Here is a 72,089-nt window from a genome sequence, read left to right as displayed (position 1 = left end):
TAGTGATTTAATAATAATAACAATAATGATAATAATAATTTTAGATTGTTTTGCTTGCTGTTTTGTAAAGTGTTATCTAGTTACAGTAGGCCTACTGTGCTGTGTTGTAAAATCCTGTATATCCAAATATAGGCTGTAGTATTGCTGTAATATAAAGTGGTATATTAACCTTTTGAAGGAGCATGGTACTGTATTGCCCTGCTATTCATGCAGTAGCCAGTGCACTGTGGCATCTTGTAAAACTGAAGTTACTGTATGTGTAGGAGTACTGTACCATGATAGGAGTAGCCTGTGCACTGTGCATCTTGTAGCCTACCTTTTAGCCATATTATCATCCTACTGCTCAAATGTAGCATGCTCAATCAAGTTAGTAGTCAAGTGGAAATGAAATAAGACCTATTAGGGGACTGGAGAGGGCATGCAGTGTATGCTGTGACAGAAATCATCAGCACTAGCCTACTATCTAGCCAACTATCTAGCCTACTATTTTCCCTGTAGCGTACCAGATAGCTACAGACACTCAAAACTGACCAGCAGACTGGTAGCTTTGACCAGCAGCTTTGCTACCTTCTCATCCTGTTCCTTTCTCTCCTCTTTTCTTGCTGCTGCCTTTATGTTTGCAATACATGATGACTGTTCACTCTGCGTGCAGCTTGTTAGTCTCTTGATGCTCAGACGCTTTGCACCTAAACTACCTGTATACAGTAGCTAGGTATGGGCCCACTGTTCTGTGTATTAAAGTGCTGTATGACTACAGTATGCTTGCTGTAATGTAAATTGGTACATAACCTATTAGGAGCAGTACTATACTGTGATGTATTGTATTGCTCTGCTATTAATAGCAGTAGCCAGTTCACTGTGACATCTTGCAACACTGAAGCTATGTATAATCGTACTGTGCCATGCTAGGAGTAGCCAATGCACTGTGATATCTTATGATCACTGTACTACAGTGTATTGACTGCATGAATGTGACCCCGGTGTGACTGACTGGTTGTCCCTGTGCCCCCCTGACCCCCATAGCCTTTAGGAATGACAAAGCCCTGCGAGACTGTCTGGGTGGAGGAGCAGCTGCAGAACGTGGCCAGAGACATGGGCCGCCGGATGGCCAAGATGAAGAGGGAGTTGAGGGAGGAAGACGAGCGGAGGAGGAGGCAGGAGAAGGAGATGAGGAGGAGCGAGACAGCCAGGATGGTAGAGGAATACCTGAAGGACAGAGAGACGCAGAGCCAGGAGAGGGAGAGGGACCTCGTCGGCTCACAGATGCCCAGGTTGAGGAGGCAGGCGTGGGTGGAAGATGAGGGGAGGGGGAGGCAGGAGGAGGAGAAGAGGAGACCTGGGAAGTCGGAGGGGAGTCTGGAGCACATTCAGGTCCTCCTGACGAGATCGATGGACGACCGGATGACCGCGTTGAGGGTCGAGTTGAGGGAGGAAGATGAGGGGAGGAGGAGTAAGGAAGAGGAGAGGAGTAGGAACGAGATAGCCAAGATGGTTAATAAATGCCTGGAGGAGAGAGGGGAAAGGAGCCAGGAGAGAGAGGAGTACCTCCTGATCAGGGAGTTGGACCAGCGGATGTCCAGGTTGAATGTGGAGTTGAGGGAGGAAGAAAAGGGGAGGAGGATTGAGACGGCCAGGATGATGAAGGAGAGAGAGGTAAAGAGCCAGAAAATGGAGCAGATGCAACTGGAGAACATGATGGCCGTCATGATCAGGGAGTTGGACCAGAGGATGAAAAGGTTGAGGACGGAGTTGAGGGAGGAAGATGAGGGGTGGAGGGGGGAGACAGCCAAGATGTCTGAAATTGCTGTTCAGTGTCCCTCTAGGGAGCTGGCGACCAGTGACCAGCGGCCATCTCAGACATCTGGGGGCATCTTTGCTCGCCTGAAAAAGATGTGGAGTGAATTTAAGATGAGACAGCAGGAAAAGAAAGAGAAGAGGAAGGCCAGGCAAGAGGAGGAGAAACAGAAAAAGAAAGAGGAGAAAGATAGAAAGCAGAAAGAAAAGGAACTGAAAGAGATGAAGCCTCTAGAGAAGCACCGGAAGAAAAACAAGAACTTCCTGACCTTCATAAGGTACATGGAAATGGTGGACAGCAAAGAGAAAGAGGAGAAGGATAGAAGGGAAATAGAAAAGCAGAAAGAGAAGATGGCTGTAAAGTACCGGGAGGAAACCGAGGACATGAAAAAGTGGAAAGAAGAGGAGGAGATGAAGAAGGCCAGGGGAGAGGAGGAGAAAGAGAAACAGAAAGAGGAGAAAGAGAAAGATGACGAAAAGGGAGAAACAGGAAAAGAAGGGAGAAACAGTAAAATAAGACGCAGGATCTGCTGGTAGAGGAAAAAGAACAACCATTGCAAAGGTGAGAGTATAGCCACATAGTATACCTTTAGCATCACCTGTGTTTTCTTCACAGTATTTGAAAACACACAAGCAAAATCAGTGACTGACAATATACTGTGGATATGTGAATGTATTTGTAATGACAGTCACTGACCCAGACGTCTGTGTCTTTGTCCTCTTGCAGATTTTTAGATATTTTCAAAAATATCAGAGACCAACACCCTCAGACAGACAGACAGACAGACAGACATCACAACAATTGTGCAATGTTCTATAATACTTACCATAAGGTTTATTTTCAGATGTGGGGGTAAGTGAGAGTCAACCTCAAATTTTCAAACATGCTTAATTTTGGAACCATTGTAGAAAAACATTTAAGGTGTAATTTCCAACAAAATTGGAGATGCACACTCATTTAGTGATACTTTTAAGAATGCCAGAACCAAGGATCAAGGTCACGGTCAAATTACGTAGCATGTACTCTTTATGTTCTGCTTGAGTGCCACCTGGGTTGGAAGAATGTTCTCTAGTTCCAGACTTGTGCGGAGAGCTCTTTCCTGGCATCTTTTATGTCCTTGCTGCTCACTTGTTGGGGTGATATATCAGCACCACACATCTCTGCAGCAGTAACACTGATTCTTCACTGACCTCACTTGGCATAGCGGTTCATTGAAAGCATCATTGACCAATGGGGAGTCTTTCGTCGTTTCCCAGGCAGTCTTCTACTGTCCTCCACCAACCAATACTGAATGCGACAGTGTTGGGTTCATTGTGGCAAGAACCATTGGTATACAGTTAGGTCCATAAATATTTGGACATTGACACAATTTTCATCATATTGGCTCTGTACACTACCACAATGGATTTTAAATGAAACATTAAATATGTGCTTTAAATGCAGAATTTCAACTTTAATTCTGGTATTTACATCCAAATCAGGTGTAGGAATTACAACAAATTTTATATGTACCCAACCTCCCTTTTAAAGGACAAAAGTAGTTGGACAAACTAACAAAATTATGAATCAAATTGCCATGTTTAATATTTGGTTGCAAATCATTTACAGTCAAATCCAGCCTGAAGTCTGGAACCACAGACATCACCAGACGCAGGGTTTCATCCCTGGTGATGCTCTGCCAGGCCTCTACTGCAACTGTCTTCACTTCCTGCTTGTTCTTTGGGCCGTTTCCCTTCAGTTTTGTCCTCAGGAAGTGAAATGCATGCTCAGTTGGATTCAGGTCAGGTGTTTGACTTGGCCATTGCAGAACATTGCACTTCTTTGCCTTGAAAAACTCTTGTCTTGCTTTCGCAGTATGCTTTGGGTCATTGTCAGGGGCATAGATTCACTTTTATTCCCATGGGTTTTTTTCACCTCAAAGGGGCCCCTAGCCTGTCTGTCAATCAAAAATATGTTTCTAATAATATATTCATTAAAATAGCCTATTGAATTTATCTTAATTTGTACCAGCTGAAACATATAGCTGTGATATACTGGAGCTATATAAACTTATTTCTACATAAGAACGAGGACCGGGGATAACAAAAGACGTGTTCTTTATTATAAGAGACCAGACTAAACATGACACAGCACTTCCAGGCATCAACTGCAGTTATGTAGTCACCAGTAGGCCTAGTATGTGCTAGAACTCCACAACAAATAGTATAGCCATACTAATGTACTGTAAGACAAATCACTAGGCTCAATAGGCTATACGGTATTTTCACTCAATTCGCTCAGAGGCAACAGGTCATGGTAAAAGCCTAATAGTCCAATGAAGCCTACTCAAAAAATTTGTTTAACACATGAAAATGACAAAAAATATTTAAAAGTAGGCTATTCTTGGAATGTGTAGACTATCTGAACTGTGTTCTTCTTTTCTTCATCCTCGCAAATGTCTCAATTAGGCCTACATTGCTTAAGTCCACCCTCTGTCATTTCTCTCAATAAAACGCAGTGGATATACACCGAGACTGACTAATGCCCCACAATATATTAAAACATAGTAGTCCTAGTAGTTTTGTTACCAAAAAAAATCAAAACAGGATATTTCAATTCCCTACTAACTAATGACCCTGATAGCTCGCCTCAGACAGTGGACTGGACACGATGAATAGCAGCCGACTGGCGTTACCTCAGACAAGCAGCAGACACGTGCCAACAGTTTCGTTATATGTGTATGACTATGACCAAGAGACAGCTTAACTATCAAAAAAGTGAAAATATAGAGATGGAAGATAAAAGAAAATACTGCAGTGCCATTCCTTACACGCTGATGAGCTGGCAAGTTAGCCTACTAGCTAGCGTCCAGGTGAGGCTGAAGAGTGTCCCGTAACACAAGGTGCACAGTTTCATCTAGAGAGGAGAGAAAGAATTTGCTTAGTGACACCTTACAAGCTAAGGAGCTGCAGGTGTTGGCTCAACTTGGCCGATGTTAACTCAAGCAGTGGACATACGCCGAGTCTGACTCATGCCCCACAATATTAAAACAGTAGTCCTAGTTCTGTTACCAAAAAAATCAATCAATTCCCTACTAACTAATGAGCCTGATAACTCGCCTCAGACAGTGGACTGGACACGAGAAATAACAGCTGACTGGTGTTACCTCAGACAAACTCGTACTGCGACTGACTGAAGGTCAGAGAGAATCGTGTGAGGGATTTAGTGCGAAACTGTTCTCTGAAAAAGTCTGGAAAACCTAAACCCAAATTTACTAAAACACAAGCATGTCTGTGATTGGTTGTAAGCTGCGCAGCCTGCGCATGCGTGGTTTCATTTAGTGGAAGCTCCAGACAGAGCGCGTGCAGCAGCAGACTGCCTCGCTGGGGCGACTTTCAAAGTCAGACTGAGACTCGGCTCTCGCTGTACTCGGCTCTCGTGATCTCGCTTGTAAACAGAGGAACTGGTTATGTTAGATCTTTTGTGAACACAATCATCCCCCCCAAATGACCAGAAAAACTCACAAGATCGATTAATGGTCACCTTTATCTAATATAAGTCAACACGAGGCACACAGCAAGTCAGCGTCAACATGCTGTCATAACGTTCGCTCGTGCTACTGTAGCTACCACGTCACTGCAGCCAAGATTGTTTGCTGCAAGCATGGGCATCATAAATAAATGCTAATCAAAACATGGTTTACGACTGTTGTGCGCTAGCTCACTTGACATTGTATGCTGCTTTCATTCATTATTTTGCTCTCGTTCAGTTGTAGAAAAGCCATATATTTCTATTGCTAGCCAGCTAACCTATATAACGTCAGTGAGACAGCAGCCTCTCTGTCAGAACATACCGGTAGATGGGGTAACAGTTAGTCTAACGTTAGAGAATGCAATTTACGAAGATGTTTTCACTCATGAGATTAAGCAACGATGCCCTGTTTAGTTGTAGGCTAGCCAGCTATTTCTAGTTAACGTTACAGGCAGTCAGTGTTGATCCAAGACTGCAGCATCAGCCTCAGTTAAGACGAATAACTAGTCTAACAGCCTACGGCACACTTTCCAATCATATAGTATGGATAAATCAAATTAAACAGACGTATACTGAAATTAAAATGTATGTAGAAAATGTTGACTGTAGTGTCTCCCCTTAAAGCACATCTTGTTTAATTTCAAATCCATTGTGGTGGTATAAATGGTTGCCACAATGAACCCAACACAGTGTATTACTCTCCCATTCCTTCATGGTTTCAGGGCCGACTGCTGGCATAAACACTAGTTCATGTTGTAGCTGGTAACCTACAGATTATATATTGATGGACTCATCCCTATAGAGTGCCTAAGTGGAAACAGGAAGATTGGCCAGCCGGTGATTATCTAAAAAGAATGCAGCCACAACCAAACACCTAATTAGCAGGCATATCTCAGAATCAAAATATCCCACACAAGGTTTTGGTTAATGTCAGCTAGCTAATATTAGCTAACTTGCGAGTTAACAGAGATCAGTAAAATTTATGTTTTAGATTGACAAACACATGTTGTGGTCATGGCACAATTAAAACGGGATCAAAAAATTATTTGTCATCCACCGTTCACTACCATCCATATTTTTTCCAATTTAAAGGACAATGCTCGTTTTTGACAACCTGGACCTTATTTACGACATATTATAAGACGTTTGACTCACCGAGATCACTTTGGCGTAGTTCGGAGGCATGTAGAAGAAATTAAAAATCCAGCGCGAGCCAGTATATCCATGTAATGGCGGTGGTCGGGGCACTTAGAATGCAGTTTCTAAAAATCTATTTTCTGCCGCGAAACGGTTGTTTTCATCAATCTGTCTTGATGAATCGCTAGTTGTGCTTACATAGAGCATAGGCCTGTTGTGGTTTTCACATGCCATGATCTTTAGAAACGTCTTTCGAAACGAAATAGCTTCCTCACCAAGGCTCCGAACCGGTTAAAGGAACGGAAACGAAAACCGAAAACGAACGGTATTTTACGAGGAACAGAAACACGAACGAAAACGAAATGGTCTTTAATTGTTCCAGAACAGAAACGTTAATTTGAAATCTTTAAAACCGGTTAATAACGTTATTTTTTCGTTCTTTGTAGTAGGCCTATATAACTTAAAAAATATTTAAAAAAAGAAGAAAGCTGAGCCTTTTATGGCCGAATAGGCTAAATTAAATTTATTAAATTTGTAGCCTACATCTTGTCCCGTTTTTGTAATGTAGCCTAGGCCACTAAATCTGTTAGGCTATTTCACAGTCAGGATCTTAAATGCTTGCTTAGCGAAATGAGATTTAGATATTACAACAACACACCATAGCCTAGTTCAGACTAGGGATGTGCGCAGCGACTATTTTCACTGACGACTAGACGGTGGTTTTGTAACGATTACATGACTAGTCTAAATACAGGATTCCCAAGTTTCTACAACAAGTGCTATTTAGAAAAATTGAGGATGTTTCTCAAACTCTGCAAGCTAAGATGCATGGCTATTCTTGATGTTTCCCAACCACTCAGCGGCAGCCAATTTGCACGCGTTGCGCAGGGCTGTCACACACTCTCCTTTGTTTGCCAGTGCAAAACAGTAGTTCAGCCTGTCCTTACAGCTTATTACTTAGCAAAGATATCAATGTGATGTATTTGGTTTAATTGAAGAAGAGTAGGCTAGCCTGTAATGTTTCAGTAGGCTAAAACTAGATTTCACATAAAGACCGCGGATGTCAGAGTGGGCAATAACGTTCAAAGGCAAATTTATTCCAACATTGGTCCACAAAGAATGATGCAAATAATAAAGTGAAAGAAATAATAGCCTACTGTGCAAATATAATGTTTTATATGGACCTGCCTACTGTGCAAATATAATGTTTTATATGGACCTGCGTGTCTGCAATAAAGTTCCTCTATCTTTATAACCAACATTCAGCGGAAGCCAATTTTCACTCGTAGCGCATCTCGCTCCAAGTATGGTTTGGCTATTTAAAACACGGAGTACTTTGTGACAGTTGCTTGGATGTATACTAGTATCTATACTAGGATGCATAAACCAGGATGCATAAACCTATGTTTTGCAAATTTAATGGTCTACCTCCTTCAGAGTTCTACTCGGCAATTAGGCTGTGAAAGCGAGCGCGCCTCTTGGAATCTAGTCATAGCCTATTGTTGCACAGGTTTCCGTCACGTCTTGACTTTCACAAACCAAATGATTAGGCTACATTAATTAATATGAGCACACTTTAGTGACAATGTGCCGTGCAACCCTGATCATTGAATAGCATAAGTTAAATTATTTTAATATTAAAGACCGCGGATGCCAGACGATAGGCTACGTATTAGGTGTATAGGCGCCAAATCCGGAGCTCCCATACAAAAGGAACGTAGCATAAACAATAGGGATTGCGCAGATGAATGAATGAGGTGACTAATTATTTATAAATAACATAAAACATAAAACGAAATAATAAACAAACAATAGGCCTACAGGCGCAGAATAAAATAGCTTGCAGCAACAGTAGCCTACAAGAAAATATTTTTAAAAGGATGATGAGCTATGATGATGATTTAAGATAGACCTGTGCATAGTTTACGGTGTGGATTAAGGGCATACGGGAATAGGACTAATGTTGCGTATTTCTTGTAAAATAATCAACAAGGCTACACTACAGCACACATCACCAAGGCTAATATTGTTGGCAATAAGGCCACCACACACCACAACCCTAGACTTGTTGATTAGGTTATAGCCTACCTTACAAGAAATACTGTAGGCCTATAGAGTCTTAATAGGCTACCCCCGGAACGGTGAACGGAATGTTATTTTTCGTTCTTAACCGGTTCAGGAACGCTATGTTGGTGGCGGAACACGAGAACGGAAACGTTAAATATGCTGGTTCTGCTCGGAGCGAACCGATTGAAAAATAATTTCGTTTTTAAGCCCTGTTCCTCACTTGCTCCAGCACGAATTCGCACAGCGCGCAATCGTTGCTCCAGCACGCTGTGCGCATGCGTGCTGGAGCAAGTGAGGAAGCTATTTCGTGTCTAAAGACGTTTCTAAAGATCATATTACAGAGGCATGTGAAAAACAACACAACAGGACTATGCTCTATGTAAGCACAACTAGCGATTCATCAAGACAGATTGATAAAAACAACTGTTTCGCGGCAGAAAATCGATTTTTAGAAACTGCATTCTAAGTGCCCCGACCACCGCCATTACATGGATATACTGGCTCGCGCTGGATTTTAAATTTCTTCTACATGCCTCCGAACTACACCAAAGTGATCTCGGTGAGTCAAACGTCTTATAATATGTCGTAAATAAGGTCCAGGTTGTCAAAAACGAGCATTGTCCTTTAAGGTCCCATGGTGGTTTTCACTTCCTGCTTCCGCTTAGCACTCTATTGGTGGAGAGCACCCTCTACCTGCATGAAATGTTTGTTTTTTCTTTCAAAGCATATATAAAGTAAATGTTGGTTGCATTCCAAATCGCATATCTCTACCTTTTACTACCAGTACGTACTACAGCTGCCCATTGAAAGTACGTACTTTGCATGCAATACACATGCAATTGGGATATACTACCTTGTCATAACACTGCGTCTTGGAATTTCACCACATCCGTCGCTGTCCATGAAGTGACATTTGTCCACAGCTGGGATTCATCAAAACGCCTCCGGCATGACTCGCACATGTGACATAATTCCCGCTGAGCACAGGATGACAGTGCAGGTGATTGCACTGGACTGTTACTCTCTGCAGGTGCACTGTTGACTGAAGGACAGTTCTCCAGGTCTAGAGGGTGTGCTTGTAAAAAAGTAATTTATCTGGTCTTCAGCAGGTTTCACAGATTTCTCTTGGAGATGTTTCCGTCAGGTGTACTACAACAATCCCCCCGCCTAAGCACTTATTGTATTTTATTGTATTATATTATATTGCACTGTACTTTAGATTGCTATTCTTGCACTTTGCCTTCAGCACTAGATTATGCTCGTAGTCACTTGTTTTAGAGGGAAGATGCACTTGTGAGTTCTGGCAAGTAGTAGTACATTGGCTCTTCCTACGTTAAATGCAATTATTGTTAGTCGCTATGGATAAAAGCGTCTGCTTAAAGACTGTAATGTAGTGTAATGTAAATGTGTCTGCTGAAACTTGTCATATTTCTACTGGCCACCCTGTCTGGATCACTTCACATGGCCATCTGCACTTATCGGCTGTTGCGTGTTCAGCTTCTCTTTTGAGATTAGTAGATGAGCTGATAGTAGATGTACTAGTAAATCGGCTCGTCTAGGCTCGGCTCAGCATGTCTGTGGTGTACAGCCCTTTACCAGGCTTGTAACTGACATGCAGATTGTAGGACTGTAGTCTCATCATTGTCCTCTTGGAGGAGCTTTTTGGAGAGATTTCTTAAACAGTGTTTCAAGGGACTTGTGATCCGTCTTCACTTGTACTGTCTTACAGTAGATGTATTGCTGGAATTTATTACATCCATAAACAATCGCCAACAACTCTTGTTCTATATGAGCGTACCTTTTCTCACAGTGAGAGACCTCGAGCCGTACGCAACTGGCTGTTCATCTTGCAGTATCACTGCTCCCAGGCATTGCGTCCACTGCCAGTGTTACTTATTTGTTAACATCGCAGTACTTTAACACTGGGACACTTCTCACAAGAAGCTTCATAATTTCTAAGCTCTTCTGTTGCTCTGACTCCCAATGCGTTTCCTCTTTATGGCTTTGTTAAGACCTTGTGGATCGATGCAGATTCTGAGTTTCTTGGGCTTCACTTCTGTTACCATACTGTTAACCCGGTGCGCTCTGTTTCACAATGACTCCAAGATCCTCCATTCTTTTCAGTTCAGTTTTAATTGTCCTTCAGTGCTACATGTACTGTACTTTCCATGGTGCATGAATAACTGAAGCAATGAGCAAGAGCTGGATATGGTGCAGTCCTGGTACACATTCTCCTCCAATAGGGAACAAACGGTTACCGGTTAGTATTACCATCTCAAAATTAAATTAGCATTAAAACCGTGTTTGACTTATAAACCACGGTAAATACTGTCCACAGTCAACGTGGATTTGTTGTTGTGTTGTTGTGATTTGTTCACAAGTATGGGGGAAGGCAGAGCAGTGGAGATGTTTCAACCTAGACGGCTACGTCTGAAGTTAACTTGCATGTGGGGACTTTAGAAAGGATGGAAAATATCATGGTTTCTCTAACTTGCTAGTAGCTTATGTCAATAATGTAAACTGAAGCTTTCAGTGTAACCTATTTTTGTAAAACACTACACATTCTGCAGCTGTAGGCTAGTCGTGCACATTTAGTTTCACTTTCATTTTTGTATAAAGAAGATCAATGGAGAAAACGTGTATGTGTGTGTGTGTGCATGAGTGATTGAGTAAATGATTGAAAAAGAATAATAATGATAATGATGTCTGTGTATCAGTACCTTTCGAGCATTTTCTGCATATTTTAACAATACCGTGATAATACTGATAACCGTGGTAATTTTGGTCACTATAACCGTGATATGAAATGTTCATACCGTTACATCCCTACTAATAAACAAATCTTGGTATTGGCACAGTAGCTCTACTAATTCCCAGAGCCCTCATGAAGAATATTGGCCTCATAAAACTGAATGTTCTACTGCAGCTCAGTATGAACTTTTCTTTGAGCGCTTCCAGATGGTCCTCTTGTTGTCAAAGAGAAAAAAAAAATGCAGTTCACTATAGATCCAATGGAGGGCGACATTATAGTCAAGCTGAGCATGATACAATCAGACACTGTTGGACAAGCTCTCTGGCAAATAAACATTTATTATCAAATCGAAAACAGGCATATAGTACCATAAACATTGTAAAATAAATGAATCCAAAGGCCATTAATGTAGGTAGGCTACATCTGAATAACCTAAGAATGAAATGAGGATATTACAACCACCGACCAAATAAATAGCCTAATAATGAACATGGACACGGGTTGTCTTGTGAAATAAGCCTTACCTAGCCTATACTCTCTCAGGTTGTGTGCCAAGAGGACCAGTTTTTCCACTGTCAAGGAGAAGGGAATTCCTTGTCTGGTTATATCCAGCCTTGAATATGCGCTCCAATATTTCCACGGATTTCTTTGCAGTCGTCATCGTGCATCAACGCATGTTGCGTGTGCTTTTTTATTTTATCATATGCTGAGGTTATCTAGGCTTAATAGGCTAACCTATCCTAAAAGAATCCACGTAATTCTGAACTGAGAAACACATTCTGAAAATTGCGAATTTTGAATGTTCCGGGCCAGCCCTAGCTCTTAAAAAAAACCTGCTGGACTGGCGCTCATGGGAATAATGTTGCAGATGGATAAAATAACACAGGATGAAGGTATGTGATTGTTGAATCTGAAACTTTATTCATAAGAACATGCTTGTTTTTTTTTGCATTCTAGCTAACCTGAGTAGGATTGTAAGACGTTGCTTGTTAGCTAGCTAGTTACCAGTTTTCTTGCAACATTACAGATGTCTTTTGATTTTGTAAGCTAGCTAACAGTTTTCTTGCAACAATAAAGTTGTGCTATGATTGAATTAAACTGAACAGAGCCTGTAATTTTAATGTGACAAGCTGGCTAGAAAGTAATTAATGCATAATTAATTTTAGCTGAAACATTTTACATGCTAGCTAATATGAGTAGGACTGCATAATAGTATAACATTTTAGATGTCCAAATTGCCCTAATAGTTTCAGGCTAACAAACAATTTGCTCTCTAGCCATGTAAATTGTTGAATTGTATTTTTCGAGATGTGGACATACTGGACATATTTCGATAGCTGGATAATTTACATATTTCGATAACATTGTCTTTATGTATTTAATAAATAGGCCTGATGATACGTCTAAAGTATAACTATGTACTGTCTTTGTGAGCCTATATTTAATCATCCTAATCTAATGTCTCTTATCTTTTCACGATATCCCTACTAGGATCATCTACCTGGTCATGCTGATGGAACATCATCACACTCAATCTATTTAATAAACATTGTTCTCAAATTAACTAAGAGATTTGTTGCTCATTCATTTGTCCATCTCTAGTGTGTTTGTGTGTGTGTGTGTGTGGGGGGGGGGGGACATGGAAGTCTTTCTCAGAGGTGAATGATGCTTTCAATGAGCTATGCATACCAAGCGAGGTCCATGAACAATCAGTTACTGCTGGAGAGATTTGTGGTGCTGATGTACAAACCAACAAGTGAGTAGTACGGCATGAATGATGTCTTGAAACAGCTATCCACACAGAAGTCTGGAACTAGAGAACATTACTCCAGCCCAGGTAGTACTCGAGCAGAACATTAAAACACTTGCTACGTTAATTTGACCTTGACCTTGATCCTTGGGTTCTGGCAGGCTCAAAAGAATGTATACTGTACATCCCCAATTTTGTTGGATATGACACCTTATATGTTTTTCTACACTGGTTCCAAAATTGAGCGTGTTTGGAAATTAGACCCAAGGCACTAGCGGCCATCTTGGATTTTACCTCTCACGGTCCTCAGGGGTCAGGTGGCTTCCCTCCACATCTGATAAAATTATGGTATAGGCCATTCAAACTAGAAATGTCATGCAATTTCTTATAACATGCACAATTGTTTCACCGGTACCCAATTTCAAGTCAAAAAAATACATTTTTCAAAAACACTGCCTGCACAATGGTCTCAGCATCAGCAGAGATCCTGACCACAGCCTATTCTCCAACCTGCTGAACTATCCACACCAATCCAATACGACCTGTTCTCCAACCTGCTGAACTCTACACATCACCCCAACCACTGCCTGTTCTCCAACCTGCTGAAATCTCCACACCACCCCAACTACGGCCTGTTCTCCAACTTGCTGAGCTCTCCACACCACCCCAATGATGGCCTGTTCTCCAACCTGCTGAAATCTTCATATCACCCCAATAATTGCCTGTGCTCCAACCTGCTGAACTCTCCACACCACCCTAAACACAGCAAGTTCTCCAACCTGTTGAACTCTGCACACCATCGTGACCATGGCCTGTTCTCCAACCTGCTGAATTCACCACACCAACCTGACCACAGCCTGTCCTCCAACCTGATGAACTCTCCACAGCATCCCAACCACGGCAAGTTCTCCAACCTGCTGAACTCTCCACACCATCTTGACCACAGCCTGTTTTCCAACCTGCTGAATTCTCCACACCACCCCAATGACAGCCTGTTCTCCAACCTGCTGAACTCTCCACACCACCCTGAACACCGCAAGTTCTCCAAGCTGCTGAACTCTCCACACCACCCTGAACATAGCCTGTTCGCCAATCTGCTGAACTCTTCACACCACCCCAATGATGACCTGTTCTCCAACCTGCTGATCTCTCCAAATCATCCTGGCTACGGCCTGTTCTCCAACCTACTGAACTCTCCACAGCACCTCAACCATGGCCTGTTCTCAACCTGGGGAACTCTCCACACGACCCCGACCACAGCAAGTTCTTCATCCTGCTAAACTCTCCACACCACCCCAATGACAGTCTGTTCTCCAACCTGGTGAACTCTCCACACCACCCCAATGACAGCCTGTTCTCCAAGATGCTGAACTCTCTACAACACCCCAATGACGGCCAGCTCTTCAACCTGGTGATCTCTCCATGCCACCCCAACCATGGCCTGCTCTCCAGCCTACTGCTCTCTCCACACAGCCTGTTCTGTCACCAGCTGTTCTCTCCACACTGCCCCAATGACGGCCAGCTCTTCAACCTGCTGAACTCTCCACACCAACCCAATACGACCTGTTCTCAAACCTGCTGAACTCTCCACATCACCCCAACCACTGCCTGTTCTCCAACCTGTTGAACTCTCCACACCACCTCAACTACGGCCTGTGCTCCAACCTGCTGAACTCTCCACACCACCCTGAATAGGGCAAGTTCTCCAACCTGCTGAACTCTCCACACCACCCCAATGATGACCTTTTCTCCAACCTGCTGAACTCTACACACCACCCCAACCAAGGCCTGTTCTCCAACCTGCTGAACTCTCCACACTACCCAAACTACAGCCTGTTCTCCAACTTGCTGAGCTCCCCACACCATCCCAATGATGGCCTGTTCTCCAAACTGCTAAACAATCTACACCACCACGACCACGGCCTGTTCTCCAACCTCTCATCTCTCCACAATGCCGCAATGGCGGCCTGTTCTCCAACCAGCTGAACTCTCCACAGCATCCCAGCCATGGCCTGTTCTCCATCATGCTGAACTCTCCACACCTCCCCAATGACAGCCTGTTCTCCAACGAGCTGAACTCTCCACACCACCCTAAACACGGCAAGTTCTCCAACCGGCTGAACTCTCCACACCACTGTGACCATGGCCTGTTCTCCTACCTGCGGAACTCCACATCTGGTAAATGATGGTATAGGATATACTAACTAGAAATTTCATGCTTTACTTATAAAATACACATTTGTGGCACCGGTACCCAATTTGAAGCTAAAAAATAAATTTTTAATTCAGGTTGCAGAGATCTCACCCACCCTGACCACAGCCTGTTCTCCAACATGCTGAACTCTCTACACCAACCCAATGAGGGCCTGTTCTCCAACATGCTGAACTCTCCACACCACGTTGACCACGGCCTGTTCTCCAACCTGCTGAACTCCACATCTGGTAAGTGATGGTATAGGATATACTAACTAGAAATGTCATGCTTTTCCTATAAAATACACATTTCAAGCTAAAAAATAAATTTTTCATTCAGGTTGCAGAGATCTCACCCACCCCGACCACAGCCTGTTCTCCAACATGTTGAACTCTCCACGGCACCACAATGACGGCCTGTTCTTCAGCCTGCTGAACTCTCTACACCACCCTGACAACAGAAAATTCTCCAACCTGCTAAACTCTCCACACCACCGTGACCAGGGCCTGTACTCCAACCTGCTGATCTCTCCACAACGCCGCAATGATGGCCTGTTCTCCAACCTGCTGAACTCTCCACACCACTGTGACCACGGCCTGTTCTCCAACCTGCTGAACTCCACCAACACCATCCATTGTCATCCGCTTATCCGGGGTCAGGTCGCGGAGGCAGCACTTCCAGCAGGGGGCCCCAGACATCCCTTTCCCTAGCAGCATCAACCAGCTCTGTCTAGGGAATCCTGGGTCTACCCCGCGGCCTCACCCTAGCCAGACACGCCTGGAACACCTCCCTAGGGAGGCGCCCAGGAGGCATCCTCACTAGATGCCCGAACCACCTCAACTGGCTTCTTTCGATGCAAAGGAGCAGCGGCTCTACTCCGAGTCTCTCCCGGATGACTGAACTTCTCACCCGATCTCTCAGGGAGACCCCAGCCACCCTCTGGAGAAAACTCATTGGCAGGCCAATCACAACTCTAATGTGAGTCGGGTTTGATACAACAACTGTACCTACTTGATACAATGATATGACGACTAACCCACTTTTCGATGCTCGTGATTGTTTGTAGGTCTATCCAATTGCATCCAGAGGCATTTTGGTCTGCCACCATTGATAACGCCCCTTGAAATTCAAAAATAAACTTTTCACTTCGCCCCCCCACCAGTGTGCGGCCGGTTGCAATGCCTTCTCCCTGCTCTCCTCCCTGCAGCTGCACTGCCATCTCTAGACGATCTCCGTGACGACGATGATGAGGATGACGACGCCCCCCTTGCGAACTGTGCTGATCCGTGTCTCGGCAGCGTGGCGGCGATGGAAGCGGTGACCTCCGACCCCGAGGGCCCCCGCGACAAGTCGCCGATGCCGCCTGCGCCCCCTGCCGACGGACATTCAGCCAGAAGCAGGTGCTGCTCCGCCACCAGCAGTCCAGCTGCAGTGATCTGTAAAACCCTGACAATGACAATAGCCCTCTTGCTCTCGACTCGCCCACTCCCAGCTTTGAGGCCATGTGGTCCCCCGCCTCGGATGCCTCCAACAGCCCCGACAACACCACAGACGGCCCCGGCCCCCGCCTGCTGCACCGTACCCATGCTCGTACTACGGTAAGAACTTCCACTCTCCTGCGGGCCTCAACAGCCACCAGAGGACCTACCACGTCAAGGAGTGGCTCCTGGAAAAGAGGACTAGGCCCACTGAAGTCAGACAAGGAGGAGGAAGAGGAGCAGGAAGGCCGCCTCTGACGAACAATGGCAACGCCAAGCAGAAGGTCCTGGCGTGTGGCTCCTGCGACATGGACTTCCCGAGCACGGCCAAGCTCTACCTGCACCACAAGAAGAAGCACAGCCAGGAGAAGGACATCCGTCGGGGCGATGGCACCCGGCCGCTGATCAACAAGCGGCGAAAGGGCGAGACGTACCCCTGCCAGGTCAGGCACGCCAATCACAACTGTTTATCTAACATGGGTCGGGTTTGATACGACTGTACCTACTTGATACGACGACTAACCCACCTTTCGTTGCTCGTGATTGTTTGTAGGTTTCTCCAATTGCGTCCAGATGCATTTTGGTCTGCCACCAGGTCTGCGGCAAGGTCTTTCTGCACCACCTGTCCCTCCTGGCCCACACCAAGCTGCACAACGCCCAGAGTCAGTGCCAGGCGGCGGGGGTGGTGTCATCAGGGGTGGAGAAGGTCCCCAGAGGGCCCGCCAAGCTGGCAGAGAAGAAACCAAAAAAATCTTAAGCGAAACTGTTGTTGGATGGAGACGGGGGTGGCGGTGAGGCCAGGGGCCCGGGAGGCCCAGAAAGGAGACAGGAGGAGAAGGGTGAGTTCCTGTGCGCGGAGGTGTTCCCGCCATAGTGGTCTGCAGCGTCTGCAGCCCGGACATGGATGTTGTCTCCAAGGGGCCCGGGGGCCAAGCAGCAGAGGCTGCACCACTGTGGGCCCTGCCCCTTCCTGGACGCCTTCCTGCAGCACTGCAAGGTGCCCCTGCTCGCCAAGTCTGAGAGCTCATGACTAATGTCATTACTTTGATTGCCTTATTCCTTATTATTTTCTTTGCTTTAACATAACCAGACTTAGCTGCAAATTGATTGTGGTTCATTTTCATTGTATATGAGTTGCAAATAAAGATTGTTTTCAAGAAATATGTGGCCCAACATGCATCAAATCCCATAAATGGGATTCAGAAGGTGGGATACCTCATGAGCTCACAACAACTATCAGCAGCTTACATAACATTAATGGTAGCGGTCAGTGGCTAAAGCAGTTACACTGATGATTCCTGTAACGTTAGCTATTTTGCTGCAATAGGTTCAACTTCTGATTCTGGACAAAGGTAAGGGATAAACCCAGATAACACAAGGCTAGCGGACCTACAGCGGGTCCCCGATGGATGCTCCACCACCATTCCACCGGTAGTTTATTGTCTATATCCTAGGCCCATTGGCCCAAGGCTTATGGATTTCTATTGCTAAATTAACTGACTGAACATTTTTTTGGTAACCCTTCCTTTCATAGTCCACAATTACTAAACATTTACCTGGTAAATACATGCAAGTATAGCCTAATATATAATGGGTAATTACTGAGACACCTATACTGTAGGTATAATTTAAAAACAGGAGTATTTCAGATGTTCAATTACTGCACATAAATTCAATAACTGACATAGCACCACCAGGTGACCACATTTTTACGTAGCTTATAACATCCAGTGACAGTCTATCTATGCAGTCTATCTGCCTCTTGTGGTAGCAACATAGAACTGCAGGTTCTGGGACCACTGCCTCTTGTGGTGGCAACATAGAACTGCAGGTCAACAACACAATGGAGGAAGCCAGGGAGGAAGCTAGAGAGGGAGGGAGTGACAACTGGACATTTGCTATCATTGGTGCGCTGGCTTACAGCCACGCACAAAAACAAGGCTTTCAGTTGTCTTTCACAACGGCTGCACACGAATGAGAACAGTCCACAAGACAAACAACACATACGACCCCTACTGGTGGCCACAGGTATTAATGTTATTATTTACTAATAAAAGAAGAAAATAAACAGAAAATGTGACAATACATTGAGTGCATAACATGTAACAAAAAAAAAAAATCAAACAATTTTCACAATATACAGCACATCACATTTGTTTTTGTTACACTTTGTTACTTTGTTTACAAAGACAAAAATTCATCCATTATAAAGATAGACAAATGGACATTATGATCAATAAAAAAACAGCCTACAGTATGTCTATATATACAGACAAACCGTTTACCTTGGCCAGGCTGCAGTCGGCCACCTTGTTCTCCATCTGCTTCTCGAACATCTTCAGGTTGTATTCCAGCTCCATGGCCAGCAGCTCATCATGCAAAGAACTCCTTGACCTCATTTTAAAATCTCTAGGCCTACTTCACAAATGAAAAACGCCTAGCATCTATGGAAATGGGATGGTGAACTTGATAGTGAGAGACCATGGTGTGGATAGTGAACTTGATAGTGAGAGACCATGGTCTGGTGAATTTGATAGTGAGAGACCATGGTGTGGATAGTGAGCTTGATAGTGAGAGACCATGGTGTGGATAGTGAACTTGATAGTGAAATATCATAGTGTGTATAGTGAACTTGATAGTGAGAGACCATGGTGTGGATAGTGAACTTGATAGTGATAGACCATGGTGTGGATAGTGAACTCGATAGTGAGAGACCATGGTGTGGATAGTGAACTCGATAGTGAGAGACCATGGTGTGGATAGTGAACTTGATAGTGAGAGACCATGGTGTGGATAGTGAGCTTGATAGTGAGACCATGGTGTGGATATTGAACTTGATAGTGAGAGACCATGGTGTGGTTAGTGAACTTGATAGTGAGAGACCATGGTGTGGATAGTGAACTTGATAGTGAGAGACCATGGTGTAGAGGAAAACCCAGTCTAACACCTGGAGGTAGATCATGGGGCGGCTGTAGTTCACAAGGTAGAGCGGGTTGTCCAATGATCGTAGGGTCAGTGGTTCGAATCCCACCTCCTCCTGTCCACATGTCGAAGTGTCCTTGGGCAAGACACTGAACCCCAAATTGCTCCCAATGAGCAGACTAGCACCTTGCATGGCAGCTGCCGTGAATGGGTGTGTGCAGGGCTGAAAATTAACACCTGCCACCGGCCAAACGCAGGTAAAATTTCCAATTGGCGACTAGATTTCGGAAGCCTATCTGAAAAATATATACTTTGGCAGGTGACTCACAGTGAGCCAAAAAGTTAATTTTCACCCCTGGGTGTGTGAATGGGTGAATGAGAGGATAAAAGCGCAATATAAGTGCAGTCCATTCACCATCTACCATCATGAGGTCCTTCAGGACTGGCGAGCGCTTCTGTTCCAGCAGACTCTTCAGTGCGATGATGACGGAGATTATCATCAACACCTTCTGGACCTGAGGACAGATGGATGATTGAGGATGGTGCCCTCTAGTGGTGCTATAGCTTCATCTCATAATTTCATCAATATTTCTTGTGGAAAGTGTCTCAAGAAGTTGGACTACGTAGTAAATGTAATTTAAGCGTAGAGAATTTAATAAAACAAGAAATGGTGCTCAGAGAGCACAGACCTCCGCCCATGAATGCATTTTGTGGCTCTGTGTGTGTGCATGCGAGGAGGACATTTGGGTTCAAATAAACTTGCCTTGCCTTTGTGCCAGTCCAAACCCCATGTCTAAAAATTCATAAGAACGAAAGAAATTAAGTGTTTGATGCTCAACAACCCCCTTCTCCCTCTAATGTGTCCCTCCTGGGTGTTACCACGAAAAAAATGCATCTATGGGAAACACTGCCTTCATTATAAGGCTCAAATGTTTCACTGCTCCCATCAGAATTTGTAATATTTTTTTTGACCAAAAATGTTTCTTTTGATAGGTTGCTGATCTCTGGTATATATTCATGTTTTAATGAGAGAAGTGACAACTTATCCAGACACATCACAGTGTATCAGTCATGGCTAGACATGCATGTGTCATGTACAGGTGTAAAGTGGTGAGTGGAGCAGAATGGCGCATGTTTGATGGAGCCTCTCTGTGAGGGTTTGGTTAGGGACCCAGGCGCAACAGGAAAGGAGGAGGCAAGGGACGGTAAAGCCCGGAGGGGCGATTTAATGAGATAACAAAAAGGGGGACGTGGTAGTCGTACAGCCGATGGTCAGGCAGGAGCGTGGTAGTCGTACAGGCGATGGTCAGGCAGGAGCGGGGTTGTCGTACAGGCGATGGTCAGGCAGGAGCGTGGTTGTCGTACAGGCGTGGGTCAGGCAGGAGCAGGGTTGTCGTACAGGCGTGGGTCAGGCAGGAACTGGAGAGATGAGGAGGGGAGGCAGGGTGAGTGAGAGTAATCACAAACGGGGAATGGGAAAAAACACTACAAAACACAGGTAAGGAGATGTAGGCTAGGCTATACTTTACCACATGAGTTTATGGTAAGATCTTGCGATGAGTGGAGTGTAGACCAGGTTCTTATAGGGGTTGAAGGTGATTGCAGAACGAGGGACAGGTGTGGTGATGATGAATAGGAAACCGGTGAGTAGAGCCGCGCCCGCGTCATCGTCGGAGACGAGCGCGCCGTTCTTGTTGTTGCGCACGGGCCGATGTGCTGGGAATGTCGGGATCCGACTCTTCGCCACCTGAGTGGGAGGAGACTGCCGAGTCCGCGGAGCTGGCCGGAGACGGGGAACGCCCGGTAGTGGGGGGAAACTCCGGAGAGTCAGAGCGTTGCATGCCTGGGCCGATGCGACGTGCGGAAGAGCGCGTAGGACGCCCCGAGCGCGCAGCGGGCCCAGAGGGGAGAGAGGGAGGCGGTTGTGGAGGCGAGGGCATGCGAGCCGTAACAGGACCCCCCCCCCGAGGGGAGCCACCTGGCGACCGACCGGGGGCGTCAGGATGTGCCCGGTAGAAGTCCCGGAGGAGAGACGGGTCCATAATGAGCTGCCTGGAGATCCAGCTGCACTCCTCGGGGCCGTACCCCTCCCAATCCACCAGGTATTGGAACCCCCGACCCCGGCGGCGCACCTTCAGCAGCCGCCGAACCGTCCACTGGGGATGCCCGTCGACCATCTGGGGAGGCGGAGGAGCTGGGGCAGAAGGCATGAGAGGACTCGAGGAGACAGGTTTGATCTTGGACACATGGAATACAGGGTGTACCCGCATGGAAGCAGGGAGCTTAAGACGTACCGCAGCCGGGTTCAGGACACGGTCGATCTCGAAGGGCCCAACGAAGCGCGGAGCCAGCTTCCTGGAGGGGACCTGGAGCGGAAGATCAGCAGTGGAGAGGTAGACACGTTGACCGGGCCGATACGCCGGAGCAGGAGTGCGGCGGCGGTTGGCCCCGCGGCAGGAGCGCTCGTTGGAGCGGAGCAGGGCCCTGCGGACCTCCCTCCAGCTGAGGTGGGCCTGGACGGAGGGGACGGAGGCCTCCGACTCCTGGAGAGAGAACAGCGGGGGCTGGTACCCGAGGGATGACTCGAACGGAGACCTGCCAGTGGCAGCGCTGGTCAGGGCATTGAGGGAGTATTCGACCCAGGGCAGGTCCTTGCTCCAGGAGGTGGGGTGGAGAGCCGACACACAGCGGAGAGCGGACTCCAGGCTCTGGTTGGCCCGTTCGGCCTGGCTGTTGGTCTGCGGGTGGTAGCCAGAGGAGAGGCTGATGGTGGCGCCTATCTCCTTGCAGAAGGCCCTCCAGACCTGGGAGGTGAATTGAGGCCCACGGTCCGAGACAATGTCTCCGGGGAGACCGTGGAGCCGGTAGACATGCTGGACGAGGAGCTCAGCTGTCTCCGCAGAGGACGGGAGCTTGGGGAGCGCCACCAGATGGACCGCCTTGGAGAACCGGTCCACCACGGTGAGGATGACCGTGTTGCCCCTGGAGGGGGGAAGACCGGTGATGAAGTCCAGGGCGATGTGGGACCAGGGGCGGCTGGGGACCGGGAGAGGACGCAGGAGGCCAGCCGGGGGCTGGTGGGACGCCTTGCTGCGGGAGCAGACGGGACAGGCGACCACAAACTCCCGGACGTCGGACCTCATGGAGGGCCACCAGAACCGTCGGCTCAGGAAGGAGAGGGTGCGGTGAACCCCGGGATGGCACGCAAACCGGCTGGCATGGCCCCACTGGAGCACCCGGGACCGGACCGAGTCAGGCACGAAGAGCCGGCGAGGAGGAACGTTGGCCGGACTGGGTTGGTCGCGTTGGGCCTGCCTCACCACCGCCTCAATGTTCATGGTGACCACCCCTACGACACGCGAGGCCGGCAGGATGGTCTCAGGCTCCGCGGGGGGCGCCTCGGGCGCGTGGAGGCGGGACAGCGCGTCGGCCTTGGCGTTGCGGGAGCCGGGCCGGAAGGTGAGGGTAAAGTCGAACCTCCCTAGGAACTGTGACCACCGCGCCTGGCGGGAGTTGAGGCGCTTGGCCGCCCGGATGAAGGTCAGGTTCTTGTGGTCCGACCAGACGAGGGTGGTGTGTTCCGTGCCCTCAAGCCAGTGGCGCCACTCCTCCAAGGCCCCCACCACCGCCAACAACTCCCTGTTCCCGATGTCGTAATTCACCTCAGCTGGGGTGAACCGGCGGGAGAGGAAGGCACAGGGATGCAACTTCTGGTCCTCCACTGACCGCTGGGACAGAACAGCACCGATGCCTGTGTCCGATGCGTCCACCTCGACCACGAACTGCCTGGAGGGGTCAGGATGGAGAAGGACCGGAGCGGTGGTGAAGCGCTCCTTGAGCGCGGAGAAGGCGGCGCTGGCAGCCGGTGTCCAGATGAACGGACGCAGGGATGAGGTGAGGTGGGTGAGGGGAGCTGCTACCCGGCTGTAGTCCCGTATGAAACGGCGGTAAAAGTTAGCGAAGCCAAGGAAGCTCTGGAGTTGCCTCCGGGTAGTGGGTTGAGGCCATTCGACCACGGTCTTGATTTTGCGGGGGTCGGGTCGCGTCAGGCCTCCCTCCACAATGAGCCCCAGGAACTCCACTGACGAGGAGTGAAAGGTGCACTTCTCCGCTTTGATGTACAGGCGGTTCTCCCGGAGACGCTGGATGACCATGCGGACGTGTTGGACGTGCTCCTCAGCGCTCCTGGAGAACACAAGGATGTCGTCCAGGTAGAGAACCACAAATACGTCCAGCATGTCCCTGAGCACGTCGTTCATCAGGGCCTGGAAGACGGCGGGGGCGTTGGTGAGGCCGAAGGGCATGACGAGGTACTCGTAGTGGCCACGGGAGGTCTTGAAGGCGGTCTTCCATTCGTCCCCCTCACGGATACGCACCAGGTGATAAGCGTTTCTGAGGTCCAACTTGGTGAAGATGGTGGCACTGGTGAGGGGTTCAAAATTGGAGCTCATGAGGGGGAGTGGGTATTTATTCTTCACCGTGATGTTGTTGAGCAGCCTGTAGTCGATGCATGGCCTCAGGTCTCCTCCCTTCTTCTTTACAAAGAAGAACCCCGCTGCCACCTGGGAACGAGATGGTCGGATGAGGCCCTCGGCCAAGCACTCAGAGATGTAGGTGTCCATGGCAGCTTTCTCCGGGAGGGAGAGGTTGTAGAGACGACTGGCTGGGAGAGGGGCGCCAGGGTGGAGCTCGATGGCGCAGTCGTAGGGTCGATGAGGGGGGAGTGTGCGGGCGCGCTCCTTACTGAAGGCCTCCCCGAGGTCGTGGTACATCAAAGGGACCGTGGAGAGGTCAGGAGGAGCGGGACGGGGCCGGTCAACCCGAGTGGAGGTCTGAGCAGCTCGGAGGCAGCGGGCGTGGCAGGTGGTGCTCCAGCTGAGGATGCGCCCCGAGCTCCAGCAGACATGAGGGGTATGGAGTTCCAGCCAGGGCCTCCCTAAGATGAACGGAGCGTCGGGAGAGTGGATGACGAAGGGGCGGACGTTCTCCACGTGGTTACCCGAGACTGTGAGAGTGAGGGGCAGGGTCCGGTGCGTGATGGGGCCCATGGGATGGCCATCCAGGGCGAAAGCCGAGAGGGGCCTCTCCAGAGGGGAGAGAGGGAGCGCCGCTTTGTGGGCGAACTGGACGTCCACGAAGTTCTCGTCGGCACCGGAGTCGATGAGGACAGGGACGGAGAGCGTGTGCCCCTGCCAGGCGAGGGTGACAGTGAACCTGGCGGCACGGGTCCGGGCTAGGGGATGGATGAGCCGGCTTACTCGGTACCCCCTGGCGAGTGAACCTACTCCCCTTGCCGCCCTGGGAGGCGCAGAGGGACAGGAGTCGACGGCGTGCGCTGGGCTAGCGCAGTATATGCACAGTCCGTCCAGACTCCGGTGCTCACGCTCCGCCGGGGTCAGTCGGGTCCGGCCCAGGTGCATGGATCCCTCTCCAGCGGTGTTTGGGGGTGCGAGGGAGGCCGGGACAGGCCGAGAGAGGCCGGTAGAGGGAGGTGGAGACGGTCTGGGTGCGCTGTGGTGTTGGTGCGCCCGCTCGCGCCTGCGTTCCCGGTGGCGCTCGTCAATGGCTATGGAGAGGGAGACGAGTTGGTTCAGGGTCGCTGGTCTGTCTCTTCCAGCCAGGCTGTCCTTCATGGCCTCCCCTAGGCCCCGTCGGAAAGCGCTGTACAGGGCAGACTCGTTCCAGGGGCAACGGGCAGCGAGGATGCGGAACTCCGTGGCGTAGTCCGCTACGGAACTGGGACCCTGGGTGAGGGCGGAGAGAGCAGCGTCCGCGTCCTGTCCGTGGACGTCGTGGTCAAACACGGCCCTGAATTCAGCCACGAAGGCAGTGTAGTCCTGCATGTAGGCAGCTGCGCCCTCGCGACCCGCCATGACCCAACGGCGAGCCCGTCCCGTGGTTAGGTTGGCGATGTAGGCTACCCGAGCCGACGCAGTGGAGTACATACTTGGCTGGAGGTCAAACACGTACTCACACTGCATGAGGAACTCCCGGCAGAGGGTGAACGTCCCGTCGTAGGGGGCCGGGGAGGCGAGATGGGGCTCCCGGTTTGGTGGAGCGGTGGGGTTCAGGAACGGAGCCAGGCGGGCACTGAGCGCGGTGACCTGGTCGGACAGGGTGCAGACCAGAGTAGCGGGGCCCCTCAGTCGCTCGTCCTGGGCTTGCTGTTGGGCGGATACCTGCTGCAATTGCACAGCTTGGGTCTGTGGGAGGGCTTGGAGTAGTCCGGGAGGTGCAGGTCTCTCCTCCATGTTGGCTGGGTCCAAACTGGCCAGATCTTACTGTGAGGGTTTGGTTAGGGACCCAGGCGCAACAGGAAAGGAGGAGGCAAGGGACGGTAAAGCCCGGAGGGGCGATTTAATGAGATAACAAAAAGGGGGACGTGGTAGTCGTACAGCCGATGGTCAGGCAGGAGCGTGGTAGTCGTACAGGCGATGGTCAGGCAGGAGCGGGGTTGTCGTACAGGCGATGGTCAGGCAGGAGCGTGGTTGTCGTACAGGCGTGGGTCAGGCAGGAGCAGGGTTGTCGTACAGGCGTGGGTCAGGCAGGAACTGGAGAGATGAGGAGGGGAGGCAGGGTGAGTGAGAGTAATCACAAACGGGGAACGGGAAAAAACACTACAAAACACAGGTAAGGAGATGTAGGCTAGGCTATACTTTACCACATGAGTTTATGGTAAGATCTGGCGATGAGTGGAGTGTAGACCAGGTTCTTGTAGGGGTTGAAGGTGATTGCAGAACGAGGGACAGGTGTGGTGATGATGAATAGGAAACCGGTGAGTAGAGCCGCGCCCGCGTCATCGTCGGAGACGAGCGCGCCGTTCTTGTTGTTGCGCACGGGCCGATGTGCTGGGCATGTCGGGATCCGACTCTTCGTCACCGGAGAGGGAGGAGACTGCCGAGTCCGCGGAGCTGGCCGGAGACGGGGAACGCCCGGCAGTGGGGGGAAACTCCGGAGAGTCAGAGCGTTGCATGCCTGGGCCGATGCGACGTGCGGAAGAGCGCGTAGGACGCCCCGAGCGCGCAGCGGGCCCAGAGGGGAGAGAGGGAGGCGGTTGTGGAGGCGAGGGCATGCGAGCCGTAACACTCTCCTGCCCTCTACTGGTCAAATAGGCTCTTTGCACAAGCTCCACTACTTCCTGAAATTCTACAGGCATCCTTATTTCCTGTCCTATACTATTGGATGGAAGTGATTAATCAGGTGTGCGGCACACCTGATCACACCTGATTAATCACTTCCATCCAATGGTATAGGACAGGAAATAAATAATATTTATTTATTATGCCTGTATTATGCCTGTAGAATTTCAGGAAGTGGTGGAGCTTGTGCAAAGAGCCTATTCTTTACTGACATCTTGTGAGGATCAAGCCAAGTTGATAGGATTTTATAAGTTGTAATTGTTTTTTCTGTGTAAATTGTAAGAATTTCTTCATATACCAATATTGTTAACCAGGTGAAAATCTGCAGGCTTGGTGAAGTGAGTACGTATCACAGTATTGTTGGCCTTTGAGATCTTTTCTTCTGTTGCTCTGCGTTGTGTAATTTTTTTTTAGAAGCCTTGATAAGAGTTGCAGCACCATCTAATTATGAACCACGATGTTAATTGCCTTTCTTGTTGTGATAGTCAATGATGAAATCACCCAACACTGGATTGGAAGCGGCGACAGATGATAGATTTATTGTACAAAGATACAATCACATGGAACACTGGGATGTTTCCCTAGTCTCTCTCTCTCCCTGCTTCTCTGCTAGTCAAGGCCTTAGACTTCCCTCCCCGCATGGTGTTATCAGCGTGTCTGCCTGCTGGGAGCAGCGAATCTGTCCGGCTGAGTTGCGTACCGTTTCCAAATCGAAGTCTCAAGGTTTGGTTGAGACGTTAAATAGTGCTCTCTCGGCCCACCCCCCACACCTAGGCCTGCCCGTTTAGGGCCTAGTGAAGCTAGATTGGTGGAGGAGTGACCATACAGATGTGTCGCCTATCACCCTAACATGATGTCTTAATCACCATTGGTTGTCAGTCTGGGTTGTGTCTGTTTATAGTGTCCCATAGAGATGTGTCATTGATACCCCAGAGGAGAGGCCCCCCCCTGTGGCCTAAGTGTGACCTCTTGACACCCACTACCCCGAACGGCCACAGCAGCAGCAGCATCAGCTGTCTCCCTCACTCTATCGACTACACAGTGTCCACGTGAAAACAAACAAACACATTAAATCAAATACATAGCAGTAAGACTCTGTAGATGTTATAGACATTTCTTCCTAGATTCCTCAGTATGTCCTTGGCTCATGCTGTGGTAGGTGAATGCTGTGCATGGTCATTTTGATGCTGTAGAAAGAATACTAATAGGAACATACATTGAATGGTGGGATGAATAAACACATTTGCACAGCTGAGATAACAGTGATGGCATGTGTGTGTGACTGTGTGTCATATTAAACAAATAACACATACAGTGCTGCATATTGGCAGGGCTGGCTCTAGACTTTTGGACGTCCTGGGTAAAATTTTCTATAGAGGCCAAAGCAATAAAAACTGACGGGCATTCATCATCCCATCGTCATGTAACATTAGGATGTCCCGTTAAGCTATCATCAGCAGCAATGACACCCTTGAGTATCACTTTTGAGGCTCCTTGAAATCTGTAATTTTGATTGGCTGGAGGCCCAAGGTAATTGCCTATTCTGCCTATAGGAGGCGCCAGCCCTGCATATTGGTTCACATGTTTGACAGGGGAGAATGAGTGGAGCTAGAGTCATCGTTTGTGACTTGTTTTCCAGCTTCTTTGGCCGACAGATATTTTCCATGTACATTACTGGAAAAGCCCGTTAGTAAAAACAAGTGAGGTTCGAAAATATTAGAGTTGTGCAGGATGAAAATTCACTGTACAAACGTGGACGAATGAATCAAAATAGATTATTTATAGGTGCTTTCTTTTAATAGGAGAAACAGGATTAAAAACAATTTCCAAGTACAGAAACACAAAATACAACTATCAAAGAAACAAGAGAGCAAAGTTACAGAGTACATTTGCATCTTGTTTTAGCACTAAGCCTTAGCTTGCTGTTCAATCTCAGGAGTATTAATTTTCCCTTTCACAAATGGGCTAGTACCATATATCTTGCTTTTAAAGATAAATTACATTTCCTTTATGTCAAAATATACCTTTATTTAAAATTCATGGTAATTTAATACTCATATTGGATTTATACACAATTTATTTTGATTACTTTCAGTTAAGCTTCATCACAACAATACATTAGTCTTTAATGCCATAAAATAATCTTTATTCCATACAATGATAGAGTAAGGGAACTGAGCCTATTTGCCAAGCAAAGTATAAAATATAAAAATGTTAATCTTTCAAAGTATACACAGTGATTAAGTTGACCATATACTAACAAGCCTTTCACATACAAAAAAGCCAAGTTATGGAGGTTTGGGCAAATACAGATTCAATGTGTTACTTTTTGGGTTAACAGAAGTCTGGATGAGTAACTTATGACAACAAGGAATCTAATCTACTTCACAGGTGAGGCTAAAAAAAAGTAGTAGTCACGGTTACAAGTTAATTTGCCCACGTACACAAATTTAGGTGGAGTCTATCCTGTTATATTAGCCATTAAATTATTCCATTTGATTTATTAGGTGCCCTGAACATTTGACAGACATTTCTTAAATTTAATTTAAAGAACATACATATACCACTCTAACAGTCCTGAAAGAACTGAATTTCATACATGACTTTTGTTTACCATCTACGCAGCCCCAAAATGCACACAGACCAGAGCAATCATCTTGGAGCTTCCATGCCATGGGTATGGTTACTGCCCCTTTTTTGAATCTGAATGGCGTCAAGTTCTCGTCTCGTTTTCACCCAAAAAGGGGGGTGTCTGCATGTGTCCATTTACTACAATTTGATGTCACAGTGCTCTGGTCTATCCCTGCTGCTGGAAGCCTCCCTCCAGAGACCAGCTGGGCGAAGGGGAAGCGCCTGAACTGAGTCCTCACCAGGGTGGGCCGTCCCAGGGAACCACCGAGCAGGCGGGGCTACCGACCTGGTTGAATTGAATTGAAACCTTTATTGCCCCAGAGGGGAATTTGTTTAGCACACATCAAGCATACAGAAAACATTAAAATGTACGCCCATCACCATCACCACAATGTCACCAACCACCATCATCGTCATCACCATCCTCACCAACATCATCGCATCAACATCATCATCACTGCAACAGGCATCAACAGCTGTTCAACAATGTAATGCTTCTTGGCAATCCTGTATATCCAAATATAGGCTGTAGTATTGCTGTAATATAAAGTGGTATATTAACCTATTGAAGGAGCATGGTACTGTATTGCCCTGCTATTCATGCAGTAGCCAGTGCACTGTGGCATCTTGTAAAACTGAAGTTACTGTATGTGTAGGAGTACTGTACCATGATAGGAGTAGCCTGTGCACTGTGCATCTTGTAGCCTACCTTTTAGCCATATTATCATCCTACTGCTCAAATGTAGCATGCTCAATCAAGTTAGTAGTCAAGTGGAAATGAAATAAGACCTATTAGGGGACTGGAGAGGGCATACAGTGTATGCTGTGACAGAAATCATCAGCACTAGCCTACTATCAAGCCAACTATCTAGCCTACTATTTTCCCTGTAGCGTACCAGATAGCTACAGACACTCAAAACTGACCAGCAGACTGGTAGCTTTGACCAGCAGCTTTGCTACCTTCTCATCCTGTTCCTTTCTCTCCTATTTTCTTGCTGCTGCCTTTATGTTTACAATACATGATGACTGTTCACTCTGCGTGCAGCTTGTTAGTCTCTTGATGCTCAGACGCTTTGCACCTAAACTACCTGTATACAGTAGCTAGGTATGGGCCCACTGTTCTGTGTTGTAAAGTGCTGTATAACTACAGTATGCTTGCTGTAATGTAAATTGGTACATAACCTATTAGGAGCAGTACTGTACTGTGATGTATTGTATTGCTCTGCTATTAATAGCAGTAGCCAGTTCACTGTGACATCTTGCCATAGGCGTAGTTTTAGGTATGGACGCTATGGACATGTCCATACCAAAGCCACGGAAACACGAATTGTCCCTACCAAAAATAATACAGAGTGAAAACTGTAGTTTTTAATTACCATTCACAACTTGCGAAAGCAAAACGGTTGGGAATTAAGACCAGGTTGCTGCGTTCAGCAAGCTATCCAATCAACAATATACAGTAGCCTACTTTCCCGCCATCGCCTCTGTGACCCAGCGAGGGCCTCGCGAGCTCAGCAGCTCACAGCACATCGAGCATCGACTGTCGGCAACAGCGGGAATTTTGATTAAGCAGAAGTAAGATTGAAGTTATTGAACAATAGGGAATACAATATGTTGACCGACAATTATTTTTCTGTACAGAGTTGTATCAATGATAATAGTTTAGTTTGCGTCCTACTAAATGCCTATGTAAACTGTAATGTTAGTGCTAGCTGGTGGTGCAGCTAGTCAGAGCTGTACGTATTACCTATAACGTTAGGTCTCGTAAACGTTTGCTGAGGCAGAGATAAGGTGCTGTAATGTTGTCATAACAGTTGTCTTTAGCTAGTAATAAATCAGTTTTGGTATAACCGTTGCAAATTCCTAGGTTTGAGCAATGACTAGCTAGGTTCACTCGCCCACTGAATTGCATAACAGGCTTAAACAAACGAGACTAGACGTCTGGTTTGTTTATGCAATTCAGTCCAAGTCCAGCGTAATTATGTTCATATTTCATATGCTACACAGAATAGGCTGTAGGCTACACGGAAAAGAGTGTTTCATGTCTGCAAGTAGTTTGATATTGTCAATCATTTCTCTTTTATGACCAGACAAAAATGGACATTGGAATTTTTTTGGTCAAAGCAGCAGAAAGGCAGGACCTGGAGAGGCAGGCAGGAGATGCATCAGGGTTACAGGTGAGATTATAGTCTGACTCAACAGATGTAGGTTTTGTGGATAAACCTTGTCATTCGTTGTCACATTGCCCAATCACTGGCGACGGAAATTAATCTGATTCGGCCACCACCCAGATTCAATCCAGACTACGTGAAACAACAACAACCTATTGTGTCCCTACCAAAGCTCAAATCAAACCTACGCCCCTGCATCCAGCTCAGGTTTAACATGATGACAGGCTGTGAATATGTTACAGTATATTAATTTTGTTCATAAACTCATAAAGACCATGAGGTTAAGGCTTGGATCATTTCTATCTCATATTTGTGTAGGGTTAGCTAGTTATGGATAATTCTACACTGTGGAAGTGAATGGAAATTAATATTTGAATTTATATGAATTGCAATGTTTCAAGCCATCGAATTAAACTACTTTATTTTAAATTTTACTTTTGGCCTCTTCCTTAAGCATGTATTCAAAATAATACTATTATCTGAATGAAAAGTACTGAAACAGATGTATAATGTGACAAAAAATGTATTATTTTATTATTTTGGCCAGTAAAAAATATACTTGGCCGGTGGATTTTTTCATCTACCAGTCCCCTTGGCAGGTGAGCCTAAAAGTTAATTTTCAGCCCTGCCTATAGAACATTGCACAATTGTTGTGATGTCTGTCTGTCTGTCTGAGGGTGTTGGTCTCTGATATTTTTGAAAATATTGAAAAATCTGCAAGAGAACAAAGACACAGACGTCTGGGTCAGTGACTGTCATTACAAATACATTCACATATCCACAGTATATTGTCAGTCACTGATTTTGCTTGTGTGTTTTCAAGTACTGTGAAGGAAACACAGGTGATGCTAAAGGTATACTATGTGGCTATACTCTCACCTTTGCAATGGTTGTTCTTTTTCCTCTACCAGCAGATCCTGCGTCTTCTTTTCCTGTTTCTCCCTTCTTTTACTGTTTCTCCCTTTTCGTCATCTTTCTCTTTCTCCTCTTTCTGTTTCTCTTTCTCCTCCTCTCCCCTGGCCTTCTTCCTCTCCTCCTCTTCTTTCCACTTTTTAATGTCCTCAGTTTTCTCCCAGCACTTCTCTACAGCCATCTTCTCTTTCTGCTTTTCAATTTACTTTTCTTTCTGCCTTCTATCCTTCTCCTCTTTCTCTTTCTTCTCCTCTTTCTTTTTCTGCTTCCGCTCCTCCATTTCTTTGCACTTCATGAAGTCCAGGAAGTTCTCAGTTTTCTTCCGGTGCTTCTCTAGAGCCTTCATCTTTTTCTGGTGTTCCTTTTCTTTCTGCTTTCTATCTTTCTCCTCTTTCTTTTTCTGTTTCTCCTCCTCTTGCCTGGCCTTCCTCTTCTCTTTCTTTTCCTGCTGTCTCATCTTAAATTCACTCCTCATCTTTTTCAGGCGAGCAAAGATGCCCCCAGATGTCTGAGATGGCCGCTGGTCACTGGTCGCCAGCTCCCTAGAGGGACACTGAACAGCAATATCAGACATCTTGGCTGTCTCCCCCCTCCACCCCTCATCTTCCTCCCTCAACTCCGTCCTCAACCTTTTCATCCTCTGGTCCAACTCCCTGATCATGACGGCCATCATGTTCTCCAGTTGCATCTGCTCCATTTTCTGGCTCTTTACCTCTCTCTGTCAGGGGCCGGAACGCGGACCCTGGACCCGTGTAGTGAGACCCCCGGACAGAACAGGCAGACAGAGGGGAGTGGTTGGCACTTGGCCGTTTAATAATAAATAATAAAATGGGGAGAACTGGTGCCACAACAAAATGGGGGAGGTGCAAACCAATGGGGGGTATGTATGGATGCGTGTGTGTGGTATGTACATGAGATGGGGAAACAAAGAGGGGTGCGTGGGTGCGGTGTGTGCGGTATGGGTATCAGCCGGAATGTGTTTGTGAATGTGCTGCGAGGCCCTACGAGAGGTGGAGGGAAGGGTCCGGGAACTCTGGCGGTCTTTGGTGGTGAGAGGAGGCGGAGCGGCGGCAGTCCCGCGGAGCGAGGGAGGTCCAGGAGGCGTGCGGGGAGCGGAGTCCGGGAGGGGAGAGTCGAGGGCAGGAAGCGAATGGGAAACGCGGCGCGGAGGCCGGGAGGACGCGGGGGCCGGAGAGGCGCGAGGACGCTGGACCTTCCGGGGGGAACAAAAGAGGGAACACAACACAGGGAAAACAAATCGTTAGTCGAAATAAGCAAACTTCAAAATGGATCAGGGGCGATAGCCAGCTCGTCTGATTACCCTATGAGGGCTAGAAACGTCTGAGCCCCGAGCGGTGGTTCCAGCGTCCTCTTGTAGAGGCTCCGCTAACAGGCAACAGCTGCAACGAGTTGGCAGGTGATTGCTGCTGCTGCCGGGCGGAGCCGGCCTCTCCGGCAAGGGGTGGAGTCCGCGTCCTCGAAGCGTGTGCCTCACTGCCCCTACGACTCGACTCCCGGACTGGACCCAAAGACCGAGCTGGGCCCACAACACTCTCTCCTTCATCGTCCTGGCCGTCTCAATCCTCCTCCCCTCTTCTTCCTCCCTCAACTCCACATTCAACCTGGACATCCGCTGGTCCAACTCCCTGATCAGGAGGTACTTCTCTCTCTCCTGGCTCCTTTCCCCTCTCTCCTCCAGGCATTTATTAACCATCTTGGTTATCTCGTTCCTCCTCCTCTCCCCTTCCTTACTCCTCCTCCCCTCATCTTCCTCCCTCAACTCGACCCTCAACGCGGTCACCCGGTCGTTCATCGATCTCGTCAGGAGGACCTGCATGCGCTCCAGACGCCCCTCCGACTTCCCGGGTCTCCTCTTCTCCTCTTCTCCTCCTGCCTCCCCCTCCCCTCATCTTCCACCCACGCCTCCCTCCTCAACCTGGGCATCTGTGAGCCGACGAGGTCCCTCTCCCTCTCCTGGCTCTGCGTCTCTCTGTCCTTCAGGTATTCCTCTACCATCCTGGCTGTCTCGCTCCTCCTCATCTCCTTCTCCTGCCTCCTCCTCCGCTCGTCTTCCTCCCTCAACTCCCTCTTCATCATGGCCATCCGGCGGCCCATGTCTCTGGCCACGTTCTGCAGCTGCTCCTCCACCCAGACAGTCTCGCAGGGCTTCGTCATTCCTAAAGGCTATGGGGGTCAGGGGGGCACAGGGACAACCAGTCGGTCACACCGGGGTCACATTCATGCAGTCAATACACTGTAGTACAGTGATCATAAGATATCACAGTGCATTGGCTACTCCTAGCATGGCACAGTACGATTATACATAGTTTAAGTGTTGCAAGATGCAGGGGCGTAGGTTTGATTTGAGCTTTGGTAGGGACACAATAGGTTGTTGTTGTTTCACGTAGTCTGGATTGAATCTGGGTGGTGGCCGAATCAGATTAATTTCTGTCGCCACTGATTGGGCAATGTGACAACGAATGACAAGGTTTATCCACAAAACCTACATCTGTTGAGTCAGACTATAATCTCACCTGTAACCCTGATGCATCTACCGCCTGCCTCTCCAGGTCCTGCCTTTCTGCTGCTTTGACCAAAAAAATTCCAATGTCCATTTTTGTCTGGTCATAAAAGGGAAATGATTGACAATATCAAACTACTTGCAGACATGAAACACTCTTTTCCGTGTAGCCTACAGCCTATTCTGTGTAGCATATGAAATATGAACATAATTACGCTGGACTTGGACTGAATTGCATAAACAAACCAGACGTCTAGTCTCGTTTGTTTAGCCTGTTATGCAATTCAGTGGGCGAGTGAACCTAGCTAGTCATTGCTCAAACCTAGGAATTTGCAACGGTTATACCAAAACTGATTTATTACTAGCTAAAGACAACTGTTATGACAACATTACAGCACCTTATCTCTGCCTCAGCAAACGTTTACGAGACCTAACGTTATAGGTAATACGTACAGCTCTGACTAGCTGCACCACCAGCTAGCACTAACATTACAGTTTACATAGGCATTTAGTAGGACGCAAACTAAACTATTATCATTGATACAACTCTGTACAGAAAAATAATTGTCGGTCAACATATTGTATTCCCTATTGTTCAATAACTTCAATCTTACTTCTGCTTAATCAAAATTCCCGCTGTTGCCGACAGTCGATGCTCGATGTGCTGTGAGCTGCTGAGCTCGCGAGGCCCTCGCTGGGTCACAGAGGGAGGGGGGAAAGTAGGCTACTGTATATTGTTGATTGGATAGCTTGCTGAACGCAGCTGTCAACCTGGTCTTAATTCCCAACCGTTTTGCTTTCGCAAGTTGTGAATGGTAATAAAAAACTACAGTTTTCACTCTGTATTATTTTTGGTAGGGACAATTCGTGTTTCCGTGGCTTTGGTATGGACATGTCCATAGCGTCCATACCTAAAACTACGCCTATGGCTGGATGACCAGTGAAGTCAGTCAAGGAGGAACCAGTACCGTCATCAGAGTTTATAAGCTACATGACAAGCGATCAAAGACATCCCTTCTGAGAAACAGTGGCTTGGTATGCTATGGAAGCCCAGAGACAGGATGGTACACATCTACTGTAGGTGTTGACTGTAGAAGCGCGCGTCCTCTGAGGTCAATGGGAACGATGTTCTGTGCGCGAGTAGCCTCGCGTCACCAGTCTCTCCTAGTGCGCGAGGCAACAGTCATGTGACTGAAAACTTGATTTGGTGCAGCGGGGGAGCAACGCACAACAAACAGAACGCCGGTCTATGGCATGGATGTGGCGACATCGCACGCATCATTTATTACATGACTCTATTGGTACAAACATTTACCCGCCAGCGTGGCGGATAGCCTCCGAAATTTAGTCGCCAAATCTAAATTTTACCCGCCATTGGCGGGTGTTAATTTTCAGCCCTGCTTACATGTAGGTACGGGGTACATACCGGGTACTTACATGTAGGTACGGGGTACTTACCGGGTACGTACATGGCGTGCACAGTAGCATAGGTACTTTTACTTACAGGTAGGTACGGGGTACTTACAGGTAAGTACGGGGTTCTTACAGGTAGGTTTGGAGTACTTGCATGAAAGTACCCGGTAAGTAGGCTACCCCTACTAACACAGTACGTAAAACTGACGGGACACATTGGTGTAATTGTGGTAACTTTGCGACGTCACCAGCAGCGGACCTAGCTGACACCTAGCTGACACTTGCCTTTTCAGTCGCAAAATAACCAAAATAGCCGTCCTCCAGTACACTGTAAGGGAACGTAGCCGCCACTGCTGCTTAAATCCGTAACTACGATGTAATTAAATAACGTGACAATGTGGTTAGATCACAGTCCCAATCTGACTTTATTGGAAATGTGTCACAGTGGGTCAGAACATTTGTAAATTACTTAGGTTTTAAAATAAATTTTGAAGTCATACAGTTACAGAATTGTAATAATGAGGAGAAATCCTGCATGTCTGTTTTGTGTGTAATTTCTCATTTACAGTTAATATTAACACTAAAGATTTGCAGTCTAGGCCTAATAAAAAGAATGATAAAAAATATGCCTATGAATAAAGTCCTAATTTTGCAACCTAAATGTGAGCAATGAACGCTGAGCAGTGAACGTAGAATGCAAGGCATTGGGCTACTTTCTTAGGTAAAACAATTCCAAGAACTAGACAAACAAGTTACACACTCTGTGCCAGTAGGTGGCGGTATGCACATTAAAGTTTGCGATCCGCCACTAAACCTAGCGAAGGAGAAGAAGAACGGTAAACTTCCGCCCCGTTTCAAACAGAAGTGATTGAGAAAGACCAACACGCTGTCTCCCCGCGACAACACAGATGTAAGTATCTAAATTTCAATGTATACATTAGTATGTATACATACATACTATGTATTTTGGTATCGTCCCAGATAAAACACCAACGTTATGTGCAAGCTACCCTTTTGTAATGATTATCTATATGCAGATGCTTTCCAATGTTGGCTAACTAGCTAGCCAGCTAACGTGATTAGCCTTTTTCGGGCATGGTGGAGTCTTGAGAAGAAGACTCGCGCGAGCTCCTGCACGTTCGTACTGTTTCATCGCTTGGAATAAAATGTGATAATTAGCTTACTCATTGATTTCGCATTAACCCACGACACCGTTAGTATGTGTTTGTTTTTAGGCATTCATTTTTCCGAAGTTAACGTTAACAATACTAGAAGCCCCAACAACGGAGCTAGGCTAGCTAGCAGGATTTGTTATAGCAGCCATCTTGGCTCATTTGGTTACAGCAGCCATCCTGGTGGATTTCATGTTACTCTTAACTGTTGAAATGGTTGCTCATTCTGTCAAACGGGTAAAGAATTGTGTACTACGTTTTCACTCACATACAAATCCAAATTTTGCATAATAGGTACTCATGATGTGGACTACTAATAGAGGCGCTAAGACGGCCCCAGGCGTGGCCAGGGGCAGTCCTGGGACAGCACCACAGGCTCTGTGAGTCTTGTTCAGTTGAATGCCCTCATGAGTATTAACAGAAGAGCACCATATACATATGCACACATACACTCTAACATGTCGCTCTCTCCTCAGCTCAGCCCAATGGTCTCTGATGGTTCTGTCTGGCCAGCCCTTAGGTGGAGAAACACCTGATCATCAATATAGGCAGGCACACGTAAGTACAAATGCACATACGTTTCCATAGACGGGATAAACAAAAGGGAATATTGATATTGAGTTAATGTTAGCGGTAGACACGTGAGATTCATAAGACGCATCACTGACGCCACAATATCAGGGAAATTGAGCAATTGCTTCCCTGTAGTGCAAACTTGCAAGATTCGCTCAGTTATTAACCCTTCTTGCCTTTTTTGTTGTTGGTTTTCTCTCTCCTCCTTCCTCTCTGTGCAGTTCTCCTGTGTGCTGAGCCGCTATCTCATGTATTGCCACTGCTGACAGGGTAGAGCTCAGCCCCATGCAGAAGTGAGTGATGAGGAGAGGGAAGATCATTTTCCCGTTTTTTTCCCCCTCCAGTTCTAGGAACCGTCTCAAGAATGTGTTCCCCACTTTTATGCCTTTAAATCAGGGTTGCAGTATTCCAGGTGTGTGGCCATGGCCATGAACACCAGTAGAGGAGGGAACCAAGTGTCTCATTCTCTCTCCACAGTTGTGTGGTTGTAACCCCCCACTAGCTACATATTCATTCAATCTTTATTTAACCTCGTGAATCAATTGAGAGTAAGCTCTCATTTACAATGACGTATAATCACTCTATATTTGAACTTGTACTACAGGTGAGATAATACTTTTTAATGGTCTCTCTCATTCGCTCTCCTAGCTGTGATGTTAGAGTTGTGCAAGACTTGGGTGTTCTCCTGCTCTGAGTGCCCATTCTCCTATACCTCCCAGATCTACCTCCACAAGCACATCAAGAGGAGCCATGACAACCTCTGTCTGCTGAGGAACACACAGAGCATTATGAAGTAGCCAGTGCCTTGGCGAAGGTGTTTGAGCAGCAGTCATCAATGGATTAACTCCCAAGACACAAGGAAGAGACAGCGCAACACACGCTATGACTCCAGTGACGAAGGTAATATAATAAAGTGCATTCAACAGTCCCAAAAGAGTACTACTTGAGTTGACTAATCTGAGCTAATTTACCTCTACTATATGTTCCAGTGCCCAGGCAGCCGGTCGGCAGAACTCAGACCAGACCAGCTATGCCAGTTGCCAGAGCCGGAAGGCCTGCTCTGCCAGTTATCAATGCAGGTATCCATGCATGTTTGTGTTGGTGAAATGTCTATGCATATTTGCACACTTAGTTAACTCAGGACTTTCGGAAGACTCATGTACTCAGTTCACTAATTCGCTCATCTCACTACTCGGCAGTAGATGTTCATCGCCCGGGTCCTTTGAGCCAAGGCGCTGTGAGCCCAGGCCCTTCAGCCCTTCAGACGTCCAGGCACGAGCAGCATGCATCAGCGATTAGCACCCCGGCCAGACCAGGTCAGGGTCTGACATGTCTCATGTCGAGTTGATTCTTCCCCTTATGCCAGAATCACTACGCCGCCAGCACCATAGTTTCCTGCTCATCCCTTTATCCTCTGGTTTTCAGGTTGTTCTCTGATGCCATCGCCTGTGAGACCAACAGCTCCAGCAGTGTTGCCATCAAGCTCTGCAGATGCTGGTATGCTGAATTTTGTGAACTACTTCATGCTGCATGTAGGGGTATACTTTGAGCTGAATATCCATTATGGGACCGTACAATTACTTATAGCCACATCTGTGTTTAATATCCAGACTTCCAGAGGATGATGTGTCAGCAGTTCTCCAGCGTCATGCAGAGTCTGAGGGAGATGGCACAGACAATGATGAGACTGGAGCAGAGGCTGGAGCAGAGACTGTCCGGCGAGTCTGCAGACAGCTATCGGGGAGCAGTACTGGATGACCTGCACCCTGCTAAAACGGAGGAGGAGCTGCTGGTCTTGGAGGAGCAGCTGAAGGACAAGGATCATCAAAGGAAGATGGTGAGTAACTTCAGGGCAGAACTTTGTTCCTTATTTTTGCAGGGAAGTGTTAAGGAAATGTAAAAGTAAATGATTGTCTTTATGTTTTGCAGACACGATATCTGAGCTTCATGCCATGTGCATTGAAACCATTCCCTTTTTGGTTAAAAGGTGCAGTTATGGCCTGTAAGCCAAGCACCACTGTGACGGAGGTGTCTGCCCAGCTGCAGGAGATGCTGAAACATGCCCCTGCTCGATTCAAAAAGGTATGTGATGTCAGGCAGTTAATTTTCTCGTATCCAGTGACATGGCACGCTTCCAATGAACGTATGCGACTTGCTTTTACAGCCATTTCATTATGTCCTTAGGCATCTGCTCCAGCCCAGCTGACCTCCCCAGCCCAGCCCCTGACCGCAGCTCCAGCCCTGACCACAGTGGAGTATTCAGATGAGGATGACCTCTTCTGCCCAGACCCTCGATTCAGATGTGGGACCCCCAGCCCGTCTCCCTAAACCTGCCTTTCCAGCCTGCAAGGATGGATGCCTTTTTTGTAAATAGTTTTTGTAAATTTTAACCTTTTTTTTGTGGGATACAAAGGTCTGTTCCCGGTCTGCCTGCCACAGAATGCGCACTGTTTCATTTTTGTTTTTAGAACTTTTGCAATTGTCAGATAATGGGTTGCTAGCCAGAGCTTGTACATGCTTTTTTTTGCTTTTCTGGCTATGCGTAATGTGACAGACCGTAAACCTCATCCTTGTAAATATGTATACTTTTAATTAGTAATGTACTTTGTGTAATAAAATGTTCTAAACTGTTAATGGTGTTCAGTCTTATATTGGTTTGTATAATGCTTGCTGCTATATCCCCATATAGCATTAATTCGTTTTTGTACTGGTAAATGCTAAATATAGCCAGTGGTACTGCAAATGCTAAATATAGCCAGTGGTCAGTAAGTGACCATATTTGCACCGTGCGAAAAAGACGTGCAGACCAAGTCATATAAATACCTGTAAATCTAGTGTCAGCCAGGTGAGTTTATGACGGAGGTTCCTGCCCACGTGATCACGTGCGTTCTTTGCACGCGGCCGCAACTTCGGAATGACGTGTCGTTCTTACGTAGCGTCTACTAAACGGCAGATCTCGCGTTTCCGTAAATGGCCGCGTAATTTCCGCACGCGGCGCACACGAATCGTCACCTATAGCGGCCGTATGTCGAACGTTCGCGCAACCTGCGTGTGTTAGTAGGGTACCCCATAACTACCTGTAAGTACCCGGTACCCCTAGACTACCGGTACCCCGCACTTACATGTAAGTACTCGGTATGGGTAAGAAACTGGTAAGAGAGTGTAAGACACTGGTATTACACTGTAAGACACAGGCTGTATTATAAAGCGTTACCGACAGAACGAGACAGATTAATCTATTGACATAGCGAGGAAGCACGGGGTGTGTGCATCATATGAACTGTAGTCAGTTTACACCCAGTGTTCCAAAACCTATTGTAAAGCCTTTTATTCTGTCTTTAAACTGCAACATATAATCAAAATCAATAAACAGTGACTCAATGTGTCTCAGAAACTATGTGAATAATAACTCAATGCAGCCCAAAACATTTTTTATTTTATTTATTATTAATAAAAACCACTAGAGGGCGTTTCGTCACTTTACATCTCCCCTTGCTTATGACGTCATAGTAGACGTTACTGAGGCAGACACTTAAATAGTCAGTGATCCGATTCCACCTCATCAGAGTAGCTAGTGACTTCTGGATTTGACACACTAATTTAGAGAAAACAAGTAAGTCCATAATAGGGATAGACTTTAGAGTTGGAATTTTCTGAAATTATTCTGTATTACTGTCTTTGACAAAAACACCTCCAATTGAAGACAGAATACAGAACATTTCTCTCAGAACTTTGTTTAACCAGGTTAGAAATTATGTTCAGGTTGAGAGCGATACTGGTTGATTACAGGACTAACAGTGATGTGTCTGGGTAATATGAGTTCCTGGGTGAACCTCCTCTTAATTAGTGAATCAATAATAATAATAACAATAATGATAATAATAATTTTATATTGTTTTGCTTGCTGTTTTGTAAAGTGTTATCTAGCTACAGTAGGCCTACTGTGCTGTGTTGTAAAATCATGTATATCCAAATATAGGCTGTAGTATTGCTGTAATATAAAGTGGTATATTAACCTATTGAAGGAGCATGGTACTGTATTGCCCTGCTATTCATGCAGTAGCCAGTGCACTGTGGCATCTTGTAAAACTGAAGTTACTGTATTTGTAGGATTACTGTACCATGATAGGAGTAGCCTGTGCACTGTGCATCTTGTAGCCTACCTTTTAGCCATATTATCATCCTACTGCTCAAATGTAGCATGCTCAATCAAGTTAGTAGTCAAGTGGAAATGAAATAAGACCTATTAGGGGACTGGAGAGGGCATGCAGTGTATGCTGTGACAGAAATCATCAGCACTAGCCTACTATCTAGCCAACTATCTAGCCTACTATTTTCCCTGTAGTGTACCAGATAGCTACAGACACTCAAAACTGACCAGCAGACTGGTAGCTTTGACCAGCAGCTTTGCTACCTTCTCATCCTGTTCCTTTCTCTCATCTTTTCTTGCTGCTGCCTTTATGTTTGCAATACATGATGACTGTTCACTCTGCGTGCAGCTTGTTAGTCTCTTGATGCTCAGACGCTTTGCACCTAAACTACCTGTATACAGTAGCTAGGTATGGGCCCACTGTTCTGTGTTGTAAAGTGCTGTATGACTACAGTATGCTTGCTGTAATGTAAATTGGTACATAACCTATTAGGAGCAGTACTGTACTGTGATGTATTGTATTGCTCTGCTATTAATAGCAGTAGCCAGTTCACTGTGACATCTTGCAACACTGAAGCTATGTATAATCGTACTGTGCCATGCTAGGAGTAGCCAATGCACTGTGATATCTTATGATCACTGTACTACAGTGTATTGACTGCATGAATGTGACCCCGGTGTGACTGACTGGTTGTCCCTGTGCCCCCCTGACCCCCATAGCCTTTAGGAATGACAAAGCCCTGCGAGACTGTCTGGGTGGAGGAGCAGCTGCAGAACGTGGCCAGAGACATGGGCCGCCGGATGGCCAAGATGAAGAGGGAGTTGAGGGAGGAAGACGAGCGGAGGAGGAGGCAGGAGAAGGAGATGAGGAGGAGCGAGACAGCCAGGATGGTAGAGGAATACCTGAAGGACAGAGAGACGCAGAGCCAGGAGAGGAAGAGGGACCTCGTCGGCCCACAGATGCCCAGGTTGAGGAGGCAGGCGTGGGTGGAAGATGAGGGGAGGGGGAGGCAGGAGGAGGAGAAGAGGAGACCTGGGAAGTCGGAGGGGAGTCTGGAGCACATTCAGGTCCTCCTGACGAGATCGATGGACGACCGGATGACCGCGTTGAGGGTCGAGTTGAGGGAGGAAGATGAGGGGAGGAGGAGGAAGGAAGAGGAGACGAGGAGGAACGAGATAGCCAAGATGGTTAATAAATGCCTGGAGGAGAGAGGGGAAAGGAGCCAGGAGAGAGAGAAGGACCTCCTGATCAGGGAGTTGGACCAGCGGATGTCCAGGTTCAATGTGGAGTTGAGGGAGGAAGAAAAGGGGAGGAGGATTGAGACGGCCAGGATGATGAAGGAGAGAGAGGTAAAGAGCCAGAAAATGGAGCAGATGCAACTGGAGAACATAATGGCCGTCATGATCAGGGAGATGGACCAGAGGATGAAAAGGTTGAGGACGGAGTTGAGGGAGGAAGATGAGGGGTGGAGGGGGGAGACAGCCAAGATGTCTGATATTGCTTGTCAGTGTCCCTCTGGGGAGCTGGCGACCAGTGACCAGCGGCCATCTCAGACATCTGGGGGCATCTTTGCTCGCCTGAAAAAGATGTGGAGTGAATTTAAGATGAGACAGCAGGAAAAGAAAGAAAAGAGGAAGGCCAGGCAAGAGGAGGAGAAACAGAAAAAGAAAGAGGAGAAAGATAGAAAGCAGAAAGAAAAGGAACACCAGAAAGAGATGAAGCCTCTAGAGAAGCACCGGAAGAAAAACGAGAACTTCCTGACCTTCATGAAGTACATGGACATGGTGGACAGCAAAGAGAAAGAGGAGAAGGATAGAAGGGAAATGGAAAAGCAGAAAGAGAAGATGGCTGTAGAGAAGTACCGGGAGAAAACCGAGGACATGAAAAAGTGGAAAGAAGAGGAGGAGATGAAGAAGGCCAGGGGAGAGGAGGAGAAAGAGAAACAGAAAGAGGAGAAAGAGAAAGATGACGAAAAGGGAGAAACAGGAAAAGAAGGGAGAAACAGTAAAATAAGACGCAGGATCTGCTGGTAGAGGAAAAAGAACAACCATTGCAAAGGTGAGAGTATAGCCACATAGTATACCTTTAGCATCACCTGTGTTTTCTTCACAGTATTTGAAAACACACAAGCAAAATCAGTGACTGACAATATACTGTGGATATGTGAATGTATTTGTAATGACAGTCACTGACCCAGACGTCTGTGTCTTTGTCCTCTTGCAGATTTTTCGATATTTTCAAAAATATCAGAGACCAACACCCTCAGACAGACAGACAGACATCACAACAATTGTGCAATGTTCTATAATACTTACCATAAGGTTTATTTTCAGATGTGGGGGTAAGTGAGAGTCGACCTCAAATTTTCAAACATGCTTAATTTTGGAACCATTGTAGAAAAACATTTAAGGTGTAATTTCCAACAAAATTGGAGATGCACACTCATTTAGTGATACTTTTAAGAATGCCAGAACCAAGGATCAAGGTCACGGTCAAATTACGTAGCATGTACTCTTTATGTTCTGCTTGAGTGCCACCTGGGTTGGAAGAATGTTCTCTAGTTCCAGACTTGTGCGGAGAGCTCTTTCCTGGCATCTTTTATGTCCTTGCTGCTCACTTGTTGGGGTGATATATCAGCACCACACATCTCTGCAGCAGTAACACTGATTCTTCACTGACCTCACTTGGCATAGCGGTTCATTGAAAGCATCATTGACCAATGGGGAGTCTTTCGTCGTTTCCCAGGCAGTCTTCTACTGTCCTCCACCAACCAATACTGAATGCGACAGTGTTGGGTTCATTGTGGCAAGAACCATTGGTATACAGTTAGGTCCATAAATATTTGGACATTGACACAATTTTCATCATATTGGCTCTGTACACTACCACAATGGATTTTAAATGAAACATTAAATATGTGCTTTAAATGCAGAATTTCAACTTTAATTCTGGTATTTACATCCAAATCAGGTGTAGGAATTACAACAAATTTTATATGTACCCAACCTCCCTTTTAAAGGACAAAAGTAGTTGGACAAACTAACAAAATTATGAATCAAATTGCCATGTTTAATATTTGGTTGCAAATCATTTACAGTCAAATCCAGCCTGAAGTCTGGAACCACAGACATCACCAGACGCAGGGTTTCATCCCTGGTGATGCTCTGCCAGGCCTCTACTGCAACTGTCTTCACTTCCTGCTTGTTCTTTGGGCCGTTTCCCTTCAGTTTTGTCCTCAGGAAGTGAAATGCATGCTCAGTTGGATTCAGGTCAGGTGTTTGACTTGGCCATTGCAGAACATTGCACTTCTTTGCCTTGAAAAACTCTTGTCTTGCTTTCGCAGTATGCTTTGGGTCATTGTCAGGGGCATAGATTCACTTTTATTCCCATGGGTTTTTTTCACCTCAAAGGGGCCCCTAGCCTGTCTGTCAATCAAAAATATGTTTCTAATAATATATTCATTAAAATAGCCTATTGAATTTATCTTAATTTGTACCAGCTGAAACATATAGCTGTGATATACTGGAGCTATATAAACTTATTTCTACATAAGAACGAGGACCGGGGATAACAAAAGACGTGTTCTTTATTATAAGAGACCAGACTAAACATGACACAGCACTTCCAGGCATCAACTGCAGTTACGTAGTCACCAGTAGGCCTAGTATGTGCTAGAACTCCACAACAAATAGTATAGCCATACTAATGTACTGTAAGACAAATCACTAGGCTCAATAGGCTATACGGTATTTTCACTCAATTCGCTCAGAGGCAACAGGTCATGGTAAAAGCCTAATAGTCCAATGTAGGCTACTCAAAAAATTTGTTTAACACATGAAAATGACAAAAAATATTTAAAAGTAGGCTATTCTTGGAATGTGTAGACTATCTGAACTGTGTTCTTCTTTTCTTCATCCTCGCAAATGTCTCAATTAGGCCTACATTGCTTAAGTCCACCCTCTGTCATTTCTCTCAATAAAACGCAGTGGATATACACCGAGACTGACTAATGCCCCACAATATATTAAAACATAGTAGTCCTAGTAGTTTTGTTACCAAAAAAAATCAAAACAGGATATTTCAATTCCCTACTAACTAATGACCCTGATAGCTCGCCTCAGACAGTGGACTGGACACGATGAATAGCAGCCGACTGGCGTTACCTCAGACAAGCAGCAGACACGTGCCAACAGTTTCGTTATATGTGTATGACTATGACCAAGAGACAGCTTAACTATCAAAAAAGTGAAAATATAGAGATGGAAGATAAAAGAAAATACTGCAGTGCCATTCCTTACACGCTGATGAGCTGGCAAGTTAGCCTACTAGCTAGCGTCCAGGTGAGGCTGAAGAGTGTCCCGTAACACAAGGTGCACAGTTTCATCTAGAGAGGAGAGAAAGAATTTGCTTAGTGACACCTTACAAGCTAAGGAGCTGCAGGTGTTGGCTCAACTTGGCCGATGTTAACTCAAGCAGTGGACATACGCCGAGTCTGACTCATGCCCCACAATATTAAAACAGTAGTCCTAGTTCTGTTACCAAAAAAATCAATCAATTCCCTACTAACTAATGAGCCTGATAACTCGCCTCAGACAGTGGACTGGACACGAGAAATAACAGCTGACTGGTGTTACCTCAGACAAACTCGTACTGCGACTGACTGAGGCAGAGAGAATCGTGTGAGGGATTTAGTGCGAAACTGTTCTCTGAAAAAGTCTGGAAAACCTAAACCCAAATTTACTAAAACACAAGCATGTCTGTGATTGGTTGTAAGCTGCGCAGCCTGCGCATGCGTGGTTTCATTTAGTGGAAGCTCCAGACAGAGCGCGTGCAGCAGCAGACTGCCTCGCTGGGGCGACTTTCAAAGTCAGACTGAGACTCGGCTCTCGCTGTACTCGGCTCTCGTGATCTCGCTTGTAAACAGAGGAACTGGTTATGTTAGATCTTTTGTGAACACAATCATCCCCCCCAAATGACCAGAAAAACTCACAAGATCGATTAATGGTCACCTTTATCTAATATAAGTCAACACGAGGCACACAGCAAGTCAGCGTCAACATGCTGTCATAACGTTCGCTCGTGCTACTGTAGCTACCACGTCACTGCAGCCAAGATTGTTTGCTGCAAGCATGGGCATCATAAATAAATGCTAATCAAAACATGGTTTACGACTGTTGTGCGCTAGCTCACTTTACATTGTATGCTGCTTTCATTCATTATATTGCTCTCGTTCAGTTGTAGAAAAGCCATATATTTCTATTGCTAGCCAGCTAACCTATATAACGTCAGTGAGACAGCAGCCTCTCTGTCAGAACATACCGGTAGATGGGGTAACAGTTAGTCTAACGTTAGAGAATGCAATTTACGAAGATGTTTTCACTCATGAGATTAAGCAACGATGCCCTGTTTAGTTGTAGGCTAGCCAGCTATTTCTAGTTAACGTTACAGGCAGTCAGTGTTGATCCAAGACTGCAGCATCAGCCTCAGTTAAGACGAATAACTAGTCTAACAGCCTATGGCACACTTTCCAATCATATAGTATGGATAAATCAAATTAAACAGACGTATACTGAAATTAAAATGTATGTAGAAAATTTTGACTGTAGTGTCTCCCCTTAAAGCACATCTTGTTTAATTTCAAATCCATTGTGGTGGTATAAATGGTTGCCACAATGAACCCAACACAGTGTATTACTCTCCCATTCCTTCATGGTTTCAGGGCCGACTGCTGGCATAAACACTAGTTCATGTTGTAGCTGGTAACCTACAGATTATATATTGATGGACTCATCCCTATAGAGTGCCTAAGTGGAAACAGGAAGATTGGCCAGCCGGTGATTATCTAAAAAGAATGCAGCCACAACCAAACACCTAATTAGCAGGCATATCTCAGAATCAAAATATCCCACACAAGGTTTTGGTTAATGTCAGCTAGCTAATATTAGCTAACTTGCGAGTTAACAGAGATCAGTAAAATTTATGTTTTAGATTGACAAACACATGTTGTGGTCATGGCACAATTAAAACGGGATCAAAAAATTATTTGTCATCCACCGTTCACTACCATCCATATTTTTTCCAATTTAAAGGACAATGCTCGTTTTTGACAACCTGGACCTTATTTACGACATATTATAAGACGTTTGACTCACCGAGATCACTTTGGTGTAGTTCGGAGGCATGTAGAAGAAATTTAAAATCCAGCGCGAGCCAGTATATCCATGTAATGGCGGTGGTCGGGGCACTTAGAATGCAGTTTCTAAAAATCTATTTTCTGCCGCGAAACGGTTGTTTTCATCAATCTGTCTTGATGAATCGCTAGTTGTGCTTACATAGAGCATAGGCCTGTTGTGGTTTTCACATGCCATGATCTTTAGAAACGTCATTCGAAACGAAATAGCTTCCTCACCAAGGCTCCGAACCGGTTAAAGGAACGGAAACGAAAACCGAAAACGAACGGTATTTTACGAGGAACAGAAACACGAACGAAAACGAAATGGTCTTTAATTGTTCCAGAACAGAAACGTTAATTTGAAATCTTTAAAACCGGTTAATAACGTTATTTTTTCGTTCTTTGTAGTAGGCCTATATAACTTAAAAAATATTTTAAAAAAGAAGAAAGCTGAGCCTTTTATGGCCGAATAGGCTAAATTAAATTTATTAAATTTGTAGCCTACATCAATCAAAAATTGAGGATGTTTCTCAAACTCTGCAAGCTAAGATGCATGGCTATTCTTGATGTTTCCCAACCACTCAGCGGCAGCCAATTTGCACGCGTTGCGCAGGGCTGTCACACACTCTCCTTTGTTTGCCAGTGCAAAACAGTAGTTCAGCCTGTCCTTACAGCTTATTACTTAGCAAAGATATCAATGTGATGTATTTGGTTTAATTGAAGAAGAGTAGGCTAGCCTGTAATGTTTCAGTAGGCTAAAACTAGATTTCACATAAAGACCGCGGATGTCAGAGTGGGCAATAACGTTCAAAGGCAAATTTATTCCAACATTGGTCCACAAAGAATGATGCAAATAATAAAGTGAAAGAAATAATAGCCTACTGTGCAAATATAATGTTTTATATGGACCTGCCTACTGTGCAAATATAATGTTTTATATGGACCTGCGTGTCTGCAATAAAGTTCCTCTATCTTTATAACCAACATTCAGCGGAAGCCAATTTTCACTCGTAGCGCATCTCGCTCCAAGTATGGTTTGGCTATTTAAAACACGGAGTACTTTGTGACAGTTGCTTGGATGTATACTAGTATCTATACTAGGATGCATAAACCAGGATGCATAAACCTATGTTTTGCAAATTTAATGGTCTACCTCCTTCAGAGTTCTACTCGGCAATTAGGCTGTGAAAGCGAGCGCGCCTCTTGGAATCTAGTCATAGCCTATTGTTGCACAGGTTTCCGTCACGTCTTGACTTTCACAAACCAAATGATTAGGCTACATTAATTAATATGAGCACACTTTAGTGACAATGTGCCGTGCAACCCTGATCATTGAATAGCATAAGTTAAATTATTTTAATATTAAAGACCGCGGATGCCAGACGATAGGCTACGTATTAGGTGTATAGGCGCCAAATCCGGAGCTCCCATACAAAAGGAACGCAGCATAAACAATAGGGATTGCGCAGATGAATGAATGAGGTGACTAATTATTTATAAATAACATAAAACATAAAACGAAATAATAAACAAACAATAGGCCTACAGGCGCAGAATAAAATAGCTTGCAGCAACAGTAGCCTACAAGAAAATATTTTTAAAAGGATGATGAGCTATGATGATGATTTAAGATAGACCTGTGCATAGTTTACGGTGTGGATTAAGGGCATACGGGAATAGGACTAATGTTGCGTATTTCTTGTAAAATAATCAACAAGGCTACACTACAGCACACATCACCAAGGCTAATATTGTTGGCAATAAGGCCACCACACACCACAACCCTAGACTTGTTGATTAGGTTATAGCCTACCTTACAAGAAATACTGTAGGCCTATAGAGTCTTAATAGGCTACCCCCGGAACGGTGAACGGAATGTTATTTTTCGTTCTTAACCGGTTCAGGAACGCTATGTTGGTGGCGGAACACGAGAACGGAAACGTTAAATATGCTGGTTCTGCTCGGAGCGAACCGATTGAAAAATAATTTCGTTTTTAAGCCCTGTTCCTCACTTGCTCCAGCACGAATTCGCACAGCGCGCAATCGTTGCTCCAGCACGCTGTGCGCATGCGTGCTGGAGCAAGTGAGGAAGCTATTTCGTGTCTAAAGACGTTTCTAAAGATCATATTACAGAGGCATGTGAAAAACAACACAACAGGACTATGCTCTATGTAAGCACAACTAGCGATTCATCAAGACAGATTGATAAAAACAACTGTTTCGCGGCAGAAAATCGATTTTTAGAAACTGCATTCTAAGTGCCCCGACCACCGCCATTACATGGATATACTGGCTCGCGCTGGATTTTAAATTTCTTCTACATGCCTCCGAACTACACCAAAGTGATCTCGGTGAGTCAAACGTCTTATAATATGTCGTAAATAAGGTCCAGGTTGTCAAAAACGAGCATTGTCCTTTAAGGTCCCATGGTGGTTTTCACTTCCTGCTTCCGCTTAGCACTCTATTAGTGGAGAGCACCCTCTACCTGCATGAAATGTTTGTTTTTTCTTTCAAAGCATATATAAAGTAAATGTTGGTTGCATTCCGAATCGCATATCTCTACCTTTTACTACCAGTACGTACTACAGCTGCCCATTGAAAGTACGTACTTTGCATGCAATACACATGCAATTGGGATATACTACCTTGTCATAACACTGCGTCTTGGAATTTCACCACATCCGTCGCTGTCCATGAAGTGACATTTGTCCACAGCTGGGATTCATCAAAACGCCTCCGGCATGACTCGCACATGTGACATAATTCCCGCTGAGCACAGGATGACAGTGCAGGTGATTGCACTGGGCTGTTACTCTCTGCAGGTGCACTGTTGACTGAAGGACAGTTCTCCAGGTCTAGAGGGTGTGCTTGTAAAAAAGTAATTTATCTGGTCTTCAGCAGGTGTCACAGATTTCTCTTGGAGATGTTTCCGTCAGGTGTACTACAACAATCCCCCCGCCTAAGCACTTATTGTATTTTATTGTATTATATTATATTGCACTGTACTTTAGATTGCTATTCTTGCACTTTGCCTTCAGCACTAGATTATGCTCGTAGTCACTTGTTTTAGAGGGAAGATGCACTTGTGAGTTCTGGCAAGTAGTAGTACATTGGCTCTTCCTACGTTAAATGCAATTATTGTTAGTCGCTATGGATAAAAGCGTCTGCTTAAAGACTGTAATGTAGTGTAATGTAAATGTGTCTGCTGAAACTTGTCATATTTCTACTGGCCACCCTGTCTGGATCACTTCACATGGCCATCTGCACTTATCGGCTGTTGCGTGTTCAGCTTCTCTTTTGAGATTAGTAGATGAGCTGATAGTAGATGTACTAGTAAATCGGCTCGTCTAGGCTCGGCTCAGCATGTCTGTGGTGTACAGCCCTTTACCAGGCTTGTAACTGACATGCAGATTGTAGGACTGTAGTCTCATCATTGTCCTCTTGGAGGAGCTTTTTGGAGAGATTTCTTAAACAGTGTTTCAAGGGACTTGTGATCCGTCTTCACTTGTACTGTCTTACAGTAGATGTATTGCTGGAATTTATTACATCCATAAACAATCGCCAACAACTCTTGTTCTATATGAGCGTACCTTTTCTCACAGTGAGAGACCTCGAGCCGTACGCAACTGGCTGTTCATCTTGCAGTATCACTGCTCCCAGGCATTGCGTCCACTGCCAGTGTTACTTATTTGTTAACATCGCAGTACTTTAACACTGGGACACTTCTCACAAGAAGCTTCATAATTTCTAAGCTCTTCTGTTGCTCTGACTCCCAATGCCAATGCGTTTCCTCTTTATGGCTTTGTTAAGACCTTGTGGATCGATGCAGATTCTGAGTTTCTTGGGCTTCACTTCTGTTACCATACTGTTAACCCGGTGCGCTCTGTTTCACAATGACTCCAAGATCCTCCATTCTTTTCAGTTCAGTTTTAATTGTCCTTCAGTGCTACATGTACTGTACTTTCCATGGTGCATGAATAACTGAAGCAATGAGCAAGAGCTGGATATGGTGCAGTCCTGGTACACATTCTCCTCCAATAGGGAACAAACGGTTACCGGTTAGTATTACCATCTCAAAATTAAATTAGCATTAAAACCGTGTTTGACTTATAAACCACGGTAAATACTGTCCACAGTCAACGTGGATTTGTTGTTGTGTTGTTGTGATTTGTTCACAAGTATGGGGGAAGGCAGAGCAGTGGAGATGTTTCAACCTAGACGGCTACGTCTGAAGTTAACTTGCATGTGGGGACTTTAGAAAGGATGGAAAATATCATGGTTTCTCTAACTTGCTAGTAGCTTATGTCAATAATGTAAACTGAAGCTTTCAGTGTAACCTATTTTTGTAAAACACTACACATTCTGCAGCTGTAGGCTAGTCGTGCACATTTAGTTTCACTTTCATTTTTGTATAAAGAAGATCAATGGAGAAAACGTGTATGTGTGTGTGTGTGCATGAGTGATTGAGTAAATGATTGAAAAAGAATAATAATGATAATGATGTCTGTGTATCAGTACCTTTCGAGCATTTTCTGCATATTTTAACAATACCGTGATAATACTGATAACCGTGGTAATTTTGGTCACTATAACCGTGATATGAAATGTTCATACCGTTACATCCCTACTAATAAACAAATCTTGGTATTGGCACAGTAGCTCTACTAATTCCCAGAGCCCTCATGAAGAATATTGGCCTCATAAAACTGAATGTTCTACTGCAGCTCAGTATGAACTTTTCTTTGAGCGCTTCCAGATGGTCCTCTTGTTGTCAAAGAGAAAAAAAAAATGCAGTTCACTATAGATCCAATGGAGGGCGACATTATAGTCAAGCTGAGCATGATACAATCAGACACTGTTGGACAAGCTCTCTGGCAAATAAACATTTATTATCAAATCGAAAACAGGCATATAGTACCATAAACATTGTAAAATAAATGAATCCAAAGGCCATTAATGTAGGTAGGCTACATCTGAATAACCTAAGAATGAAATGAGGATATTACAACCACCGACCAAATAAATAGCCTAATAATGAACATGGACACGGGTTGTCTTGTGAAATAAGCCTTACCTAGCCTATACTCTCTCAGGTTGTGTGCCAAGAGGACCAGTTTTTCCACTGTCAAGGAGAAGGGAATTCCTTGTCTGGTTATATCCAGCCTTGAATATGCGCTCCAATATTTCCACGGATTTCTTTGCAGTCGTCATCGTGCATCAACGCATGTTGCGTGTGCTTTTTTATTTTATCATATGCTGAGGTTATCTAGGCTTAATAGGCTAACCTATCCTAAAAGAATCCACGTAATTCTGAACTGAGAAACACATTCTGAAAATTGCGAATTTTGAATGTTCCGGGCCAGCCCTAGCTCTTAAAAAAAACCTGCTGGACTGGCGCTCATGGGAATAATGTTGCAGATGGATAAAATAACACAGGATGAAGGTATGTGATTGTTGAATCTGAAACTTTATTCATAAGAACATGCTTGTTTTTTTTTGCATTCTAGCTAACCTGAGTAGGATTGTAAGACGTTGCTTGTTAGCTAGCTAGTTACCAGTTTTCTTGCAACATTACAGATGTCTTTTGATTTTGTAAGCTAGCTAACAGTTTTCTTGCAACAATAAAGTTGTGCTATGATTGAATTAAACTGAACAGAGCCTGTAATTTTAATGTGACAAGCTGGCTAGAAAGTAATTAATGCATAATTAATTTTAGCTGAAACATTTTACATGCTAGCTAATATGAGTAGGACTGCATAATAGTATAACATTTTAGATGTCCAAATTGCCCTAATAGTTTCAGGCTAACAAACAATTTGCTCTCTAGCCATGTAAATTGTTGAATTGTATTTTTCGAGATGTGGACATACTGGACATATTTCGATAGCTGGATAATTTACATATTTCGATAACATTGTCTTTATGTATTTAATAAATAGGCCTGATGATACGTCTAAAGTATAACTATGTACTGTCTTTGTGAGCCTATATTTAATCATCCTAATCTAATGTCTCTTATCTTTTCACGATATCCCTACTAGGATCATCTACCTGGTCATGCTGATGGAACATCATCACACTCAATCTATTTAATAAACATTGTTCTCAAATTAACTAAGAGATTTGTTGCTCATTCATTTGTCCATCTCTAGTGTGTTGTGTGTGTGTGTGTGTGGGGGGGGGGGGACATGGAAGTCTTTCTCAGAGGTGAATGATGCTTTCAATGAGCTATGCATACCAAGCGAGGTCCATGAACAATCAGTTACTGCTGGAGAGATTTGTGGTGCTGATGTACAAACCAACAAGTGAGTAGTACGGCATGAATGATGTCTTGAAACAGCTATCCACACAGAAGTCTGGAACTAGAGAACATTACTCCAGCCCAGGTAGTACTCGAGCAGAACATTAAAACACTTGCTACGTTAATTTGACCTTGACCTTGATCCTTGGGTTCTGGCAGGCTCAAAAGAATGTATACTGTACATCCCCAATTTTGTTGGATATGACACCTTATATGTTTTTCTACACTGGTTCCAAAATTGAGCGTGTTTGGAAATTAGACCCAAGGCACTAGCGGCCATCTTGGATTTTACCTCTCACGGTCCTCAGGGGTCAGGTGGCTTCCCTCCACATCTGATAAAATTATGGTATAGGCCATTCAAACTAGAAATGTCATGCAATTTCTTATAACATGCACAATTGTTTCACCGGTACCCAATTTCAAGTCAAAAAAATACATTTTTCAAAAACACTGCCTGCACAATGGTCTCAGCATCAGCAGAGATCCCGACCACAGCCTATTCTCCAACCTGCTGAACTATCCACACCAATCCAATACGACCTGTTCTCCAACCTGCTGAACTCTACACATCACCCCAACCACTGCCTGTTCTCCAACCTGCTGAAATCTCCACACCACCCCAACTACGGCCTGTTCTCCAACTTGCTGAGCTCTCCACACCACCCCAATGATGGCCTGTTCTCCAACCTGCTGAAATCTTCATATCACCCCAATAATTGCCTGTGCTCCAACCTGCTGAACTCTCCACACCACCCTAAACACAGCAAGTTCTCCAACCTGTTGAACTCTGCACACCATCGTGACCATGGCCTGTTCTCCAACCTGCTGAATTCACCACACCAACCTGACCACAGCCTGTCCTCCAACCTGATGAACTCTCCACAGCATCCCAACCACGGCAAGTTCTCCAACCTGCTGAACTCTCCACACCATCTTGACCACAGCCTGTTTTCCAACCTGCTGAATTCTCCACACCACCCCAATGACAGCCTGTTCTCCAACCTGCTGAACTCTCCACACCACCCTGAACACCGCAAGTTCTCCAAGCTGCTGAACTCTCCACACCACCCTGAACATAGCCTGTTCGCCAATCTGCTGAACTCTTCACACCACCCCAATGATGACCTGTTCTCCAACCTGCTGATCTCTCCAAATCATCCTGGCTACGGCCTGTTCTCCAACCTACTGAACTCTCCACAGCACCTCAACCATGGCCTGTTCTCAACCTGGGGAACTCTCCACACGACCCCGACCACAGCAAGTTCTTCATCCTGCTAAACTCTCCACACCACCCCAATGACAGTCTGTTCTCCAACCTGGTGAACTCTCCACACCACCCCAATGACAGCCTGTTCTCCAAGATGCTGAACTCTCTACAACACCCCAATGACGGCCAGCTCTTCAACCTGGTGATCTCTCCATGCCACCCCAACCATGGCCTGCTCTCCAGCCTACTGCTCTCTCCACACAGCCTGTTCTGTCACCAGCTGTTCTCTCCACACTGCCCCAATGACGGCCAGCTCTTCAACCTGCTGAACTCTCCACACCAACCCAATACGACCTGTTCTCAAACCTGCTGAACTCTCCACATCACCCCAACCACTGCCTGTTCTCCAACCTGTTGAACTCTCCACACCACCTCAACTACGGCCTGTGCTCCAACCTGCTGAACTCTCCACACCACCCTGAATAGGGCAAGTTCTCCAACCTGCTGAACTCTCCACACCACCCCAATGATGACCTTTTCTCCAACCTGCTGAACTCTACACACCACCCCAACCAAGGCCTGTTCTCCAACCTGCTGAACTCTCCACACTACCCAAACTACAGCCTGTTCTCCAACTTGCTGAGCTCCCCACACCATCCCAATGATGGCCTGTTCTCCAAACTGCTAAACAATCTACACCACCACGACCACGGCCTGTTCTCCAACCTCTCATCTCTCCACAATGCCGCAATGGCGGCCTGTTCTCCAACCAGCTGAACTCTCCACAGCATCCCAACCATGGCCTGTTCTCCATCATGCTGAACTCTCCACACCTCCCCAATGACAGCCTGTTCTCCAACGAGCTGAACTCTCCACACCACCCTAAACACGGCAAGTTCTCCAACCGGCTGAACTCTCCACACCACTGTGACCATGGCCTGTTCTCCTACCTGCGGAACTCCACATCTGGTAAATGATGGTATAGGATATACTAACTAGAAATTTCATGCTTTACTTATAAAATACACATTTGTTGCACCGGTACCCAATTTGAAGCTAAAAAATAAATTTTTCATTCAGGTTGCAGAGATCTCACCCACCCTGACCACAGCCTGTTCTCCAACCTGCTGAACTCTCTACACCAACCCAATGAGGGCCTGTTCTCCAACATGCTGAACTCTCCACACCACCTTGACCACGGCCTGTTCTCCAACCTGCTGAACTCCACATCTGGTAAATGATGGTATAGGATATACTAACTAGAAATGTCATGCTTTTCTTATAAAATACACATTTGTTGCACCGGTACCCAATTTCAAGCTAAAAAATAAAATTTTCATTCAGGTTGCAGAGATCTCACCCACCCTGACCACAGCCTGTTCTCCAACATGCTGAAGTCTCCACACCACTGTGACCACGGCCTGTTCTCCAACCTGCTGAACTCCACCTACACCATCCATTGTCATCCGCTTATCCGGGGTCAGGTCGCGGAGGCAGCAGCTCCAGCAGGGGGCCCCAGACATCCCTTTCCCTAGCAGCATCAACCAGCTCTGTCTGGGAAATCTTTAGCCGCTCACAGGCCAGTACGGAGATGTAGTCCCGCCACCTGGTCCTGGGTCTACCCCGCGGCCTCCTCCCAGCCCAGGAGGCATCCTCACTAGATGCCCGAACCACCTCAACTGGCTCCTTTCGATGCAAAGGAGCAGCGGCTCTACTCCGAGTCTCTCCTGGATGACTGAACTTCTCACCCGATCTCTCAGGGAGACCCCAGCCACCCTCTGGAGAAAACTCATTGGATGGCCAATCACAACTCTAATGTGAGTCGGGTTTGATACAACAACTGTACCTACTTGATACAATGATATGACCACTAACCCACTTTTCGATGCTCGTGATTGTTTGTAGGTCTATCCAATTGCATCCAGGGCATTTTGGTCTGCCACCATTGATAACGCCCCTTGAAATTCAAAAATAAACTTAGCAGCTCTGGACACTTCGCCCCCCCACCAGTGTGCGGCCGGTTGCAATGCCTTCTTCCTGCTCTCCTCCCTGCAGCTGCACTGCCATCTCCACGACGATCTCCGTGACGACGATGATGAGGATGACGACGCCCCCCTTGCGAACTGTGCTGATCCGTGTCTCGGCAGCGTGGGAGCGACGGAAGCGGTGGCCAACTTCCAACCCCGAGGGCCCCCGCGACAAGTCGCCGATGTCGCCTGTGCCCCCTGCCGACGGACATTCAGCCAGAAGCAGGTGCTGCTCCGCCACCAGCAGTCCAGCTGCAGTGATCTGTAAAACCCTGACAATGACAATAGCCCTCTTGCTCTCGACTCGCCCACTCCCGGCTTTGAGGCCGTGTGGTCCCCCGCCTCGGATGCCTCCAACAGCCCCGACGCCACCACAGACGGCCCCGACCCCCGCCTGCTGCACCGTACCCATGCTCGTACTACGGTAAGAACTTCCACTCTCCTGCGGGCCTCAACAGCCACCAGAGGACCTACCACGTCAAGGAGTGGCTCCTGGAAAAGAGGACTAGGCCCGCTGAAGTCAGACAAGGAGGAGGAAGAGGAGGAGGAAGGCCGCCTCTGACGAACAATGGCGACACCAAGCAGAAGGTTCTGGCGTACGGCTCCTGCGACATGGAGTTCCCGAGCACGGCCAAGCTCTACCTGCACCGCAAGAAGAAGCACAGCCAGGAGAAGGACATCCGTCGGGGCGATGGCACCCGGCCGCTGATCAACAAGCGCCTAAAGGGCGAGACGTACCCCTGCCAGGTCAGGCACGCCAATCACAACTGTTTATCTAACATGGGTCGGGTTTGATACAACGACTGTACCTACTTGATACGACGATACGACGACTAACCCACCTTTCGTTGCTCGTGATTGTTTGTAGGTTTCTCCAATTGCGTCCAGAGGCATTTTGGTCTGCCACCAGGTCTGCGGCAAGTTCTTTCTGCACCACCTGTCCCTCCTGGCCCACACCAAGCTGCACAACGCCCAGAGTCAGTGCCAGGCGGCGGGGGTGGTGTCATCAGGGGTGGAGAAGGTCCCCAGTGGGCCCGCCAAGCTGGCAGAGAAGGCGGTGAGGCCAGGGGCCCGGGAGGCCCAGAAAGGAGACAGGAGGAGAAGGGTGAGTTCCTGTGCGCGGAGGTGTTCCCGCCGTAGTGGTCTGCAGCGTCTGCAGCCCGGACATGGACATTGTCTCCAAGAACCCGGGGGCCAAGCGGCAGAGGCTGCACCACTGTGGGCCCTGCCCCCTTCCTGGACGCCTTCCTGCAGCACTGCCAGGTGCACCTGCTCGCCAAGTCTGAGAGCTCATGAGTAATGTCATCACTTTGATTGCCTTATTCCTTATTATTTTCTTTGCTTTAACATAACCAGACTTAGCTGCAAATTGATTGTGGTTAATTTTCATTGTAATATGAGTTGCAAATAAAGATTGTTTTCAAGAAATATGTGGCCCAACATGCATCAAATCCCATAAATAGGATTCAGAAGGTGGGATAGCTCATGAGCTCACAACAACTATCAGCAGCTTACATAACATTAATGGTAGCGGTCAGTGGCTAAAGCAGTTACACTGATGATTCCTGTAACGTTAGCTATTTTGCTGCAATTGGTTCAACTTCTGTTTCTGGACAAAGGTAAGGGATAAACCCAGATAACACAATGCTAGTGGACCTACAGCGAGTCCCCGATGGATGCTCCACCACCATTCCACCGGTAGTTTATTGTCTATATCCTAGGCCCATTGGCCCTAGGCTTATGGATTTCTATTGCTAAATTAACTGACTGAACATTTTTTTGGTAACCCTTCCTTTCATAGTCCACAATTACTAAACATTTACCTGGTAAATACATGCAAGTATAGCCTAATATATAATGGGTAATTACTGAGACACCTATACTGTAGGTATAATTTAAAAACAGGAGTATTTCAGATGTTCAATTACTGCACATAAATTCAATAACTGACATAGCACCACCAGGTAACCACATTTTTACATAGCTTATAACATCCAGTGACAAACAAGGAACACAGTCTATCTAAGCCTGTTGCCCTCTCGTGGCCGAAAACGGTAAATGCAGTCTATCTGCCTCTATTGCTGAAACTGAACAAGGAACGTCTATCTAATCCTGTTGCTGCCCTCTCGTGGCCGAAAATGTTAAATGCAGTCTATCTGCCTCTTGTGGTAGCAACATAGAACTGCAGGTTCTGAGACCACTGCCTCTTGTGGTAGCAACATAGAACTGCAGGTTCTGGGACCACTGCCTCTTGTGGTAGCAACATAGAACTGCAGGTTCTGGGACCACTGCCTCTTGTGGTAGCAACATAGAACTGCAGGTTCTGGGACCACTGCCTCTTGTGGTATCAACATAGAACTGCAGGTTCTGGGACCACTGCCTCTTGTGGTAGCAACATAGAACTGCAGGTTCTGGGACCACTGCCTCTTGTGGTAGCAACATAGAACTGCAGGTCAACAACACGACGGAGGAAACCAGGGAGGAAGCTAGGGAGGGAGGGAGTAACAACTGGACATTTGCTATCATTGGTGCGCTGGCTTACAGCCACGCACAAAAACAAGGCTTTCAGTTGTCTTTCACAACGGCTGCACACGAATGAGAACAGTCCACAAGACAAACAACACATACGACCCCTACTGGTGGCCACAGGTATTAACGTTATTATTTACTAATAAAAGAAGAAAATAAACAGAAAATGTGACAATACATTGAGTGCATAACATATGTGTAAAAAAATTATTAGCAAACAATTTTCACAAGATACACCACATCACATTTGTTTTTGTTACACTTTGTTACTTTGTTTATGAAGACAAAAATCCATCCATTATAAAGATAGACAAATGGACATTATGATCAATAAAAAACAGCCTACAGTATGTCTATATATACAGACAAACTGTTTACCTTGGCCAGGCTGCAGTCGGCCACCTTGTTCTCCATCTGCTTCTCGAACATCTTCAGGTTGTATTCCAGCTCCATGGCCAGCAGCTCATCATGCAAAGAACTCCTTGACCTCATTTTAAAATCTCTAGGCCTATTTCACAAATCAAAAACGCCTAGCCTCTATGGAAATGGAATGGTGAACTTGATAGTGAGAGACCATGGTGTGGATAGTGAACTTGATAGTGAGAGACCATGGTGTGGATAGTGAGCTTGATAGTGAGAGACCATTGTGTGTATAGTGAACTTGACAGTGAGAGTCCATGGTGTGTATAGTGAACTTGATAGTGAGTCCATGGTGTGTATAGTGAACTTGATAGTGAGAGATAATTGTGTGTATAGTGAATTTGATAGTGAGAGACCATGGTGTGGATAGTGAGCTTGATAGTGAGAGACCATGGTATGGATAGTGAACTTGATAGTGAGAGACCATGGTGTGGATAGTGAACTTGATAATGAGAGACAATGGTGTGGATAGTGAACTTGATAGTGAGAGACCATGGTGTGGATAGTGAACTTGATAGTGAGAGACCATGGTGTAGAGGAAAACCCAGTCTAACACCTGGAGGTAGATCATGGGGCGGCTGTAGTTCACAAGGTAGAGCGGGTTGTTCAATGATCGTTGGGTCAGTGGTTCGAATCCCACCTCCTCCTGTCCACATGTCGAAGTGACCTTGGGCAAGACACTGAACCCCAAATTGCTCCCAATGAGCAGACTAGCACCTTGCATGGCAGCTGCAGTGAATGGGTGTGTGCAGGGCTGAAAATTAACACCTGCCACCGGCCAAACGCAGGTAAAATTTCCAAATGGCGACTAGATTTCGGAAGGCTATCTGAAAAATAAATACTTGGCCAGTAGATTTTTTCATCTATAGTCCCCTTGGCAGGTGACTCACCGTGAGCCAAAAAGTTAATTTTCACCCCTGGGTGTGTGAATGGGTGAATGAGAGGATAAAAGCGCAATATAAGTGCAGTCCATTTACCATCTACCATCATGAGGTCCTTCAGGATTGGCGAGCGCTTCTGTTCCAGCAGACTCTTCAGGGCGATGATGATGGAGATTATCATCAACACCTTCTGGACCTGAGGACAGATGGATGATTGAGGATGGTGCCCTCTAGTGGTGCTATAGCTTCATCTCATCATTTCATCAATATTTCTTGTGGAAAGTGTTTTAAGAAGTTGGACTATGGAGTAAATGTAATTTAAGACGAATAATAAAACGAGAAATGGTGCTCAGAGAGCACAGACCTCCGCCCATGAATGCATTTTGTGGCTCTGTGTGTGTGCATGCGAGGAGGACGTTTGGGTTCAAATAAACTTGCCTTGCCTTTGTGCCAGTCCAAACCCCATGTCTAATAAAAATTCATCATAACGAAGGAAATTAAGTGTGTGATGCTCAACAACCCCCTTCTCCCTCTAATGTGTCCCTCCTGGGTGCTACCACGAAAGAAATGCATCTACAGGAAACACTGCCTTCATTATAAGGCTCAAATGTTTCACTGCTCCCATCAGAATTTTTATTATTTTTTTGGCCAAAAATTTTTCTTTTGATAGGTTGCTGATCTCTGGTATATATTCATGTTTTAATGACAGAAGTGACAACTTATCCAGACACATCACAGTGTATCAGTCATGGCTAGACATGCATGTGCCATGTGCAGGTGTACAGTGGTGAGGGGAGCAGAATGGCGCATGTTTGATGGAGCCTCTCCTGCCCTCTACTGGTCAAATAAGCTCTTTGCACAAGCTCCACTACTTCCTGAAATTCTACAGGCATCCTTATTTCCTGTCCTATACTATTGGATGGAAGTGATTTATCAGGTGTGCGGCACACCTGATCACACCTGATTAATCACTTCCATCCAATGGTATAGGACAGGAAATAAATATGCCTGTAGAATTTCAGGAAGTAGTGGAGCTTGTGCAAAGAGCCTATTCTTTACTGACATCTTGTGAGGATCAAGCCAAGTTGATAGGATTTTATAAGTTGTAATTGTTTTTTCTGTGTAAATTGTAAGAATTTCTTCATATACCAATATTGTTAACCAGGTGAAAATCTGCAGGCTTGGTGAAGTGAGTACGTATCACAGTATTGTTGGCCTTTGAGATCTTTTCTTCTGTTGCTCTGCGTTGTGTAATTTTTTTTTAGAAGCCTTGATAAGAGTTGCAGCACCATCTAATTATGAACCACGATGTTAATTGCCTTTCTTGTTGTGATAGTCATTGATGAAATCACCCAACATGGGATTGGAAGCAGCGACAGATGATAGATTTATTGTACAAAGATACAATCACATGGAACACTGGGATGTTTCCCTAGTCTCTCTCTCTCCCTGCTTCTCTGCTAGTCAAGGCCTTAGACTTCCCTCCCCGCATGGTGTTATCAGCGTGTCTGCCTGCTGGGAGCAGCGAATCTGTCCGGCTGAGTTGCCTACCGTTTCCAAATCGAAGTCTCAAGGTTTGGTTGAGACGTTAAATAGTGCTCTCTCGGCCCACCCCCCACACCTAGGCCTGCCCGTTTAGGGCCTAGTGAAGCTAGATTGGTGGAGGAGTGACCATACAGATGTGTCGCCTATCACCCCCCACACCTAGGCCTGCCCGTTTAGGGCCTAGTGAAGCTAGATTGGTGGAGGAGTGACCATACAGATGTGTCGCCTATCACCCTAACATGATGTCTTAATCACCATTGGTTGTCAGTCTGGGTTGTGTCTGTTTATAGTGTCCCATAGAGATGTGTCATTGATACCCCAGAGGAGTGGCCCCCCCTGTGGCCTAATTGTGACCTCTTGACACCCACTACCCCGAACGGCCACAGCAGCAGCAGCATCAGCTGTCTCCCTCACTCTATCGACTACACAGTGTCCACGTGAAAACAAACAAACACATTAAATCAAATACATAGCAGTAAGACTCTGTAGATGTTATAGACATTTCTTCCTAGATTCCTCAGTATGTCCTTGGCTCATGCTGTGGTAGGTGAATGCTGTGCATGGTCATTTTGATGCTGTAGAAAGAATACTAATAGGAACATACATTGAATGGTGGGATGAATAAACACATTTGCACAGCTGAGATAACAGTGATGGCGTGTGTGTGTGCATGTGTGTCATATTAAACAAATAACACATACAGTGCTACAGTTGCCCGAATACTGCGCGGTTTCTGCAGCGGCCTTGTTCACGCCGATGCCGGCACGCTTCGCACTGTGGGCGGGCTTCGGAGGACGACGACGCGCGGGACTGCATCGTGTCGTCGACCCTCAGGAGCGCAGGACCCGCTCAGAGCTCGCCCCTCCCAGTGGTCAGTGCAGGTCATCCACAACCGCTGGCGTGCGACTCCCACAACCGCGGCCCACCTCCGGACGACCTTCGACTCACGACTGCCACGCTCTCCGGCTGAGGAGGCCGACAGATCGCTCCTAGCTGGTCAGCGGTGCCCTGCGGACGCGGGGGCGCTGTGCGGCCGTGGGTGTGGGTGCTGCTGTCTGTTCTGTCCAATCGTGGATGTGGATCCCTGCTGTTTACTACTACGCTGTGCCAGCGTTCAGCTACTCTAGAATTATTTTGCCGTTAGACAGTCATATATGTCTCAGTATGTATGTAAATGGCCAATAAATTGAACCTAGGTAGATAGATAGACAGACAGACAGACAGACAGAGGGAGAGAGGGTGGGTAGGTAGCTAGATAGATTGATACTGTAGATAGATAGATAGATAGACAGACAGACAGACAGACAGACAGACAGACAGACAGACAGACAGACAGACAGACAGACAGACAGACAGACAGATAGACTGATACTGTAGATAGATAGATAGATAGATAGATAGATAGATAGACTGATACTGTAGATAGATAGATAGACAGATAGATACAGTAGATAGACAGACAGACAGAGACAGACAGACAGACAGACAGACAGACAGTCTGTCTGTCTGTCTGTCTGTCTGTCTGTCTGTCTATCTACTGTATCTATCTGTCTATCTATCTATCTACAGTATCAGTCTATCTATCTATCTATCTATCTACAGTATCAGTCTATCTGTCTGTCTGTCTGTCTGTCTATCTACTGTATCTATCTGTCTATCTATCTATCTATCTATCTATCTATCTATCTACAGTATCAGTCTATCTATCTATCTATCTATCTATCTATCTACAGTATCAGTCTATCTATCTATCTATCTATCTATCTGTCTGTCTGTCTGTCTGTCTGTCTGTCTGTCTGTCTGTCTGTCTGTCTGTCTGTCTGTCTGTCTGATAGATAGATAGATAGATAGATAGATAGATAGATAGATAGATAGATAGATTGATACTGTAGAGATAGATAGATAGATAGATAGATAGATAGATAGATAGATAGATAGATAGATAGATAGATAGATAGATAGATAGATAGATAGATAGATAGATAGATAGATGGAAATAGCACACATGCACACCTCTACAACACTGTTATAGAGCCTGATGTCCGCTGCCATAAAGGAACGTCTGAACCGCTCCGTATTGCACCTGGGTGGGATAAGCCTGTAGCTGAACTTGATTTGAACTTGAACTTGACAATGGGATCCCTGGGTACATTTGAGGGTGACAGATGCACAGCAGCACTGGAAACGCATGCAGAGAGCAGCAGCGGAGGCCGACACAAATGTGCTGATGAAATATAAATGGGTACATGAATATTCCCAGTGTTGCTGATTTCAGATTGTGTCACTCGTCAGTATAGCTTCCACCAGCACTTTGCCCACACTGGGTTCAAACTTGGGTCCTCATTTACGACACTCACGTGACCACTTCTTGTAAACACCGCTACTAAACACACCACCGAAAAGCTAGATTTTGATGCCACTGGTGGGCGGTATTTAAACTGAGAAGTGAGTTAACCAATTCAACTCTGTTACACCAGTACATGTACAGAAGGCAAGAAGATACCAGGACCTGGGAGTTGGGATAGATACATTCCTCATTTCTATGAGTTGAGGGTTGAGTAGGAAAACAGCCCACATTTCTACTGCTGATGCCACGTTACCTGCATGCGTGCTGAGGTATCTACATTGAGAACAAGGACTCAAGCTGCCAGCATGTAGAAATAGTAACTAGTAGTGATTCTGACGAGTGTGTTCAACATGTGCAGTGCTTATAGCTCTGTAACACACTTTTCCTTTAGGGGGCGCTGTAATGAGAATAGGACTTATCATTCAGAATCTTTGTTACCTGATTAGTTAGTGTGTGTGTGTGTGTGTGTGTGTGTGTGTGTGTGTGTGTGTGTGCAGACAGAGAACACAGTACCTGATCCCTCCAGGGGTGTGAAGCTTGTGTGGGCCACTGGTCTGCTGTGTCCCTCTAGCGGACAGCGATGGACACCTGGCTTCAAACAAACACGATACACACAGTCGGACACAAGACACACACAGTCTCTGTTACACTCACCCAGTCAAAATAGACGTGAGGGAGGAATAGTCGCTAATAGCGGTGCTAACTTGTCGTAGTAGGGGCAAGGGGAGGGGATGCTGTAATACCAGACCAGCATCTGTTTATTAGATTAGAAAGCGACTATTTAGCTCTATTTGAAACTGGCATGCACGACAAGCAGATAGTAGATTGATTTTGCATGTGTTACACTTCCCAGGCACAGGGTTGGGTGTAGCAGGTCTATTTAAGATGGACAGAAAAGGTAGACGATGCTGTCAGTATCTTTCACAACAGCTGCTCTCAGACGAATCAGTTTGATTAAGCAATAGGCTCACTCCAGTATGGGTCTGTCTTAATTCTGTCTTTCTTCTCTCTATAGAAATGCTTTTTCTAATGGATATAGCTTATGCATACTTTTTCTAAAATATAAATATATATCCAAACTAGAATGCGTGCAGGACATGTTTGGTAATGCTGCATTTGTTAGGTCGAGAGCTTTGTGCCAATCAAAACTGCTAACAACCAACTAATAAAGCAACCAATAAACTTATGCTACCAAAAACATTAACCTCTCACCCTGGGCTGTCGCCTAGGTAATAATTACAAATAAACTCACTATTCCTATTCTATAGAACCCCAAACTCACATTTCCCTACAAACACTATTCATGTTGTTTACATGCAACTAGTATACCTATTTGTATATGTTGAGTATTGTCCCCTTATTAATGTAAAGTAAGACTGAACTGTTACTGCTACATGAAAAGCAGATTACACAAATTATAACACCGTTGAGAACTACATGGGTGACCGCCAAAACTGCAAGCGCTGACTAATTTAATGACACAATAAACAAGGCTACCGTTAGGCTTAAGTAAACTGACTCATATTTCGTTCATACATTACAAAATATAGTGCCATACAAACATTCAATAATCAGGGTTCGAGTATACAGGAGCATTCCTCAAGTTGAGCTTTGCTTTTTATTAAAATAAATGTTGTAGGATCTTAAAATAACAGACTAGCCTAACGGCTACGTTACTAATCCGCTAGCTATCACTGCGAATAACTAGCTTGCTAATCTAACTGCTATTAAACATATTGTAACACATAGCTACTACTTTATTACACTTTCAAACACTTAGCCTACACATTCAAATCAACGTTATGATGTAATTCTCGCAGTTTACATGTTTGTACATTAATACCAAGGGCACCGCATATGCTGTTTTTACCTACCTAAAATCGGTTTCTGGGGTCTCAGAAAAGTGAATTTTAATGTCCTATGCAGTTAAAAACTCACATTTCGCCAAGACACTGTAAGACACGGGCTGTATTATAAAATGTTACATACAGAAGAGAGATGAATCTACATAGCGAGGAAGCACGGGGTGTGTGCATCATGGGAACTGTAGTCAGTTTACACCCAGCGTTCCAAAACCTGCTGTAAAACGTTTTATTATTCTGTCTTTAACTGCACACATATAATCATAATCCATCACCGATGACTCAATGTAAGTGTCTTAGAAACGATGTGAATAATTACTCAATGCAGCTCAAAATATATTTTTTATTAAAGACCACTAGAGGGCGCGTCATCACTTTACATCTCCCCTTGCTTTTATGACGTCAGAGTAGACGTTGCTGACGCAGACACTTAAATAGTCAGTGATCGATTCCACCTCATCAGAGTAGCTAGTGACTTCTGGATTTGACACACGAATTTAGAGAAAACAAGTAAGTCCATAATAGGGATAGCATTTAGAGTTGAAATTTTCTAAAACTATTCTGTATTGCTGTCTTTGACAAAAAACACCTCCAATTGAAGACAGAATACAGTACATAATTCTCTCAGAACTTTGTTTAACCAGGTTAGAAATTATTTCCAGGTTGAGAGCGATACTGGTTGATTACAGGACTAGCAGTGATGTGTCTGGGTAATATGAGTTCTCGGGTGAACCTCCTCTTCATCAGTGATTTAATACTAACAATAATGATACTAATAATAATTTTTGATTGTTTTGCTTGCTGTTTTGTAAAGTGTCTTTAAAAATCTAAATATAGGCCAACTGTGCTGCTACTGTAGGTATACTAAAGGCCGAACTGTTCTAGCTAGAAGTTTGGCCTACAGTAGCTAGGTTGTAAAGTGTTCTACAGCTATAGGTGTGCTGTGTTGTAAAGTACTTGTATACAGCTACAGTGGGTTAATGTCTACTGCTGTATGTTGTAAGGTTCTGTACAGCTAGATATAGGCCTAATGTTCTGTGGTGTAAAGTGCTGTATAGCTACAGTATGCGTACTGTAATATAAAGTGGTATATAACCTATTGAAGGAGCACGGTATAGCCTACTGTATTGCTCTGCTATTGATGCAGTAGCCAGTAGGGGTGTGCCCGAACGGTATTCGGATGAGTACAAATAGTAGCTTTTTCCCGAATAGTAAATTCGTACGAATATTGTAAAAAAAAATATTCGGGAGGGGGAGAACAGTCAAATACTGTATGAGCGAGCGGTGCGCGCACGTTCTGTCTGCTTGTTGACATGACACGACGAGGGAGAGAGAGGGAGAGAGAGAGAGAGAGAGGGAGAGAGAGAGAGAGAGAGAGAGAGAGAGAGAGAGAGAGAGAGAGAGAGAGAGAGAAAGAGAGAGAGAGAGAGAGAGAGAGAGAGACGTCTAGACAACGCGGAGAGGGAGAGAAAGCTTGGAGCGCGCTGATAGTAGGCACTAGGCAGCAACGAACAAGCAGCACCGAGGGCGTTTGTCCTTAGTTCACTGGTTTATTGAGACAGTTATTGGATTTTGTTTGCTTGTCGTAGTTTACCTGCTGCAATAGCCTATGTTAACTGTAGCGTTTGTTTGTGCAGTGGAGGACCGGTAGCTGTTAGCTCAGTGTAGTATATCTAGCTAACGCTCGCTACTTCAGCTACGCATGCTCAGCCTCTCACTAGCCTATACAATGTCCGGCGATTTTGAAATATGAAATATCCTAATTATGAAAGTATATTTTAACAACTGAAACACAAATGATCAAATGTTTGATCCATGTCGTTCAGTTATCAGCACAACAGAGTAGGTCCTAGTCTAGTGTAGGCCTAGGATAGGCTATTATCAAAGTCCTTATCTCTGATATAACAATAATAAACTATTTAAACAGATTAAAAAAATAAGAATAAGAATAATTTCACTACAATACCCCACTTACCCATGGTTTAAGCACTGTTGAAACTTGAGTAGACTATAGGCCTACAATTAGGCCTAGTCATTTTCCTCGGCTTATTAGCCTAGGCTACATTTAATTTGGCTTTGTCATATTTGCTGTGCAAATGCATGATTGGTTGAATATGTAGCTTATCAATTGAATATTTGGGTTGTTGGAATATTGTTTATTGAACATTTGTAATGTTATTTTCGTCCATAGGTCCTAGCGCATAGGCCCGAACGCTTTTTTGAACCATTTAGGCCTACGCTTTATTGTAGTGGCTCACACATCCTAATTTGCATAGACCTATATAATTTGTGTTTAATGGTTGTGCTGAAGCAGTGACATGATATGACCCCTCCGATTTGTTTGGAAAAGGACATAGAAAGCAGAAACTTTGGATTACGGACTCGAGGATCCTGACAACTTTCTGAGTTATTTCTGGGTTAACAAGCACAGTGTTTAAAAAGCCTTTAATCCATCGGGCTATATAGGCCTACAATAAAAACACCAACATGTTTCGGTTTTTATTGTAGCCTACATATGGATTAAAGGCTTTTTAACCACTTTTCCACCCAATAAGTTAATCAATTTGACCGAGCGCGTTCTCACGTTCCGCAGATAAAATGCAACCGGGCCAAACTAACACAAACCCTACAACATAGGCATGTATTAGTTTAGAGTTTAGTTTATTGGTTTGAGTGTAAAATGTTTATCTTTTCAATTATATTTATAGTAATACATGTTTATTGCTGGGTTTGTGAAAACCATACTAGTACATCACGCTGCCTGTGTCACATGGTTGCAGATAATATATTAGATAGTATGACACGGGAGAAATAGCACTACTATAGCTGTTCTAGCAAAGTTGCTATGAGGACTTATATTTTGATTTAGAAAAATGTTTTTCAGTTTCAAACTAAATGTAGAATGTCCCCCAGTGGTGGTGGTGGGGTTGTGACACTTCATAGTTTGTTAAAATAAAAATATACAGGATGATGAGGAGGAATTATACTTCATAATTAATGATAATAATAATATATAAACAGCAATTCAATTGCAATGCCAATTAATATTAGGCTAAAGAAATGACGTTTCCCCTCAGTTTAAACCGTTTTGAACCGACTTCCGGTTTAAGACCCGCCCACTTCCGAATCCGAATAATTAGTTGTCAAATACAGATGCAAATACAAATAGTGGGCTCCCGGCACACCCCTAGTAGCCAGTGCACTGTGGCATCTTGTAAAACTGAATTTACTGTATGTGTAGGAGTACTGTACCATGATAGGAGTAGCCAGTGCACTGTGACATCTTGTAGCCTACCTTTTAGCCATATTATCATCCTACTGCTCAAATGTAGCATGCAAGTTCCATCTGAATGAGCTTGGTTTGACTTAGCAAACTAGCTAGCTAGCTACTATTGTGCACAATGGTAGGGTGGACAATAGAACGTGACCAATCTGACCAAATTTGCAGGACAGAACGGTAACGCTTCATAATACAGCCGGTGTCTTACCCGTGTCTTACAGTGTCATACCAGTGTCTTACCTGTGTCTTACCCGTGTCTTACCTGTGTCTTACCTGTCTTACCCGTGTCTTACCTGTGTCTTACCCGTGTCTTACCTGTGTCTTACCAGTGTCTTACCTGTGTCTTACCCGTGTCTTACCTGTGTCATACCAGTGTCTTACCCGAGTCTTACCAGTGTCTTACCTGTGTCTTACCCGTGTCTTTAAGTGTCTCATCCGCGTCTTACCGGGTACTTACATGTAGGTACGGGGTACTTTCCGGGTACTTACATGTAGGTACGGGTTACTTACCGGGTACGTACATGGCGTGCACAGTAGCATAGGTATTTTTACTTACAGGTAAGTACGGGGTTCTTACAGGTAGGTTTGGAGTACTTACATGTTAGTACCCGGTAAGTAGGCTACCCCATAACTACCTGTAAGTACCCGGTACCCCTAGACTACCGGTACCCCGCACTTACATGTAAGTACTCGGTATGGGTAAGACACTGGTAAGAGAGTGTAAGACACAGGTATTACACTGGTAAGACACTGTAAGACACAGGCTGTATTATAAAGCGTTACCGACAGAACGAGACAGATTAATCTATTGACATAGCGAGGAAACACGGGGTGTGTGCATCATATGAACTGTAGTCAGTTTACACCCAGTGTTCCAAAACCTATTGTAAAGCCTTTTATTCTGTCTTTAAACTGCAACATATAATCAAAATCAATAAACAGTGACTCAATGTGTCTCAGAAACTATGTGAATAATAACTCAATGCAGCCCAAAACATTTTTTATTTTATTTATTACTAATAAGAACCACTAGAGGGCGTTTCGTCACTCCCCTTGCTTTTATGACGTCATAGTAGACGTTACTGAGGCAGACACTTAAATAGTCAGTGATCCGATTCCACCTCATCAGAGTAGCTTGTGACTTCTGGATTTGACACACGAATTTAGAGAAAACAAGTAAGTCCATAATAGGGATAGAATTTAGAGTTGGAATTTTCTAAAATCATTCTG

General features: G+C 45.6%; 2 protein-coding genes across 6 annotated transcripts; one reads left to right on the top strand and one right to left on the bottom strand.

The window, feature by feature from the left end:
• Positions 1-33,179: 33,179 nt before the first annotated feature.
• Positions 33,180-34,288, bottom strand: LOC311329136 (uncharacterized protein; the record flags this gene model as incomplete). The annotated part of the gene is made up of 2 exons (XM_084463013.1): positions 33,780-34,288; positions 33,180-33,671 (listed from the first exon to the last, which is right to left on the bottom strand). Exons 1-2 carry the CDS (start codon positions 34,269-34,271, stop codon positions 33,180-33,182), a joined length of 984 nt encoding a protein of 327 aa, XP_084319139.1. The 5' UTR covers positions 34,272-34,288.
• A 2,961-nt stretch (positions 34,289-37,249) lies between these two features.
• LOC311329116 (uncharacterized protein) lies at positions 37,250-40,695 on the top strand. Of its 5 annotated transcripts, XM_084462995.1 has the most exons (10): positions 37,250-37,302; positions 37,859-37,944; positions 38,041-38,122; positions 38,359-39,037; positions 39,127-39,216; positions 39,337-39,453; positions 39,563-39,634; positions 39,748-39,974; positions 40,067-40,219; positions 40,322-40,695. In XM_084462995.1, the coding sequence occupies exons 5-10, from the start codon at positions 39,168-39,170 to the stop codon at positions 40,463-40,465; spliced, it is 762 nt and encodes a 253-aa protein (XP_084319121.1). In that variant the 5' UTR covers positions 37,250-37,302; positions 37,859-37,944; positions 38,041-38,122; positions 38,359-39,037; positions 39,127-39,167; the 3' UTR covers positions 40,466-40,695. The 5 variants fall into 5 exon arrangements, with proteins under 5 accessions (XP_084319121.1, XP_084319123.1, XP_084319122.1 ...); XM_084462997.1 differs by having other exon boundaries at positions 37,265-38,122; positions 38,359-38,430; positions 38,857-39,037; XM_084462996.1 differs by having other exon boundaries at positions 37,265-37,944; positions 38,041-39,037.
• Positions 40,696-72,089: the final 31,394 nt, after the last annotated feature.

Source organism: Borostomias antarcticus (assembly GCF_949987555.1).
Source record: "Borostomias antarcticus genome assembly, contig: scaffold_60, whole genome shotgun sequence".
Lineage (NCBI taxonomy): Eukaryota > Metazoa > Chordata > Actinopteri > Stomiiformes > Stomiidae > Borostomias > Borostomias antarcticus.
The sequence above is the reverse complement of the archived record's forward strand: the minus strand, read 5'-3'. Positions and strand labels throughout refer to the sequence as shown.

Coding starts and splice junctions, on each gene's coding strand:
- LOC311329116 (XM_084462995.1), top strand. CDS start 39,168: ATGCCAGTTGCCAGAGCCGGAAGGCCTGCTCTGCCAGTTATCAATGCA. Junction 39,635..39,747: donor ATCAAGCTCTGCAGATGCTG/GTATGCTGAATT, acceptor TTTAATATCCAG/ACTTCCAGAGGATGATGTGT. Junction 40,220..40,321: donor CCCCTGCTCGATTCAAAAAG/GTATGTGATGTC, acceptor TTATGTCCTTAG/GCATCTGCTCCAGCCCAGCT.